At 39.8% G+C, this 72,089-nt stretch overlaps 3 protein-coding genes across 3 annotated transcripts in view; 2 read left to right on the forward strand and 1 right to left on the reverse strand.

Annotated features, from left to right (window-relative positions):
* Window positions 1-38,413: 38,413 nt before the first annotated feature.
* LOC140227943 (group 3 secretory phospholipase A2-like) lies at window positions 38,414-49,147 on the forward strand. The gene is made up of 4 exons (XM_072308326.1): window positions 38,414-38,486; window positions 39,219-39,363; window positions 39,676-40,011; window positions 48,877-49,147. The coding sequence occupies exons 1-4, from the start codon at window positions 38,414-38,416 to the stop codon at window positions 49,145-49,147; spliced, it is 825 nt and encodes a 274-aa protein (XP_072164427.1).
* A 6,618-nt stretch (window positions 49,148-55,765) lies between these two features.
* On the reverse strand, window positions 55,766-68,783 carry LOC140227944 (uncharacterized). The gene is made up of 3 exons (XM_072308327.1): window positions 68,014-68,783; window positions 67,219-67,368; window positions 55,766-55,979 (listed from the first exon to the last, which is right to left on the reverse strand). Exons 1-3 carry the CDS (start codon window positions 68,781-68,783, stop codon window positions 55,766-55,768), a joined length of 1,134 nt encoding a protein of 377 aa, XP_072164428.1.
* Window positions 68,784-68,806: 23 nt separating this feature from the next.
* Window positions 68,807-72,089, forward strand: part of LOC140227945 (uncharacterized) — a 30,657-nt gene continuing 27,374 nt past the window's right edge. Inside the window, exon 1 of the mRNA XM_072308329.1 lies at window positions 68,807-68,957. Coding sequence (XP_072164430.1) covers window positions 68,807-68,957 — 151 coding nt within the window. The remainder of the gene's footprint in view (window positions 68,958-72,089) is intronic.

Here is a 72,089-nt window from a genome sequence, read left to right on the forward strand (position 1 = left end):
TGCATAAGAAAAATACAGAAATATCATGCACTTATTATTCTTACTTCTGGTTTCATTTTTTTCCCCAGCAAAATTTTCAGTGAATGTGCAAGCACATTACAACTGGGACAAAATCTGGTTGGAAAAAAAAATACAACCCAGATGACTAGAAACTTTTCAAACTGTAAGGCAACAATGTACGCTTAAAGATGTGGTGATGACTTTAGTTTGACCCTGAACTAGGCCAGGTACTGGCTGCAACTCCTGCCCCAGTGATGGACAGCCCTCAATTAGTTCACAGAGTTTTGCGGGTGCATGTATGACTAGTTGTGCCTCTAGTAAACTCTAATATGTTTATCTCTATGAACACTAAACAAATTGCAAAACTGGAGCTTACGCAAGTGAGGCAAGGACTCCTGTTACACATGAAAGACGGCCTGAGGCCTGCTTTTCACGACCAGTCCGAGGCCGGACTGAGGCCGCCTTGCGCACTGTTCACATAAGCTTCGGGCCGGCTCAAGCAATGAATTTTTGGTTTCAATACTCTACTGAGCTCTCACCCCTGCAGAGGGTCATGTGACTAGTCAACTGCAGTCTGAAAGCTGGCCTCTGGCCCTTTACAGTTTACACATAGCCGGGTCTCGCCTCAGACCACCTCAAGAAGCCGGCCCTAGTTATGTGTGACTGTTATGAGAGAGCTGAACCGAGGCCAACCTGAGGCAGGCCTGAGGTCCATTTTCTCGTATGTGTAACAGGGATCCTTGGTATTTTCTGTCGTTAGTTTTGAGCTAATGATGGTCAATTGCTTTATTGGCTGTATAAAGTCCTTTGATGACTGAAGGCAGATGAAAAGGAAGTTAGTAGAAGCAGCATGCAAGCATCTGGGCTTGTGTGCGAGCCCTGAACATCATGACTCGGGTTTGAAAACCGAAAATCAACAAATTTAATGCTGGATTTTGTTAGTCGATGGCGTGCCAATTAGAACGATGCAGTGGTATGGAGGGAATGTACCTTTGGCATTGGACAACTTGACAGGTTTAAGCCTAACCACGGGCATCTTGACAGATGCGAGTGGAGGCGTACTGGGTTGAGAGGTAGGAGGGAGGGGAGTCACAGGGGGACCGGAGGAAGCAGCTGGTACTGTGTGTGAATCAAGTACAGGCAGGAAGCATGCAACAGATGGTGTAACAGGGTACGAAGCATGACAAACACTTGCAAATGACTGCAGACCAACATGTAATGTGCAGAGGAAACACACAGAAGTAATCACATTTAGAGTGTCAGCACATAATCCCTGATGATTTCTACCCCTCCTGACATAAAATCTTATTTTTAATGAAAAAAAAGTAGCAATCCATGCAAACTTCCTCAAAAATCCTTTTCATACCACTACCTACAGATCTAGTCAACTACATTGCATTTCATTGATTCACGCTGATTAAATTAATGAAGATTTTAGTATAACGTACATTACCCCAACATAATCATATCACCATAGTTAAAATTCAATCACATAACACAGCACAAATGGAAATTTAAAGATAAAAAGCTGCTAACACAGAAGGAAAGTGAATATATGAAAGCTGAGGTTTCATTTAATTGTTGAATGTATGAATTTGGAGGAGCAACATAGATGCAAGAAATTTGAAGGGAACACATGTTACACAAGAACACTAAAATGTCTGTACCTTTTGTTACAGCTGTCACAACTGCTTTTGCTACTGTACTTGTCGTCGTAGCCGACGTGGTGGTTGATGTTGATGTGGCTGTCACAGTTGTTGCAGGACCTGCGGAGGAGCTCGGCGAGGGACTGGCCACAGGGCTTGCAGCGTTAACCGTCTTGGGAGCCTGCACAATGGTCACAGAGGGACTATTGGGTCTGGACGATGAGCTCACTATAGTCACATTTGCAAGAGTTTGTGTTGCTGGCACTTTCTGCACACTTGTCCCTTTGGCATTGAGCACAACTTGTTGCCCTTGTTGCTGCTGCTGCTGTTGCTGTTGTTGTTGCTGCAACACCAGTTGCCGCTGCTGCAGTTGTATCGGTGACTGGGCGGTGACCTTGGACAGTTGCGAGGCTACGGCCTGGGCCTGACTGGGGCTCACTCCCTGGTCAGTCAATTGTCTCTGAATGGATTGGTGCAGCTGCTGGGCTGCTTGTAGCTGGGCTGCCGTGCCTAGCTGTGACAGCACCATCTGCGGAGTGCCCGGCCTCTGCACCACTGGGGACTGAGGGTTTGGGGCCCGCTGCGCATTCACGAGGTTGGATTGTGATGTCAGCTGGACAGGACGGATTATCTGCTGCCCTCCAGACGTCTGGATGATTTGAACAATTCCACCTGGTCAGGGAAACAAATTGAAGTCATGGTTGTATTAGAACTCTGCGCTTTCCATACAATACTTCCATACAATATTTGGAAGAATCACATACAGATACCTAGGATCAATGAAGACTGTATGGTAAATACTAGCTCACAAGGAAATGTGCAATTTTCTCACTGGCAAGTCCTTTGGACCTTTTCTACCATGGTAAGGTTTATCATCAATAACAAGTATTAACTGAACCAAAATAAAAAGAAGAGCACATGTATTCGTTCCCACTTTCCCCAATGAGTTCATATGCTAGTCTTGTTGCGATCGAACAGCTGATACAAGAGAAGTGTCACAGCTTTCACGCTGTTTCACACTGACCTTGATGAAGCTGGCGGAGTTGCCCTGCTAACAGACGACCAGTAGACTGCTGAGTGACAGTGATTGGTTGTGTAGTGATCAGCTGAGCCCTGCCATTGGTATTCACTCCACTTACCTGATGTAAAAGAAAAAATAAATTACAGAAACCTTTTGTGCAAAGCAAAAAGGAAAGGGCAGGATATCAAGGTCCTGGGGGGTAAAAAACTAAAAATACTCTGGGAAGCAAAGCATTTCAATTTACATTTAATCACAACAGTTGAGATGTATTTCTTCAGTCTACCAATTAAATGGTTCCTCTCTGCCCCCCCACGGAAAAAAGCAGTAACTGACATTTTTATGAATGTTTACTTTTTTGCAAAAATGAATAGTTTACCCAATGCTCTCCAATGTTAATAGGTCAGTTTTGCAAAAAGAAAAATGAAAGTGACCAAAAATACAATTTTTCACTTTTGCAAAAAGCAGTAACTGCATCCAGTTGATTCAACTTTGCAAGTTTCCCCACGGAAAAAAGCAGTAACTAACAAAGCCCACGGAAGAAAGCAGTAACTAACAATTTAGTCTTTATCATTCAGACTCTGTATAGTCCTTCCTGTATATTTTTTTCCCTAATACCATTTATTTTTTCTACTATTTTTTTTAAAACAATGTAAACAGCAGTTTCTTCCATAATTTAGGAGAGTAGATATAAAAAGATTGTTTCACCAGTAACTTGACTCTGCCCGCAGGGAATCATATGACAAGTTGTAGAAAAAGCTTCTTTCTGGAGACTAGCAAACCTGGCAGACTCAGCGCGCTCAGAGTGCAGAATACGCGTGCAGCAGCTGCATGCGCATAAATTCTGCAGCATACAGTAACTAGCTAAACATTGCATCACATCACAGTCATCACTTGCATGCACAGTATTGCAGGTCTGGTACAGTCTGAGTGATCATGCCAGTGCTAACTATGCTGTCACACAGTTTCTGCGGTCCAGGCATGCCTGTAAATCTATCATGAATTGCAGAGGAAAAGTCATGGTAGCCATGGCTTTGGCCAGAACCAGAAAATCTAGGTGAGCTGAAAATATATTGAAGGGAGATGAGCACTAGTATTAATGCACTAACGTTAGTCTAATGTTAGATGTAGGCCCTAAAGTTTAAAATAGGTCTACCAGATCTAAAGTTACAGAGTAGATCTAGATTCTAATCTATTGTTAACTGTTTAGTGTTAGACAAAATGTCAGTAGGCCTAATCTAACATAATAGATCTAGGTCTAGCACTAACATTGGGCATAGATCTGTAGTCTAGCTTAAGTGTAACGTCAGAGTTCGACTAGGATCTAAGACGAAGAGACTTGACTTTATTGTCTAGTCCAGGGTCATGTGTCAGGGGCCAGGCCGGGCACTCCAAAGTTCAATTAGGGTACATAGGTGTCTACCTTATTTTTACACAGAATGCCATTCAATCTACAAGACCTAGTCTAGGTCTAGCGATAGGTCCTAGATCTTATAGATCTAGACTAACCAGAAAGTAGAAGAACTTTATAACCTGGTGGTGGTAACAATTCTCCTCCTATGGTCATGTGACATGTGCAGTTACTGCTTTTTTCCATGGGGAAAACAGCAGACTCCTGGCCGTCTGCAGTTACTGCTTTTTTCCGTGGGGAAACTACCCAGAATCAAGGGTGAGCCACCGCAGTAACTGCATTTTCCTAAATAACATTTAAAAAAATAACGGAAACATCATTTTTTCCTAGGTATTGTTAGACAACTAGGTATGGTGCATAATCATACCACAAAATTATTTTTGAATGTTTCTGTGTTTTTAAAGAATCTGCAAAAAACACAAAATCGCATTTATCTCAGCTCAGCAGCTATGCAGTTACTGCTTTCTTCCGTGGGGGGGCAGATCCTCTGGTCTTCTAGGATTGTTGAGCTTTTTGTTTTATAGATAAAACTAAGTGGATGTGTGTAACATTTTGTTGTTGTTTTTTCCTTTTACTGCCATCTGCAAGTATCAAAACTTTTTGTCCAATGTTTTTCAAAGAATATTCATCCAAATATTCAAAAGTTGTACAGAAGCTCAAGAAGGTGAATGTTTTAGAAGGTATGTAAGGGGAACACAATATGTTTGTAAGATATTCACAACTTTTTTCCCTTTTTATGTCTCGCACAATGCACCTGCCTAGTACCTGTTGCTGCAGGAGTACCCTCTGTTGCCCCAGCTGTGAGGCAAGGTTTCCTGCCACTGTACCGGTGTAACCAGGCAGCTGCTGCAGAGGTGTACCGCTTGGCACCGGCTTGGGGCTCTGCGACACCAAGGTAAGGGTTCCCGGAGACCGGGGATTGCTTATTGCTGTCAGCGTCACGGGAGGAGTGCCCGGCCGTCCGTGGGCTTGCCTGACTTGCGAAGTCCCCACAACTGTGCCTATGGGGAAAACCATGTGATATGCAAAAAATGGTCACATCACAAGCAAAAACAGCAGGGTAACTCTACTAGAAGCTTTCAAAGAAACAAAAGATGTATGGCTACACACAGAAAGGTTGCTGGACATCCATGTCCTAAATAAAATATTTTTCTGAACAGAAATATTTTGTTGGCCAAAAGGCTGCACATGTCTGACAGCATTTCATATGGAAGAGATGAACTAACAAAGGCAGCTAAGAGCAGTTTCCATAGAGAGTGCTGTAATCAATTTTCTGGAGGGATTATTTTAGCTTCCATTATCTACCTTCAGGCAAGTTACTTACATCAAAATCAGTGGACTCAGTACATGATCTAACAGAGGCAGAAGGCACAGGGAGATGCTGTGACTGCCAGAGGTATTGAGTTCAGGAGGTAACAAGCACACACTTAGAGAAATGGTGTACACACAAATTTTACACCTTGTTTTTGTCTGATTCATTGCACAGGGCATAGCTTTGTGAGATTAAGCACTTGAATAGACCTGAACTAAGCCTCTTTTCTCAGTAAATACTTTTCCAAGGTGTACATTCTTTCTGTTAAATAGATAGGTTAGGAAAGTGCATAATAAATGACATATACATCATTTTAAAACCTCAAGAGTCTGCTCTCTCAGAACCTGCCCTAACTTTGTGATGCAGGGTCTCATACTGGTGTGTGTCTGTATTGTGAGGAGCAATCAAGCGATACCTTGAGGAGTTGGTGTTTTCGCTTGAAGATTCACCCCTGATGGCGACCGAATGAGGACCTGGGTCAGACCTGGAGACCCCGGTGCTCCCTTGTTGACGGGCGATGCTACCCTGACAACGGTAGGCGAGCCCCGCCCGTGTACCTGTACTGCTGAGGGGGAAGCTCTGTCACTGGGTCTGTTCACCTGGGAGGGGCTCTGTCTTGCAGCTGGAGGCAGGAACACACGCGGCAAAGAAAGCAGACACAACATTTAATTTCAACTCCATCTGAGTTCTGTCAGAGTTGACCATGCAGGACAAGCACAAAGTTTACCATGAAACCCTAGGCTCTCTTGATATTTCAAAACGTTAATACAAATATATGATTGATTCCAATAAGTTCTCTTGCTGGTAATTCATCTACACCTTTAGATTGACTTCAAAGCAACTTTTGCTGAATCCTGACCCATCACACCCTTCACTGCCAGCTTTCCACGAACTATCAATGATGGTATCCTAACTTTTTTTGCAAGTTTGAAACCATGTCATATCAACAGTGATCAAACAGGATATTGGTTTGATTGACAAGTTGTCACATTCATGTGTCATTTGAGGTATCGATTTGCCTTGCATGACTGCTTATGAAGCAAAGAATTTCAGACAGCAATTTTGGATTGATGGCAAAGGTCCCAGCCAAAAGATTAGGTATGAGGATTAAGTGTCTTGCTAATGATAGGGATGCCAACCTTGTCACCAGCATTGCTGCATTCTGAGGGCTGAAACCACATATTTTTAGTAGAAAAAAATATATATTTTTCTTTCCTGAAAGAGACAGCACAATTGTATAACCAGAAACAATTGTGAATGGCCAACCAAGAAAACATGAGTAAACACATACTAAATGTACTGGATTGTGTAGACAAAACTTTCAAGTGCATTTTTAGTTTTGCGAATTTTATCTCCTAGCAGCATTTGCGAAAATTTCATGCACATGAAAATTTCTAATTTTCAGTACCTTCCTTCTGAGCCTGAAGAGCCATGGAGGATGGGTAGAGTTTGCCTGGCTTCACTTTGACCCTCGGTGGCCTTGGGGGAGGGTCTGGGGCGGAGTCTATCTCCTCTATCAACTTGCGTGGTGTCTGCAGCTGACAGGTTCTGTGGGCGCCGTAGGCTGGCATGGAGATCTCCAGGTCAGCTATACACAGGTTTAGTGACTGCAAACTTACATGCTGTTGGGCCAAAAGAAGAGAAGCAACACAAAACTTTGAGAACATCCCGACTTCCCGACTGTTTTTTCAAAGGAATAAGGAACCTGATGGAAACAAACAATACAACCATCTAACTGACTGACTTGCTGGCTACATGACCTACTAACCAATTAACTGACTGAAGAAAGTATCTAGCTAGCTATCAAACTTACTAACTGGGAATCTGATATCCACAGAAGAGAATTATGAATATAAGTGAAAACAATGCTGACGATATCAAATCCATTTCCTCTCTTTCACACATCTGCAAAAGAACATCACTTTCGCATACCCTTCACATCAAACATACGCACCAGGACCTGTGAACCTACATTGTGTTTGCCTCAGTCTGTTCGGGCTACCAAAAGAGCCTAACATTCACCTGTAGGGGGTTGTACTCCAGCACCCGATGGACCAGTGAGGCAGTGTAGTACAACAGGCCAGTCATGATGAACGCGGACCTGATGGGGCGGGGCTCAAACAGGTCCGGGTGGTTGCAGACTTTCCGCAGCTGCATCAGGACGTTGATGACGCTCATAAAGTGACCAGTGGCCAGCGTCTCTTTGGTCCTGTTGGCCAAACAAGGAAACACACATGATTATTGCAAGAATGTTTTCAAGCATACTGACCACAGAAGAAATATGTACTACTCGTACATCACATTCTGTCAATATCATCCTGAGCACTTGAAGAAAACATAAAGTTGAATTCTAAAGCAGCCATTTATCAAGCAATTCAACTTCCCTGCATTGTTAGGCTATCATTTTGTTTGGTGCCGTGTAGCTGATTGAATTATTTAGTTCTCGGTCAGATCTGGATCTGTTGTAGAGCGGACTAGATTTTAAGGCGTAGTTTAATGCTGGCATCATATTTAGAAGAATTTGTAAACATTTTCAATCCATGCCCTTGATTCTGACAGCCCTGAAGGAGTAGCCAAGAGATTTTATAATATAACAGACAAATACACACTATGATAGACATCCTCCAGGATCAGGGCTGGCAACCTTGTAAACAGTACTGCAGTATTCTGAGTGGGAAAAAGCACAATTTTGGTGGAGAGAAAAAAAATGTGCTTGTACCTTTCCTGTGATAGACATGTGTAAGAAATGCAATTTGGATAAAAAGAGTAGCTACCACGAAACCTGTCATACATATTTCTTTTTCAGAGACGAAACAAAACAGTATCAAATACAGTCAAACAAAGAAAGGGGAGGGGTAGCAGTTAGTATCTCTGTTGGATGGAGAACTCACTTTGTTTGTGACATGAAGTCATCATACAGATATCTCTGCCTCTTGGACAGCCTACATCGGATGACGTGCTCGTACTTCTGGGGGAGCTGTTTCTCCACCTGGCTCTTCAGCCGCCTCAGCAGGAACGGCCTCAACACCTGACGCAGGTACAGACAAGACAGTCATGTGATATATTACCTCCCTGCATCACTGCCTTGGCAGCAGAATTCAATAACTTTTTACGACTTCATTTCATTATTGCCTTGCTAGCATAACGTTACTTTCTATGGCCAATGCATGAGAATATGATGAAAGGAATTATTGGTCAAATACAAGTAATTGACATGCAGCTTCATTAGTGTCTCTTTAGCTGCCGAGCAGCAGTAGCTTGCACCTATGCTTACCCTATTTAGCTGTTTTACCCAAGTTTAGAGCCAAAAGCCCTGAACAAGTACTTTGACTGAAACCGTTAGTCTGCTGGGTTTTATTGACAGCTGCAGTAGTTTGAACACATCCACAGGATAGCAATATAAGGTGACAAGTCTAACCAATTGAGCCTTGTTCAGACAGTACGAATACAATGTGGTTCCCTTCACGTGACTCGAAGAAAGTCACACTTAAGCCAGCTTTTGAAGGATGCATCATTACAAGGCAAAATCATCACAAAATAGAGTTTCAACGATTTCATTAAAAACCAACTTAATCAAAATACTGCATGAGGAGGACAGCACAAAGGGACCATTAATGGCAAGAAATGAAGAGTTTGTTTGCAAAAAACCGATAAGTCCATATTTGTCAAATGGAGATATTTGCCATTAAAGGTCAAGAAAAATAAAAAGAATAATAAGAATTTTTTTGCTTCTTTTGATCATAACTTCAAAAATGTACCTTTATATGTAGTGACCAATATATCATTTAAAAGGTATCATTTTGTACTTTATGACAAAGACCGTACTTGGTACTTCAAATTCTTCAAAAATGGACTTATCGGTTTTTGCAAACAAACTCTTTAAATCCTAATCAAACTCCCCTAAAAAGAGTCAGATAACACCATGAAATCGCAGGACTGTTTGTTTTGTATACAGCACAAGGAATAAGTACAACATGCTGATGGTGCAACACACCACCACACCTCACATCACAGTCTCTAGTCTCCTCTCCAGGCTCTCTCACCTTGTGCAGCCTTCGCACGATGCCCTCGTTGTACTCCTGCGTGCCCTCAATCATGCCGCCCAGGGGATTGGAGAACCACTCCTTGAACTCCCGGTGCGACTGGAAGACGTGCGGCATGAGGAAGTGCATGAGTGACCACAGCTCCATCAGGTTGTTCTGGAGCGGAGTGCCGGTCAGCAGGAGGCGACGCTGGCTGCCGAAGTTCAGAAGAGTCTGCCACCTGGAATGGAAGAGTTCATACTTACAGTGAGAGGTCAAACCTAACAGGGTTGACATCTATTAACTTTACTTCTAATATAATCATGGGCATGGAAATTCAATAATGACCATATATGCCCTTATTCTCATTAAAAGCAGCAGCAGTATTTGCAGAAGTCCTCTCTCCCACAGAACTAGCTTACAGGCCACATGATTAACATGCACATTCTCATTTGGAAGGAATGTCAACCTCAATTTTTCTCTAGAGTACTTTATATGCAATACATTTCATAGTAGGTTCATTTTGGTCATCTTATGATTATGAAATGAACAACACTCCAAAATATTGCCTCCCGTAACGCAATGCAATTCTTAGTGTCTAGTGTCGCTGGCAACTTGCATTTGGAGAAGGAATTATAATCGTTTCCCACCCCTTTACTGTGGTTCTCAACTGTGAATTTAGCCACCAGCGTAACTGTCTTACAAGTCATGTCCAGCAAAATTTAACACTTGCGAAATATAAGGCATAGACAGTAACACGCACAATCCAAGGAAGGGCAGGATGCACTGCAATACTCAGTATACAAACATGTTTCAAATTGAGTGTAAGGCAAGGAAGCTTTCATAATTATTTGAGGCAAACTAGGCCCACCTCTGGGACTTGAAGTTCTTGATGTTCTGCGCCTCGTCCAGGACAAGGTACTTCCACTTCTTCCTGCGGAATGACTGGTGGTCCTGAATGACTAGCTTGTAGGATGTGATGCAGACGTGGAAGGCATTGGTCTTGGTCCAGCCCTGCATCGTGAGAATCATGAAAGAAGTCATAAGTCATTACTACATCTTCCACTTTGAACATGGAAATTAAAGAACATTCTTTTTACACTCTCTCAGATTCTTCGCACTAGATGCCCCGATCTCCACAGCATCAGCAAAGCATTTCATGACAAATATTTGGGTGTGAGAGCGCTTGCAGGAAAATGTCTGAAACTTCTGAAACAAATAGTCTAAAAAATGGGTTTTGGGCAGAGAAAGAATGTCTGAAATTTAGATTAAACTTTGAACTCTCATATCCCTGTAAACTGGGAAAGTACATTCAAAAACACATGTACAGGATCTGACTGTGTCATAAGAAGTAATGACTGGGTGTCTGTGTGGCATGACAGAGGATTTTGTCTCTGAAGAAACTTCCCCACGAGTCTGATGGTGAAGACAGTCCCTGGGTATTGGCAACAGAGTTTCTCTTTGAGGTTGGATAGCACCCAGCACATCACTGAGGCGATAGGTGGGTGCGCTAAACCTCAGGACATTAATGGTCTCGGAATATGGAATGCACAACATGTCCAACAAATTGTCATCTCAGAATAACTTTAACTATACCTTAGAGTGTAAAATGCACAAACTTGCATCCCACTGCTTTGCCTTTGTCGTAGGTCCATGGAAATATCCTTCTGGGAGAAGGGTCAAGAATGAGGACTTATCCAACAGTCAGTCAAATTAGAGATTGCTTTCTTGCAACAAGCTGGCAAGATTGAGGACTGACCTGTCTCTTTTGTTTCCTCTCCTTCTGACTGCCAAAGTAGGTGAGGATCTTGAAGCCAGGGCACCACTTCTTCAGCTCCATTTCCCAGTTCAGCATCACACTGGTGGGTACAATCAGCAGGTGGGGGCCCCAGCACGCTGCAAAATCATCCATGAGCAAAACATTTCCAGTCAGTCAGCAAGCATTGATATGCATGACCTGCTCAAAAGGTTTGCCCATTGAAGTTTACATTTTACAAATCTCCCACATTAATTTTTTGAATCCTACCAAAAGAAATTATCCTAAATTAATCACGGAAATGTTCCTTCACATAGTCTTCATCTAAGTGGCTGCAATCTGAGTGATGTAGTTTGGAAAAAGGCACACCTGCAATGATCATGCATTCAGAAGGGACTGAATTAACGTCACTCCTAAAACACGTTTCCAATGTAAAGCATAAAATTCTGAGTTTTGGGGGGGTTTTTTGAAATTCACAACAATAAAAAATATATACAAATTCTTTACTTTTGAAAGACCCATGACAAGTCACAAATGAAGAAATGGGGATAAAACAAAGAGTGGAACTCTGCAAGTAGACATGATCAAAGCAACAGATCACTGGGGGGGGGGGGGGGGCACCCAAATTTCATGAAAATGTTGGCAAGAGGCTCACCGTCTTCACAGGCAAGATGGGCAAAGAGAGCGATGGTCTGGATGGTCTTGCCAAGGCCCATCTCATCGGCCAGAATGCCGTTCAGCTTCTTCTCATGCATGGTGACCAGCCAGTCCAGCCCAATGTGCTGGTACTCCCGCAGCTTGTGGCGCAGAAGGAATGGGACTTTGGTCTTCACCTGTGCGTACGGAAAGATTCAGACAAGACATAAAACTGGACCAAGTTTCAGGTGTGAACAGGTCTGTTTAAATCCACGACATTCGATGTGGCATAGAAGTAATGGGGCTTTGGTCTTCATCTATGCGCACGGCAGATTCAGATCACATATAATCCGGATAATGCTTCAGGTATGAATACACAATTTCAATTCTATGATATATGATGTGTGCAAGACATCAAGATCTTGTGGTTCTCTAGACTTGCGCAAAGCAGTAAAATGTTGATGCAACATATGACTACCGATTCAGATTTTTGGGCAGTACACAGCATGTTTTAACAAGTTAGTTGAAAAGTAGGACTACATACTTCATAATGTCGCAACAGACTGCCGCAATCCTGATTCTATTTTGTGCATACTGGAAGGCACCAGACAGACAAGAAAATGTCTTTTAAGTAAACCTTGATGACTCAAGTACCAGAGTCTCTAGCCAGAATATTAGCCCCTTGCACGAATGCTGTCAAAATGACATTTGCTGATCACATAAATTACGCTTACATGAACAGGGGTTCTACAGCCTCCACCATCATGAACGAAATCATTGATTGTGGGACAGCATTTGACATCACAATTATTCATGAGAGTCCCTATCATACCGAGTATGCTTACATGTGACTTCCACTTGGAGGAAGCTAACACTTCAAACAGTTGTAAAGACAGTAGGAGACACACACAAAAATATCCTTCGACAAAAAAGATGTCTACTTTACTTACTAACCTGTGTGTCTGAGAGTGTGTACCCTGTTGGTTGCAAGCTTTGGGCAGCTGCGGCTATGTCTGTGATCTCCTTGTTTGGCCCAGAGTCATCGGTTTTTTCCTAAACAATAGAGGAGAGAGCATCATGAGCATTTTTTGTTCAATACAACAGCTCTGTCCATGACCATCTGAGATGTTAACTGCAAATGAAATCTTAAAGCAGAGCATCAAAGGAAATTTCAATGGACAAAGATTCGCCTGCTCTTGCAAGAACTTTGTAGCTTTGAGATATATGTGCTTTTAATCCTCTCCGAGATATAAAACTCTACACAACTCTTTCCCACAGTGCACCTTACATGGTGTCTGCAGAATAGCAAAAAGTGTCAACTGGGCTATAATGTTATTGACCAAATCATCAAAGCATGCATCTACAAAGTCAACTGTACTACCAGTTTGGCATATCCTTGACTGAAAACTCTTGAGTTTCAGCCACACACAAGATAGGATGGAACTTGGAATGAATTCCCCTACATTAAGGTAGACTGCATCTGAGATATCATTCTCACAAAGAAGAAACTGAGAGATAAATCATTTTCCTTTCTCTGTTGCAAACACAAAACACAGCCCTGCTCCTGGATTTCAGACAAGAAATGGACATCGGTGTGAACATGCCATTTATAGAGACCTACGATGCCTACAACTCCACATGGAGACTTGAGGTACTCAGAATAAGCAGGGAGAGTTACCTGAGATGCTTTTTCCATAGACTCCTCCTTCTCTTTGTCGGGATTGATGAGGTACTCCATACCAACATCTTTCAGCTCGTCTTCCCCTTCGCCTCCTGCTTCTTCCTCTTCCTCCTCCTCCTCCTCTTCCTCTTCTGAAGAGGACTCTACAGGACACAGTGAAAGAGAAAACAAGAGTACATGCTTGAGGTGATATTTGTGTACGAGTGATACACGTCCTATATCACCTTCATTTAGACCACGAAAATTGTTGTATAAAAATAAAATCAATACGACTGACCGATCATGTTTCTGTAAAGAGGGTCCTATCTTTTTATGGACTGTAATGAAGCACACCCATGACATCCACTACAGACGGATATAAGATATGAATACTGAAGCACATATGTTGGACATCCGCTACAGATGGATATGAGAAGAGAAGAATACAAATACACCTAGTACATATACTGTAAAACGAGGAATGTTTGGGTGCATTCTAATTTTGTGAATTTCGCAAGAGCCAAGATTCGCGAAATTAAAATGCATGTGAAAGTTCTTGTCTACAATATATGCATTGAATGTTAAGGGCAACTTGCAAAAATTTCACGACGCGAAAAAAGGCTGTCAGCTCCAATTCACAAAAATTTAATGCTGCAAAAATATTGTGTTTGACAGCACTGTCTCAAGAATATTCCAAGCTAACCTTCAGATGTTAGCTCCTCTTCTTCCTCACTCTCATCACCAGAGTCAGGCAATTCGAAGTCCTCGGCGTAGGCACCCTCGTACTGCTTCAGAAGCTCCTCGATGGGGATTTCCCCCTCGGCAGTGAGGTCGTCGAGCTCTGCTTTGTGATCAACAGCGCCCTCGGCTTCCTCCTGTTCATCCAGGGTTTCCTCATCATCGATCTCTGAAAGAGATAAAAAGTTTTGATTGCAGTAGTGTCACATGCACACATAGAAACTGGCATTTTCCAATGTGATATGTCTACTCTCATGCTCCTCACAATCTTTTAACTGATACAGGAGCATTTAATGTTTTACTTTTATGTTGCAAGGTATCCCATTTTTACATGAGAAAAATACCTCACCCTGTGTGAAAGCATGCACTTTGCAGCAGCATCACTGGCAGTGAACTTTGCAAAGATAGAAAACATTTGTTGAAAGAAAATCTGCTTGACTATCATATCTCATAAAGCAGGTCTACTCATCTATTTTCAACATATCAGGGATACATAGTGAGAAGTTCATTTCCATGTCCCTTTTGAACATACTCAGTTTGTACAGGAAGAAAGTCAAGTCTGAAATATTAAAAAATACTGTTTAACCCTAACTAGGCCGGGGGGGCCTCCAAGGGCCCCCCCCCCCTCAACGTTTCGCACGATGTATCGCTATCGCGAAAAGCTATCGCCGTGATGTTTCATGACTTTTTTCTTTCGAGTCTCCTGCATCTTTTGACACCAAATTTGTGATGTACGTGCATGTCAGACCAAAAATTGCTCAAAAACGCGAATTTGTGTACAATTTCAATGCAAACTGTGTTTACAGGCAAATTTCATAAAAGCATGATTATTTTGGGGTTTTATTGAGTAAAATCAATAAATAACATATTTTCTTGTTCTGGACAATGTCGCGGACAAATTTCATCGAAAAAACAATGAAAAACAAAGAGTTGAAAAAACAAGGAAATACATAAGAAATTAAAAAAACAATACTTCAGAAATTTTTTCTGATTGCACAATTTTTTTCTATACATTTGCTAAGGACACTAAAAAGAATATTTACACAAAAAATGTGCATGTTTTGAGCTGTATTTAGTGATTTATACCAAATTGTCTGATTTCATGCTTCATTATGCATAAATTAGCCTAATTTAGCATAAATTATAATTTTTTTTTAAATTAACTTCACGGTTCTTTAGATTACATCATAGGCAATGTGTGTGCCAATTTTCGTCGCGATCGCACGGTCGACGGCCGAGATCTGGAGGGGGGGGGGGGGGGGGGGGCCTGGGAGGCTCCCCCGGCCGTATCATCTACCTAAATAGCCCGGCCTAGTTAGGGTTAATTCACAGGACTTGGCAGTCACACACATATCAAGAGACAGATTATGAAATTCAATGCTTCTCTACCCTGTTTTGAAGTCATGTCTTAATACACAACTACTTTTTTTATGTTGTCTGGTGTACTTACGCTCCTCTTGGTCGTCATCTGCAGAAAAGTCCTCATCATCTTTGCTTTCTGTAGCAGTCTTACTCTCTGATGATGAGGCCTGATGAATGAAATATGAAGACAAATAATGGTTAGAGAATTCTATCTTCAGTTTTAACAGATGTCTGTAATGCAAGTTCACACAACACAAACACAACTAGAGAAGCACTCTGAGAGCGCAGACCTCCACCAAGCATGCAGCTCATTTCCACCACTGATCTTGTTCTTCCATAGGGATATCAGTGATTTTCACCCATACGTACTTATAGCATTGTGTGCTGAAAGCTGCCCGATTTCCCAATATAGAAGCCTTCGTTACGTAATAAACCCTCAGTTGCACGGCGCACCTCGCCCTAGCAGAAACTAGAGCACGCACTTTAGTGCACGCATGCAAACCTCAAATACGCACAGCCTGAACTCCCAAGTTCATTGACCCTACCTGTCAAAATATCAAAAATCCTTCATAAATTCCCCCAAAATTCTCGGATCACTACCAAAACTTAATCGTTTGTTACTTGTGTCATTCTCAACCTTTCCTGCAAGTTTCATCCCAATCCGTTAACTACTTTTTGAGTTATTTTGCACTCGGACAAACTAACGAACGAACAAACAAACCAACGGTAACGAAAACATAACCTCCTCCCTTGGCGGAGGTAATAAAGTAATAAGGTCAAATAGCCCAAGGAATAAATAAATACATGCACCAGCAACAACATTCATTTCCTAAGTTAATTCTCTAGAATTCTTTGGAAAGTTTTTTACGTAGCTTCAAAACGTGGTTTACATATGTCTCCTAAGAAGATTCAAGCTAATGGGACTGTAAAAAGGAAGAAAAACTGTCACATACCATATCCCTGAGAGATCCATCTGGCTGGTCCTCCGAATGCTTGGACTTGTCACTGTTCCCTGAGCTTCGCCGCCTCCTTTCCTTTTCCTGGGCCTCCTGCAGGGAGCTGAGGAGCTCCTCGATGGGAAGCTCGCTCTCTCGCTGCAGGAGCTCAACCTCGTCCACGCCCGACTCAAGCCGGTCCTTGGCTGCCTGCTTCTCCTCGACATCGATGGTTTCCTCATCGTCGCTATCCTCCTCTTGTGGTTGGAACTCGGCATCTGCCAGTTAGAACATTTAAACAACACTGTCACACTGGGCCCAGTAGAGTAAAGAGGTAATATACTAATAGGTACTGGCGTGCTTACTCGCAATACTCGCATGGTCCCATGCTCACATAGCCATCTAGAGTACTGGGAATGTTGGAATACAGTAATTCAAGTTGTGCACTGAGCAGCATAACTCGAGAATGAGTAGATACCAGTTACTTTGCGGAGTGTTTTACGAGCCAACAAACACTGGAAGTCTGCCAACCCCTGCCACTCCAAACATGTCTCACTTTAACTGCATCTGGCTAATAACAAATACTTCAGTGAGGATAGCATTGTAAGACCAGTAAATTACACACATCACATAATCAGTGATCCTTATTCTCATTTGACAAGAACCTAAAGAAGAACCAAGCCATACAAAAACCTTTTGATTCATTGAAAAAAGATGTCATTTGACATCTTCACAAGTTATAAAAAAATTCCTCAACCATTTTGAAAGGTTTCAAGTGTAACAACATCTCATTACAAATGATATCTTCCCATCTGGGGGATAGATTTTACAGAAACATGAGAGCATAGGAATGCTGTCTTGCACATACAGTCAAACCTGTCTATAGCGGCCACCCAAGGGAGACAAAAAATGTGGCCGCTATAGACAGGTGGCCGCTTTAGACAGGTCATCCAACTTTGTGTGCATTGCCTACATGTACATGTGTCATCGTTGTATACATCTATAAGTACTTAAATGTACATGTATGTGTGTACATATGCACACGTGTGTTTCATGCACTGAACAATGCCGGTGTTTATGAAATTGTTGCATATCACCATGCGTACAGTCGTGAAAGAAAGCTAAACACTAATGCATTATTATGACTAATGAGTGATGAATGCAGCGATGGCGAATAATACTGGCGATAACTAAACGTCGCCCATGAATGACTGGCATGGCTACAAAGCAGAAAAACACGCTGACTTATCAGCTCTTTGGCCGCTATAGACAGGTTAAAATCTACCACGGGAAAACAAAATTTGTTGCCGCTAGCCGCGTTAGACAGGTGGCCGCTATACACATGGTCTTTAACAGGGTTTTTCTCTCAGTGGGATTTTTTTAGTGGCCGCTATAGACAGGTGGCCACTAAGGCAGGTTTGACTGTACTTGAAATTCAGGTGAAAATGCAAACCCCTCATCCTTACTTCATCCAACTCTTTCAATACCACTACCGGTGATCAAAATCTTTCAGATTAAATATCTTGTTTGATGGGTGTAACAGGCATATCATCATATCAGGTCTCTATCTGAATGGACGTTTAGAGCAAGAGAGGCTGGACTCACCATCACCTTCCGCCCCATGATCAGAGAGAGGACTGGACCCCAAGGAGCCATGGACCGATGACCCCGCTGTGCTGGTGTTGAGGCCCTCTGTCAGCCAGGACGAGTACTTCTCTGTTTGACCCACGATGAAATCTAGCTGGAGATCGAGTGCCTTCTTGCGGCGTTCGTCTAACCTGCTCTGTTGCTTATATTGCACAACCTAAACAGGGTTTAAAAAAAACAAACAAACATGTTGGCTCTATGTATAAATCAGACTTCAAGTGACAAGCATCTGTGTTACATTCCCTTACTACAGCTAATCACAAACCAGTTTTCTTCTCAGCATGCTGACAACACATTGTTGTCAGCCAAAGGAAAATCATACTGTCCGAGCAATCATTCAGTATCCATTAAGAATTTCACACACTAATCGCTTCTGCTAAATATAACGGCCGTAACTATGAAGTAGTTTGTAATAATGTACTGTGTACCACTTGGTATAGGATAATGCCTTATGTAATGTGCTACACAAAGTCATTGAGGAGACACTTTTTCAACTTTTTTTTTTTGAATAGAATCACTGTATCTGCAGTTTGTTGAGTTAACAGGTAGAAATTGATTTCCAGCAATTTGAAGAGACAATTTAAAAGGTGTTTAGGATGAAGAAAAGAGAAATATATTGTGCCATGATCCATTGCTGCAAATGCTACAGTTGAATAAGCAAAGACAGAAGCAGTCATGACCCGAGTGATAATCTAGCCACCACCAAGATGGGGGTAGGTGAGGGCAGATTCCACACCTTCCATTCCCACAGTGGCAATGATACAATGTAGCATCTTGGTATATACTCCATACTTACATCGACAGTATGTCAATTTTCTACTTGCCATCATCTCTGGCTGTGGCATAATAATCAACACAAAGACCTAATGATATCAACTTCACAAATGATGCCTATTTTGATTTTGTACGAAATAACAATGTGACACAGAAAAGGGAGCATATGAAAATTGCAAGATTGAAATATTACACAACTGTAACCTGAGGGGACAGTGAAGATACATATTTGCAAAGCATTTTCATCTTTACATTTACAAACTTCACTTCACTACAAATCACACAAGGATTTTCGGTTATACAATCTATGCGCTTAGACACTCTCCAACTTTTTTGAAGCTGATCGTACATAACTTCTTTGACGCACAGAAGCCGTCCTTACTTTTTCAATGTTGGCCCAGAAGGCTTTGATCTCCTTGGCAATGTTCCCAGCGATCTTCTTGAGCTTCTGGACCTCCTCCTTCTCCGCCCTCAACTCCTTGGCCTCCTGCTCCTGGTGGTACTTGGCCACAGCTCGCACCAACTGCCATATACAATGGATCGAGATGCAGAAGCTGTGAGGAATACCTCTAATGTTTGGCACTGATACAGTGATTGTTGAACACAAAAGCTACTGCATGCTATTTCTTTGTCTCATTTCTAGACTGTACTACAAGTTATTGAAAGTCATCACCTCATAAAACACATTCAAGTATACTAATGAGTAATACTACACATTCTGTATAAAATCTACAAATTCAATGATGGTAACTTTTAATTCTCTTTGAAAACAATGACATTCCAATGTAACTTGAACTCATACATCTGGTCTTTTAGTTGATTTTTTTTTTTTTCATCTGGTGTTTCAGATGATTTTTTTTTTTCCATCTGGTGTTTTAGTAGATTTTTTTTTAACAGCCAGCACAAACAAACAACAGGAATTTCATTCGAAGCCTGTCAAATGTGCATCGTATAAAAATGAAGTGCACGAACACAACAATGCGGTCCCTCGTGAACGACAACTGACCTTTCTGGCAGCGTTCTTTTTCCACCTTCGTTCCTGAGCAAAGTCTGCTGCCAGCCACTGCATCTCTTCCAGAAGGTAGTCCCAGTGGGTCTTGTGCCGGGGTGGTTCCTGGACTCGGGGCAGACGCTTGGCAGACCACAGGCCCTCCTTCCTCAGCTCTGCTATCCTCTGCATCACCTGGGCTTCCTGTGTTTATAGAGCACAAAGAATCTTGCATCACAGGAAACTGAATGGCTGCCAACATTCACACACCAAAATCAGGGAGATGCCAAAGGGCTGCCAGGGAGATATGTGTGTGTTACATGCAACTCAACAGGCAAAACATTTCTAAATCAGGGAGATTTTCATTTCCCCTCATACAAACAAAAAAACATCAGTTTTCATGAAGCCTCATGCAGAACAAGGGTGACTTGCAGCTCTGAGACTTGATACATGTCCTCTAGAATGACAGTCAATCATTATAAAGTCATTCTTGTATTCTATCCAGGGTGGTCCACTATGGGTTTCAGCATGTCACTGCAACATGCTCAAATTCTTGTGCAACATCCTCAAATCTTGTGTAACATCCTCAGAAGTCATCAACATGTTGTGCAACATTCTCAAGAATTTGCAACAAGCTCAAGATAAAATGTATGCAAAATGTGAAAAACATATGCAAAAGATAAGAAACATCAAACTACCTGGTACTCAGATATTTGTGTGCAAAACATGAGAGAGAACACTGAATGCAAGCAGCACAAAGAGAGATAAGCTGCGAAATATTGCTTACTACGTACTCGTGATGTGCGATCCGTGCACATACAATTTCTGCAATATTCTCAGATTCTGAGCTTGCAACATGTTAAAATTTCAAGTTGTGGACCACCCTGTCTATCTAATATTTTTCTCCGCTTTACCTTAGGACATCAAAATTCAATATGTTCATCTATGAATGTTTATATAGTAACTAGTGCCAATTTCTGTCAAGATTCAGATACAGGTTGTCTTTGACCTGAAACACTGCACGAAGTATAAACATATTCTCAGAATTTTGTGATGACACAATGACAACAGGGAGAACTGATTACCAACCATACAATCTTGGTTTATCTTCAGTTTGTTACTGCACTGAAGATACAACAGAGGGAAAACAACTGGAACAAAGAGATGAATCCATGAAAGATATTGTAGGAATACCAAAATTCAAGTTACGTCATGAGAAGCATAACCTGAGAGTGTAAAGATGCCACTTTACTTTCTGGAGTGTTTTATACACCAGCAGACACAGAGAAGTCTGCCGACCCCTTGCACTCCACAGTCTTCCTCGATGACTAAAACTAATGGACACATCTTACACCAACATCCATACTTGCATGCATTATTAGGATTAACTAGCACTTCACTAGCAGTGCACATACCCTGAGGTTCAACAATTGGGAAACAAATATGTCACTATGCAGGGACAAGAACAATCCCTGCTTCAATCGCATCAACATCCTCCAAACCTGTTCTGCAATTGAACATGAAGAGGTGGGGTTAACTAACCTGCTTTGCTCTTTCCACGATCATCTCTTGAGAACCTATCGTGTAGTCGTAGACGGCCGACAGAGATTGCTGCCTCGTGGCCTGCCGTTCTCTGATGGCTGCCGCAGAGAGAGGAGATTTGACCGTCTTGGGTACAAGTTGACCAGCTGGTGCACTGACATTCCGCCTGATGGTTTGGAGACCTGTCAAAAGAAGATGTACAAATTTTTCTGATAGGAGCCAGTTTGACAAGGGGGGGGGGGGATCATCAAAGAATATTTTCTCATGCTCTTCATTGACTGCCCGACATGTTGGTCTGATTCTTCTTCCTTCTCCTTTTCCTACTTACACTACTACTTGAGGGTTATCTGCCTCTTCAATCCTGAAGACAATTGTTCCCTGATCAAGGTTACCATTTTACAAACAGCAGTACGCAGTAAGTTTGTCAGAGCTATAATCAACATTACGTAATTTGGCTGTACAAACCTTAATACTGCAGGACAAGTTACAACATACACGCTCCAGTGCATTTTCAGCATACCAAATAAAATCATTAGTACTGGATCTATGATTCAAATGAAGGACTGAAGATTCCAACAGCAAGAAACAAGCTAATTACCTGAACTAAGCCTGTTATCTGATGCATCTGCAGTGACCTTGGTGAAGGATGGTGCTTTCTCCTCACCATCCGGTCTTTTTGTTGCTGATGGTGTTGCTGGGATTACTGTGATGGTTGGCACAGCACCTGAAGACAAAGACATGTGAAGAAAAGGTTGATAGAGTTATGGGAATGCGGGATCATAATCTGATTGTAGCTTTGGGGAAAACGATTACATTGCTTTTATTCTAACTTTTACTTTCTCACCTGTTTGACTTGTGTACATTTGTTCTCTTCCACTATCACGTGGGCAGAGTTTTTAAAATATCTGACGTAGTCTGTATTGACATGTCAAGCACAACCACATTTCTACTTTTTGAAATTGGCACCCTTGTACACATTACACCACACATAGGAACAACTAGTGCATTCTTGCTCATCCAATTCAAACATCTAGACCCACTACCATGAAAGGTGATGCTTTTTGGGGATAGGTGCATGTTGAACTTTTTAAAGGTTGTCTTGTGTTTCTGAACTATACACAAATATTCAAATATGAGAAATGACTACAGAAGATAGCTCACCTGCAGTAGGTACTTCTGCCTTGGTCACAACGTCAATGCCACCCAGGCTCAATTTGATAGAACGCTCTTCGCCTGATTCACTGAGACCAGCTTGGCTGCTCGTTCTCTTGCGGGACTCCACGGGAGCAGGGCTGGCCGGCACAGGTTGGACCTTCTTGACAGTCTCCTCAGCCGCACCATCCCTTTTCTTCAGCTGGGCGGAGAGAGCTGTGACCTCCGGCGGCAGTTGAGTTGAAATGGCCACAGGGGTACTTAGAGGTACATTGCTAGTTCCAGAGGTAATAACTTTCACCTGCAAATTGGGAGTATAATAGTAACTGCAGCTTTCTGAACAACTACACAAAGCCAGTCTAATCATACACATTAACTCAAAATGGGTATAAATCAAAGACGGAGAGAGTATATAAGAACATATAACTTTAAATACAAAAATATGACCTTTACATATTACTCTATGAAATAATGCCTCTAATATTCTTCTTCATGCATCTCCTGATATTATCACCCATACAGAGATGCATTGTACAGTTTCAATGTAAAGCTAACAAAACAGGAATGTCTGCCTCACTCACCTCATCGTTTATATTGCGCTCCTGAACCTTTTCCTCAAGTTGCTTACTCTTCAGGAAAGTTTGTAAATGTAGATCCGGTTGTTTTTTCTTCCATAATAAATAGTCCATCATATTGTTACCTTGCTGAAGGAAGAAAAGTTCCATCAGTTTTTCAGAGTTTGAGTTTTGCAACTCTTTCAGAGTTTTTCTCTTTTCCTCAAGAGTTTTTCTCCGTAGTTCCACCACCTTTAGTGGTGGTTCTTCGTCTGCTACGCTCATGGTTGTTTTCCTTAACAGGGATTTCACTGGACTGGACGGAAGAGGGTTTGTCCGCGAAGGGCTGATGGGGTGGGATGAGGGGGTGCCGTATCTCACGGGGCTGTGACTCCCCGGTATAGGTCCCCTGGTAGGGCTGTGACTGCTGTGTCTCCTTGGGGGGCTTTTCTGGTTTGACGCACTAAATACGCCGCCCGGTCCTTGCTCGGCAGAAAAGTTCCTTACTGGAGAGACCCTGTCACTAGACCCTTGGCCAAGATGATGCACCGTCCCCAAGGGCTGCTGGTTGGGAGGAGGGAGAGGTTGTACTGCAATGGGCTCACAGAAATTTGAGCCGCTGACAAGCTGGCGTCCATACACATCCTGGAATGCAAATGGATCTGCCACACTGCCAGGGGATCTCAAAGTCACATGGGCAAATCCTGTTCTTGGGTCGATCACATTCCTCACTGGTGATGACAGGACTTGCCGCTGTGTCGCTGCGGGCGATCTTGCTCCCGCTTGCTGGACTTGGTATTCCCCAAATGGCATTAATTCAGGAGAGAAAACTTGAAGTGGGTGTCCCTGGACATGTAAAGCCACCGATGTAGGGGTCCCCTGAGTGGGGACAGCACTGTGGCTGCCAGCCACGGCCTGTAGGACTTGCAGCTGTGATGGTTGAGCCGCCTGAGCCACAGACACTGACAAGCGTTGTGGTCTGATAGCCAAACCACCACCACGCAGCGCTGCACCAAGAACAACCTGCTGCAGCTGGGTGTCCAGCGGGAGGACTCCCTGTCCTTCACTGACCTCTCCTAACGTCCCAGAAGGGTTATGACCAGATCCTTCCTCTCTCTGCATTATTCCCTAGCAGCCCTGCAAAGAATGATAACAAATATGCCATGATCACACACAATTCTAAAGAACATCTTTTAAAGGGGACATCTAGCACTATTTAAAGCATCTACAATCTGGCAGAACTAAATATAGTGTTTCCAGTTTTCCACATGGCATGCAACAGGTAAGAATACTGATAAAACTTCTCAAATTCATTGTGATTTTATATCTCTGGTTACTCCATTTCTATACAGCATTTGGTTCACATGGAGTTAAAATCTTGAAAGACTTTAAAAACACAAACCTATCTTCAGCTGAAAAACTAAAACCATACACAAAATAATGGCAATGGCTATTTGAATTGTTCCCCTACTACAATGCTGTAATTGTATAATGACACTTCAAAGCCATTGCATTCAGTTTTACCCAAGGATGTGAATGATATCAGATATCTACATGTAATACTAGTTTTATGTTAAAAAAAAAAAAAACTTATTTAAAAAGTATACAAGAACACTAAATTTCATCAACATTGTCTAAGCAACACAAAGTAACTACTCAAACAGGCAAAAGTATCATATACAGTACAAAAGTACACCACATGTGCATGCAAACAGGTGCATTTGCAATGACATCACTAAATTCTGTGTAAATTTTTAAAACAAAAAATTACTTGAAATGGAACTACACATACACATGTTCCATGCATTTCAAAATGAAAAGTGCACTAAAGGGGGGGGGGGGTCGACCACTTGTATGGTGAGGAAACACAAAGGGACATAGCTACATGTTTTTGTTTTTGTTTTTTCTAATGAGAGAAAAAAAAAATGCCAACTTTCATATTTTCTGGTATTGATGAATATCAAACACCAAGGAGGGAAATGGCCAGTAAATGAGACCATGAGAAACCTAATTGGCACAACATCCATCATACACCAAATTCAAACAAGAAGTCAAATGGTTTGGCCATCTCACAAGAAAGTTCCCCGAGCCAGCTGAGTTTTTTCATGTTGGCCCCAGGGCCCCCAGAAGGCAGAAGAAGCACAGAGAGACCCAGTGTCCAACAACCCAAGAACTCACGACCTGTAACTAGTCCAAGCAACCTGTCTTGGAGCAGAAAGGCAGCTAGGCAACACATGTAAATCTCCCCGTATCGTCTGCAACGGCATGGTGCCTGCAGTGTACCGAGCAAGACATGACATCATCGCTCATAAAGGGTGGCAGTGCAAACTGAAGTGGATCTTATTACTCGCCATGTACAAGACCCAATAGTCACCTCACATCAGGAGTATAATATCCAGTAAACATTTGTAAAGCCAATTGTAAACTAGAAAATTGCAATAGCTCAGTTGAAAATCTCAAAACTCTTGGTTTAGGCATATCGACTGTTCAGAATAACAGGGATTTGGGAGATATTTTTATTTCTCTTACTTTGTATTTTTGAGCTTGAGGTTTACGTGTAGCATGTGAATTCACTTAGATCTAGAACTCGTAGACATGTTAGAAAACTAGAATACTATATGCAGCGTGAACTCCCCATTAATTCAAAATGGCTCTCAGTGAAAGACGATGTACCATTCGCACACGCTGCACATAATCTTAGTTTTCGGTAATTTGTAAATTGTGTATGTCAGTATCGATAATATCTAGACATCTAGACAATGAAGACTATCTTTAATAAGTTTGAGGTGACAAAAATGATGTCAAGTATCACAACTCAACGCAAACGGCATGTTCGCTTTGGCCTAAATTCACGAAGGTGGCACAATTAAAACCATGGTTTAAACCATGGACAATTTGTATGGAGCGCCAAGTGTCGCATGGCCTATTTCATTACAAAATCAGTCATTTCGTTGACGAAATGATCACAGCGAGTGTAGTCACTGCACGCTATCTCACTCTCATAACCCGTTTGTATATACCCTCACAGCCTCGCTGCGCACCACAGAAGTATAGGTAGGGTGTCTGATCGCGCCCTTCCTACCTTCGGACCATTGCGCGCCCTATGGGCTATCTCATAACACGCAACTCCCATAGGACGCTGTGCAAATGCAAGGTGCGCGATTTTGGCATGTGATTTTGCAACAATTTTTTGGCAGCAGTGAACGTTTTAGGCGTGGCTTCGTATGCATGGTTCCATGGTAACTTTCGCGCATTGGGGCTCATGCATATTCAGATTCAATACGCAACGCAGCCACACATGGCGTTCGCGGTGCGAAGCTGGATTGCATGTGCATGCTGTGTGTGTGTGTGTACTTACAAATACGGCAGCGCCTGTTGCCTTGCTGTACATACACTGCAAATACCTATACACACAGGGCAAGCGCTGTCAAAACTCAACCGTACTACCCCGGTCAATAGCGCTGCAATGCACGATGTTTGACGTGATAAACACTGATTCCACAATTTACAAAAGGATAATGCTCAATGCCATGTGCCTTCACAAATCATGTAGACTTTACACATACATGTACAGTATACAACCACACTCACAAACAAAACACTTTTACTAACACTCACTCTCGCATTTCTAGGACAGCTGAAACTGTATGTGGATTCGCAATTATCAAACACGCTAACAAACAAGCTGTTTGTACGGTAGAGCCACAGCTCACAATCGTCAGTCAATTCCTTCCGCAGGCCTACACGTGGAAGACACGATAAACAGGAAACTGAGTACGATCGAGTATTACAAATACTGAAATTATATTTTGTTACTGAACTTCAAAAGATTTCAAAAGATTGCAATAAGCGCTTTTGTAATTAATGCGTGTATGGATGGTGGTAAATTAGCATCATTTTCATGCAAGTGGCTGCTGGACGATACGCTTCCTGTGCTAGGACAGCTGCATGCTACTGGCAGGCGCAGGCTGGCACTGCACTGCTAAAGGCATGGGTGTGCATGGTCGGCTGGCGCAGATCATCCTCGCTCGTATGCTGGCAAAGCTAGAGCTGACAAGTTTCAGCATGCATGCTTTCGCGCTCGCTAGCTCACGAGGATTCTAGTACGCAACCTCATCATGTGTCTGCAATGTAAACAACTGCCGCATGGTATGTAAGGGTACCAAGCGAGCATGTACATGTACACACACTACACACGCACACACACACACACCACATGCAGTGTGACAACACTGGGGGAGTGGCTTCTGCGCTTGTTACATATATTTTCTAACCGCTGTACGCTCATTATCCGATCTCTAGAGATCCACTCACGAATGCAGCTTTTCGGCATTATGATTTGGACACATTTTCATGCGTGCTCGTCAAAAAAGGGGGTAATATTGCTGAGATTTGAAAGTTAAATTTCTCGAGATAGAAACATCATTTCGCCACTAAATTTGAAATATGTCTTAATGATGTAATTCTCTTTCATACAAAATAGTTCACAATTCGTTTTTCAGAGAATTTTATAAGTTACAAAAATGCTCCAGACACCCTACTATAGGGCAGGTCGTTCGCTATAGAAATCTAACATTTTGAAGATTGATCTATGCACTTCAAACATCCTAGCACATACATTGTACACTGCACACACTCGCACATGTTAAAAGTAGTATCAAAACACAGATAAATTGCTTGAGAGTTCATTGAAAAAAAAAAATGCGAGAATGAAAAAAAATTGCACATAGAAACTACAACCACAAAAACTATTCATTTGATGACATATTCCTGGCACACATTGCTGGAAAATTCCATGATAAAGGGCGAAATTACAAGAAAAATCTAGCTAGTCTACATTGTTTTCCAAAAGTTAAAGAGCCAAAGAGCTAGAGGAGCAGATATCTACTTGGTATCAACGTAAAGCTTATGAATGGAAGAAAGCGATGTCATTTTCAAAAGGCATTGTGGGAGAGCAAGCCGACCAATGAGGGAAAAACCTTTCATAGTTGAAAGAGATGGCAAGCCGATCATCAACCAATAGTACTAGTTTGCCGTGTGTGCTATGAATGATACTCTTTGATAGAACGCTCTAACAATAGGGATAAACGGCATGGTGCGTGCAGCAGGGTGCGTGCAGCAGTGTGCTGAGCGAGACGCAACATCATCGCTCACGAATGGTGGCAGTGCGAATCGTAGTGTAGGGAATGCATGTCGACTGTTGTTGCAAAAATCAGTCCATTCTTAACTGGTAAACCTCATCTGACTTGACAGCCATCTCTCCAGCACTGGCAACAGTAAAATTTAACCATAGTCTCCATACTTGCCAACATTTTCATTTGAGAAAGCGGTAGAATCCAGGATGCCTACGCGAGCAGCGCTAGAATCCAACTAGCTTGAATGCTAATAAAATCTTTCAAAAGCAGTAGTCTACCGCCAAATGCGGTAGAGACAGAGTTGGCAAGTATGAGTCTCCCATCTTCACTAATAGTACCGAGTTTTAAGACTTTGATCTATACCCCTTTCATAAACTCATCCTCCAATTATCCGCCTAAGAATTATGCGGACATTTCAATAAAAAATGCGTTCACAAACTCTGAAAATTATCTGCATTATTTTTACGAGCGCCCGTCCTGAAAAAGGCGGATAATCGTCATGGTGACTGCACACGTCCCTCCTGCGGGAAAGACAGGCGATGTTTTGACCGCACCCCGGCAATTATCCGCATAACTTTGGATTTGCGTTCACAAATTCCAAATCAGGTCCTGATGCTGCTATTATGCGGATAATAGAAGGGTCGAAAAAAAGCGGATAATTCTTCCCCCGCTCCGATTTTACGACCAGATGCGGATATTGAGTTTATGAAAGGGGTAGGGTAAGGGCACCAGTATTCGGTCAGCCTCCGGTATTCGGTCACTTATCACTAGTCACCAGCCAGTAAGTTCAACTGTCACAACACACGCAAATCACATTAATTCACATACTTCCACACTCATTCACAATAGGAAACTCCCTTAGCCCCCTCCAAAAATCCATCCAAAGTCCCAAATTTTACCGTCAAAAGTGCAGAATCGGCGCTACTTTCCAAAAGCGCGCGCGGATAAGGCCCAGTTATAAGAGTACGGGTCGCCGAAAAAAGCGCTAAAAATCGAGAAATACGCCGTTCTCTCGCGGGATTTTTCGCTTATCGCAAGCTTGGAGTGTAATGGTATCCTCAAAAACGCAAAAGAAAAACAAAATGTCCGTACGTGCCGATACAGTGTCCCAATGTACAAGGGTTGAATGCAAGTGCCGAGGACCCAGTATTCGGTCACCAACGGTCGCCGCAACGTCCCCGATGCAATTCTGCGCCAACAAGGTAGCGCGCGTGCGCGTTTTTCAGCTGCCTTGAACACGCATTGACTTTGAACGCGCACATCGCGTGACCGAATACTGGAGCCGATGACCGTATACTGGGGAATTTTCAAGGTGAAACATTTCGCGATTTTGTGCAATTCTGTGAGATATTTAACGAAATGAAAGTTGAGATTAAAGAAATTTGATATATTTCACATACATTGCTGTAGATATGATGTCTGTATGTATCATTTTAGTTTAAAAAATATTGCAAAAAAGCTTAAGTGACCGAATACTGGGGATGTTACCCTATTAACGTTAGAGTCATCATGGTCATAATCAAGCAGCATGCAACACATGTGCAAAGGAGGCAGAAAGCGACACACCAGAATCCTATTAAATTATTTTAACCAAGATGAACGAAAGAAGAAACAAAATTCACACACAAGAACATGAAGATTTCATTTGGTCGTGTTGTGCCACAATATACACATGCAGGATTTGCAGCTTTTCGTGGTACCAAGCAGCATAAATCACACATCACACACTTTTGAGCATTGCAGCTTTCCCATGCCAACATATTCTTAGCATACCTATGCACTTTTCAACAGCTAGAACTACTAATTCTACAATTTTGACCACACGGGCAAGCTCGCTTCTTATTTTCAGGCACGCAAAAAACTCATGTAACAAATAAATTGCCGATCGCGCGTGCACAAAGGCAAAGCAGTGTGCCCAGCACGGCGACACTGCACTGCTACACGGTTGTACGTTTTGTGCATCACACAAGAGTACAGATACTGAAGCCATGCAGGCGCCCATACGAGACATGTATAGAATCACCATGTACTCGTCCACGTACCAGTGCGTGTACCTCCATAGACTTTATATAGAGTTCCTTTCCGTGTTTTTGCTACGTACGAGTCTGTCATTCATACCTGCTTTCTAGCGACGAAATCGCCATGAAAGACAGCCCATCCACGGGCCAAAGCCCTCCATCCAGATCAATGATGTCTTTAAGGATAAGTTAGAACCATTTTGGTTGCTTATCTCTACAGAAAAAATGGAAAAATTCAAGAAGTAAAATTTCCTGAGCAGGACCGCTGGCCGATCCCCTGCTCAAGCAATGGCGAATATGTCAATTATGCAAATTAGGGGCGAGATCTTGATCGTGTGGTGGTCTCTGATTGGTCAGTAAAATTGAGGCGCGGGCAGAGTAAACTGTTCATGATAGCGCAGGATTCCGTTTCATGAGCGTCTTTTGAGAGATTTTTCGCTGGAAGGATGGATTTGAAAGTCTCATAGCTCCTGATATTTATCTAAAGATTTCTTTTTTTAATGTGATGACTTCATGAAACGGACACCAGGATTATTCAGTCATTTGCCAGAGTACAGTACTAGCGCTAGTTTTCACGCCAGTTACCCTAAATGACAGGTTTAGTTAGGCAGCAATCAAAGGAAAACGCTGCTCTAATGAAGCTGGAAAACATGCTTGCTTTCCTTTTTAGCCGAGCACTAAATAGGCCTACTCCCATTTGTTATTACTTCGCGTCTCTGTCCTAATCAACATAATGTTGGCAGCTTGTAATAATAATATGCCCCTTATAAAGCTCTTTCTTATCTTCTGTACAAGTATGGGGTTTCATCTTTCTTCTGTACATAATATCCGGTCGACTTGCCTTGAAAATAATATTATAGCACCATCGCATAAGGCTCTTTAATAGCACAATATACGTCGTCAGTTGCAGTAATTGCAGTTTTTATGACAGCAGTCATAAAATGTTGCCCAAAGTCACTAAATGTCAATATAAGAGTTATCACCATAGAAACGGATGTTTGTTAGTTTGTTTGTTTTTGGCAGTTTCAGTCATTACAAACCCCGTTATGAAATGTGAACATGAAAGGTTATGTTTTGTTTTGTTTTGCAAAACACTGCGGTATACCTATATTATATTACAAACGGAAAGAGGCAATCTGTAGCTCGAAAAAAGGAAAAAGTTGTGGATTTGTCATTAAGAAGTAATATATTAATGGTATTAGTATTTGGTAAATGTGAGTCGTAGTCAGGCTTATCAAGGAAACGTCGTATATTTATCACTTAGATCCGCTGCACGCAAATGGACAGATTATTGCTCGTGTTCAAATTCTCTGCACAAGATTTGCGAATTGACCAACAACAAGTTCATTTACATCTCACACTCTGACCAGAAGGGTAGACTCCATGATATCAAAGAGAGGTGAGGTCAATGTTCAATTTCACATCATTTTCAAAAGTTGACATAGAGTAAAATCAAACGAAGAGAATGGCACAGGTTTCATCAAAAATGGAAATCTAAAGTTATTTGTATCTTTATAGATAATAATATTGTCTGATGTTACGCTATAAATATATGATGATAAATGCTTTCTTTACCTTTCATGAACATATTCTGAGCAATACATCTTTTCATAAACCTGTATTTTGATTTTGATTTTTGTAGCAGGTTGGGAAGAAGACGGGGACTTTGATTTGTTTTTTCCTAATGGGAAAGTAAGATCACTCACACACACACACACACACACACACACACACAAAATATATATATATATATATATATATATATGAATTTATGACAAAATGATTAAAGGGGAATTCCGGACAAGTTGAAAGTTAATCTGAAAAGGAAGAATAAATATTTTTTAACAGTAACAATCTAATTTAATCAATATTGGATGGAAATTAAAGTAAGGTGTGAAATTGTATAATGTTTCGCTAATTCTCACGAAATAGTTCTTGAACAGTCAATACTGATGAACAGATCTATGCAAATGGTGAATTGTTGATGTCATCCTCTTACAACTTGAAATTCTCATATTTCCAAGTTTGTTTGTTTGTTTGCTTGTTTCGTTCAAACGCAAATATGCTCTAGTCTCAAATCCTGATACATTTTTGACCTAATATCATAATTTGGAAGAAAGAGTTTATTCAACCAGGAATGAAATTATGTTATACACTTTGAGTTTTGAATGATCTTTTTTACACTATCAATGGAATACTGTGAGGTGATGACATCATCAGCTCACTCATTTACACAATTATTCATTTACATTGTTTAAGAACTGTTTCGCAAAAAAAAAAAGGAAATCTTTGAAATGTCATAACTTCCTTACTAGTAATCCTATTCGTTCACAGTTGTGTTTGTCATATTTTGCTCTTTCTATTTAGAAATTTCCAGTAATGTCAGTCCATAAAAGTGGATCTTAGTCAATGTTCTAATTTGTAATGAAGCTAGATTCGCGTCATCACCATGGCAACTGCCATTCCAGCAAGAATTGCTGTCATAACGATTTTTTATGAAATGGGACCCTGGACTTCATTTGGTCGCCTTTACATCCAACCTGTTGGGTAGTGATACCAGGGAGGTGGAAACATAATATTATGTACTAGCTCGCCTTGTACCTTTGGTGATACATGTTATACCACTATAGACTGTTTTGGATACAGTTCAGTGCCGTCAGTGCCATTGATCATTATAGTCCCTTTCACAGTGTCATCTGTAATAGAAGGCTCTGAGTGTCATATAGTGATACTGCCCTCATCGTTGAAAGGCGCCTTCACAATTATGGGTGACTAAACTCACGACCAAAGAGTAGAGAAGCGCTAGCTTTTTTACTCTTTCGACACATTATGCTCCTGATGAGACAATTGATCTCATTTTCTTCAAGGACATAGGATTCTTCTTCCGTTTGTCCCTCGGATAGGACATAAAATGAAGGTCCCGTGTATGAGATCGTCAAAGATCCCGCTTCATTCATTCATCGCAAAGAGCAGGGTGTTTAACCCGGTGAAGTGGTCCCACTCACATCCAACTGGACCCCATGGAAGACCAGCTTAGATAGCGTAACTGAATATTGGTTATCAAGTCATATCCTCAGATGGAAATGAACAAACAAACAAACCACAATCAACTCGCTGATTATTCTTTCACTTTCGGGGAGGTCTCAAACAAAAGTTGCAGGAGTCTTTGAAGGGTTCAAGCAGTTGCAGAAATAATCATCATCCAAATAAGCAAATAAGCATAAATTTAGCAAGTCTTTAAATAAGGAAAAATGAAAACTCGAAATAAGGATTAGGATAAGGGTTGTAATAGGGTTTTATTTATAGTTTTATGTCATGGTTAAAAGAAACCCAAACCCCAAGAGCAATGTGGATTGAGTGAAAGCAGCAACTAAGTGGAACACTCATCAGTGAAAGTTTGAGGAAAATCGACAATACGACTCTATGCAAATGTTATTAATTTTTTAAGTTTTGGTGTTGGAACCTCTGGATGAGGAGACTACGAGAGGTTATGACGTACTTGTGGACAACAATATAAAGAAAATAAAGGGAATTCCACAAAAATTCATTTTCAGGAAAAGTACACATTCCGTCAACTTGATACTGACATTGATATGTTTAGGATATAGCAATTTTTAGTCAAGTGCGCTTTCATTATGCTAGAAAAGTGAATTTTGTGGAATTGCAAGTGAAAGTACCCTATGTTCTTATTCCAAGAAATACCCTAACATGTTCTTATATAATTTGTGTGGTAGTTCTATATCAATGCAGCAGAAGTATGAGATTTTTGTCATTTCTTTAGAAGACAAGGAATAAGAAATTGTAAGAGCATGACATCCTCAACTTGCTTATTTGAATATTCATAAGGACTGGTCAAAAATACTGGCATGTTTCAGAAAAAAAAATACAATATCAAAATGTCATATTTTCCTTAATTCTCATTCGATTTTGTCATTTTTGTATCGTTCTGTAGGGAATATTTTTCTCTTTCTCTTGAACTTGAGTTTATTTATTTTGGGGATGGATTTCTCCTTTAAATGAGTTGTTGTTTTAGGTCTTTCTTTTTAGGAAAACTACTCGAAGACAATCCGTTGCCATGCTGAAAGATCATTTCATTTCATTTCATTTATTTCCACAGGGTAGATAAAAAGACATACAAGCATTACGTGAACGCAACTTACATCATGCAAGATGCAATGCAATAAATGTATAACACGTGGAGGAATCAACAATAGGCCATAAAGGCCTTTCAAAGGCTGATCCCTGACAATTAAAAATGGTACGATTATTAATTACTATCACAGAACAAAACATTACAGAATACATGGGACTATACAGATGACAAAACATTACAATAAATAAGTGATTAGGCAAGCAATATATTATCTAAGTCATTCATGCGTGTGTCAAACGAAATTACTAAATCAAAAGAAATTGTTTATACTTTCTTTTAAATGACGAAAGACTAATGGTACTTTTAATGTTGTCTGGTAAATTATTCCACAAAAGTGGGCCAGCATACCTTATAGTACGTCTAGAAGCATTGTATTTATAAAATGGAATATATAACTTATTACTTTGACGAGTACTGTATACAACACGAGTATTGTTTTCAATGAAGCAGTTGTCTAAAAAATGTGGCAAGATATTGTTAATATAGGAATATACAAATGTGCAGGTAACACATTTATTAATTTCATACACAGAAAGCAATTTTAGCTTTTTGAACAAGGGACCTGTGTGGGTTTGGGGCTGTGAATGGGTAATAATTCTTAATGCACGTTTTTGTAAAATATAAATACGGTTTAAAAGAGATTTTGCACAGTTCCCCCAGATGATATTGCAATACATGAAATGAGGCAAGATCATGGTATGATATAAACTTAAGAGTACGGCAGGAGGAACTATTGCACTTATTCTATTTATTGCCCCAATTGCCCTAGATACTTTAAAACATACATCCTCAACATGATTTTTCCATGTCAGATGATCGTCTAGTATAACTCCTAAAAATTTTACTGTATGTACAATGGGAAGGCTGATACCTGCAATACAAATATCAATATCATTAACTTTTACCACTTTATTTCTTGTTTTAAATATCATACATGATGTCTTGTCAATATTCAGCTTTAATTTGTTTGCTAAAAACCAATCTTGAACTTTGGCTAATTCATTATTCAATATTGCACAGGTACTAGTGATATCATTGCCAGAGATAAATAAATTGCTATATCATCTGCATATAAAATTGAGTGTAAAATGCTACTTGAGTACTGCAGATCATTTATGTACAATATAAAAAGTAACGGACCTAAAACAGAGCCTTGTGGCACACCAACATTAATGTTCTGAGTTGGAGAAGAATAACCATTTACTTATACATACTGCTTACGATTTTGTAGATAACTTTTAAACCATTCTAAAGCGATACCTCTAACACCATAAAAACTTAATTTGTGTAAAAGAATATCATTGCTTATACAATCGAATGCTTTAGAAAGATCTAAAAAGACACCAATAACAAACTCCTTTTTCTCAAATGCCTGTGCAATTCTATCACAAAAGTCAAGGAGAGCCATATACGTTGAGTACCCAGGTCTAAATCCAAATTGTTTGGGATATAAAATCCTAGCATGACACAAATAAGAAAGAAGACGTTTATGTACGAGTTTTTCGAATAGCTTGGAAAAAACAGATAGAATAGAGATTGGTCTGTAATTTGATATACTAAAAGTATCACCTTTCTTATAAATTGGTATAACTTTAGCAACTTTTAATGATGTGGGAAATACACCTTGTTCAAGAGATAGAATAAGGATACTGCACAGTGGTTTGGCAAGATTTTGAATAGATTGCTTTAACACATAAGAATCAATTTCATCACAGCCTGGACTCTTGTTATTTTTAAATGTTAAAACAACATCAAATAATTCTTTTGGCTTTATAGGTTTCATGAAAAAAGAAGCAGAAGACTTTCTAAAACAAAAGTAATCATTGAATTTTCTGGATGTATTCGGTATCTTATCTACTATATCGGATCCAATAAACCTGAAGTAATCATTAAACAAATTAACAATTTCTTGAGGATCAGATATGTCCTTATCATTGTGTTGAAGATGTATATATTGCACTTTGTCCCTTGTTTTATTCAAAATATCATTTATTATACGCCATGTCCCTTTCATATCCTTACATACTTTATCAAAGCGGCTTTTATAATAACATTTCTTTTGTTGACGAATACAACGGGAAACTATGTTTCTGTATTGGGTATAAACCGATTTCCTATAATCTGTGGGGTTCTTCATGTATTTACGATACAAAATATGTTTTTTTCTGCACATTCTTTTCAATTCTTTTGTAAACCATGGATTTACATCTGTTTTTTTTATACAATACTTCTTTCTGAGGGAAACATTCATCATAAACAGTAGACAGTTTAGTCATAAAAATATCAAATCTTCCGTCAACATCATTACTTTCATTTATATCGTTCCATTCTACAGATTGTAATAAACTATTGAATCTATTAATACTATTATCATCTACAAAACGTTTACATAAATTAAATTGGGAACATTTATCTTTTTGATGATTGACAATTGCAAATACACTTAAATGATCACTAACATCATTTACAAGAATACCACTTTTTAAAATATTTTCAACATTGTTAGTGAATATATTGTCAATGAGAGTAGCCGTCTCTTGAGTTATCCGTGTCGGCCTGAAAGATTTCAAGAGTATCTGCAATAATGCATCTCATACAATACTGTTAGTATACAAATGATGCACAGGATAGAGTGTGTTAGTGAAGGTGCGGCGCGCTCGAGAGTATTGACAATGGTGCGACATGCACGAGGCGCAGCCGAGTGCATGTTTGCAACCGTTGTCAATACTCGAGAGTGCGCCGCACCTTCACTAACGCCACGAAATAATCCTGTGCATCATTTGTTTTATAAAATGGGTTGAAAACTAACAGCATTATTCACGTACCTTTGTGGGTCAATACCAGTCAGCTACATGTAGCACTCGCTCAAAAGTCAAGATGTCCGAAGATGTTTGTCCCAAACATTTACGCACGTCGCACTCGGAAATCCCGCACATAAGTACTGTACGTACGTATAAGAGTATACGTACGCCACGTGTTATGCACAAGAAAGGCCGCCGGCTGTTGTGGCAGCCCGCGGCCCGAACTAGAAGTTGTTATACAGGATTGACAGCGCGTATAGTAGCGCGTGACGCACTTGTAACAACTGATTGAGTGCACACTGCTAGTGTAAACATTGTGACGTACGTCAGGCCAGGGAGGTGGAAGAGAGACTCTTCTTAGTGCATTTACTAAGAAATTAATGCACGCACACGTGACTCATTTCAGTGCTTCCAATTGGCTACATTCTTGAACCCATTTTATAATATATTATATCGTATATATATTCTGGGATAGTTACGTATACCGGTAATATATTATGAAGAGTTTGTTCGCAAAAACCGATAAGTCCATATTTGCCCAATGGAGATATTTGCGATTAAAGGTCAAGAAAAATAAAGAAAATAATAAGAAAATTTTTGCTTCTTTTGACCATAACTTCACAAATGTACCTTTACATGTAGTGACCAATATTTCATTTAAAAGGTATTATTTTGTACTGTATGACAGAGACCGTATAACTTCAAAATCTTCAAAAAATGGACTTATCGGTTTTTGCGAACAAACTCTTCATATATTATTTGAATATATATATATATATATATATATATATATATAACATACATATGTAATCTAAATATATTACTGATACATACCTATATGATTTTTTGAATTTTCACAATTTTCCATACCGTTTCCATGAACGCTATCCCATCTTTAGACACCCTTTAGACATTCTTTAGCTAAAATAAAATAAAGCACATTAATTCTAATTCTCGTTGCCTGATCAGAGAGGATGGTAGCAGTTTTAATGCAAACTTAAATCAACAGCAGCAAACAAAAAAAAAAATACTTCAAGTTTTGGTTTTCCACGAAAGAAAATGTGAAAAATTTTGCACGATATAGCCGGTTTATTTGCTGTGTGGTGATGTGAACTCCCTCGCGTGGACTGTGCAGTCAAATAAAGTGAGACCGATGGTGGATACGGAGAAGGAAATCCTATTGAATCCAGACTTCGTAAATCTTTTACTCATTCAGAGATTTGAAGGTAGGCCTACTGAACAAAGCATGCAGTCCAGCTTTGGAATAAAAGCTTTGAAAGTGGAACACAGCCCTACAAATGCATGGGAAACTATTCGCGACTTGTCACCGTTTCGGCGGCGGGTGTAGGCATCGTACTTACACACTGAACCCGCATTCACCTAGCGGCCTTTCGTCACACACGTGGTCACGCAGATACGCTCGCCGGTTTACGTGGAGCTCACGTGACCAGTAAGTATCGCACGATCTCTGCAGCTTGTATCACAAGAGTTCTGTGGCTTGTATCTGTTTCACAATGGCTCCACCTTACCGCAATCACTACACATACTCTCCCTCTCTTCTCTCGCGTTGTTATATATTTCACTCTCTCTCACACATTGTATTGTGTTTTTCCATTATACTCACTGCTGTCAATCTGTGAAAACATCAGCATGCAGTATTTTCTCGTATCGCAGCTTTGAGATTTTCCGGGAAGGAAACAAAATGATGACTGAGATTCGGTACAACGTGTAATGTACTATCCATCTCAATGAGTTGCCACTAAAATGTATCGATGCCATCAAGTTATTGTCGATATATAGCGCACGTCATCGGAAGGATTAACAAGCCATGGATATCTTACGACGTTCTTCAATCAGTGGATGCAATTGCCTCAGAACTCTGTGTCTCTCCCTTATTCTATTCATTCCATCAATATTCGCTTCTCCATTCGGAAAACTGACTGACTCTCTCTCCATAGACAGCCCGCAAGGAAAGTTTGGCGGGAAGATTGTGATCGAGAAAGCGGGAAGCAGACGACAAGATATCGTCGTTCTTGGATCGAAGATCGCAAGAGAACTCACATGGGAAAGGCCAGATGACGCTGATGCTGTTCGTTTTAAACGGCAAGTGACGGACGGTTCGCTATATATTACTGCTGGATTTGACGATAAAAGAGAAATCATACAATGCGAAGTAGACTACGATGGATATGTGATCAACGAATTCGTTCAGGAAATTGTCGGGCATGTAAACAGCGCTGGTAAAGTTCACAACACTTCGGTTGGTAGGATGATGACGAGAAATGACAACAGTGGTGTAAATGTTGATATCGGCACCCTACTCAAAAATATTTCAAACTCCACACAAAAAGGGCTGGATGGAGTTTTCTTTGCTAATGTTGACAATATCAACAAGTTGCCCCTCTCTCTACAAAGCCTTGTGGATATCGACCTCCTCCTCGAAGACTGCAAGCGTTTACGGAAATTGACCGACGGCCACATCTCGATCACCTCTTCGCAATGGAATGACTCGACTGCGATCGGACATCATCGTCGAGCGCGGCGGAGCCTGATGTTCCCGGGGACGCAGTGGTGTGGACCAGGCAGCACGGCCAAATACCGATTCTCCCTCGGCAAGCACGTTCAAACCGACATGTGTTGTCGAGCTCACGACTACTGCCCACCAGAAATGCAGATTTTGGGATTCGAGACGAAGTACCACTACACCAACAAACAGCTCTTTACTCTCAGCCACTGCGCCTGTGACAAAAGGTACATAGATTTCTGTGAATGTTCTGTCGTGTTTTCTGCACTGCAAAAAATCGGGTGTTAAATGTGAAACACCGAGCTGGTGTTTAATTTCTGGCGCTCATTTGTGGTGTTAAATTAGCTCATTCGGGTGTAACTTCAAAATATAAAACTAATTTTTAGGATCAGTTATTGTTAATTTTTCTTCTTGAATTTGAACTCCAATAAGACTAACAAGAACTTTCCGATAAATTATTTGATTTTTGAAAAAAAGTTGTAAACACATTTACACCACAGTAACACCAGTTGGTGTGGTCTCCTACACTGCAAAAAGTCCGGTGTTAAATATGAAACACCGAGCTGGTGTTAAATTTCCGGTGCTCATTCATGGTGTTAGATTAACACCTCCGGGTGTCATTTCAAAATATAAAATTGTTTTTTGATAGTTTCTTAGTTACTGAATTTCTTGTTAATTCTGAACTTCAACAAGACGATGGAGAATTTTCCGATAAAGTAATTGATTTTTGAAAAAATGTGTAAACACGTTTACACCACAGTAACACCAGTTGGTGTGGTCTCCTATTGAAGCTGGACGGGTGTTGTACCACTGAAATTAACACCACCAATATCAAATCAACACCATGTGGTGTCATTAATGAATTAACTCTAGCGCAGTGTCAAAAATATCACCAGCTACAGTGTCAAATTAACACCACGAAGTGAACACTTTTTAACACCGTCACAATACATTTTCTACACCTGTGGGTGTGGTCCTCTATTGAAGATTGATCGGTGTTAGATTTAACACTCATGGTGTTAAATCTGACACCGATGTTTTTACAGTGTATTGAAGCTGGGCGGGTGTAAACATCAGCAATATCAAATCAGCACCAGCGCAGTGTCAAAAATATCACCAGCTGCAGTGTCAGATTAACACCTTGAAGTGCCAGGTGAACACTTTTCAACACCATCACAACATACTTTCTACACCTGTGGGTGTGGTCCTCTATTGACACTTGATCGGTGTTAGATTTAACACCCATGGTGTTTAATCTTACACCGCTCTTTTTACAGTTTGCTATTGTTTATCATGGCATAGTTGTGGTGATGTAATCATCACTTTGAAACTGATAGTATTTATGATAATGGTTACGATATGATCATTTTTATCAGCACCCTAATCCTAATCCATTAATATATTCATCAAACGTTCTATTCTTTTTCAATGATAGGCCTATGTCTTACTATTCAGTATTGATGTAAATTTTGTTGATTTTTATGTTTTCAAAGAGTGATGTGTGTGTGTGTGAGTGTGTGTCTGTGTGTGTCTGTGTGTGTGTCTGTGTGTGCATGTGTGGAGAATGTTTGGAATCAACCTCCAGCGCCGTGAAAAAAAAAAAAAAAAAAAAATCTGTGGCCCGTAATTTTTAGACATGCAGTTATATACAAAAATAGTGCTACAGTATGTTGCGATCGCCGTGGTCAACAAGTTGCCCCCATCACAGTGTGTTTGTCATGATATAATAAATCGTCTCTGTATTTAGATTATGTTTGTCTATCTTTTGCGCTTCAAAACTATACACAGTGCCAAACACCTCGCATTCCTTGGATATTTTTACTGTAAGGAAATGTATCTACCGCACTGAAGCGCGCGTTCTGGCATTGTTTCAAAACAAAAGAATAGAATAAAACAGTATGTTTTTATCTCTGGTTCAACTGTTGTTGATTTTTTAAACGTGTATGATCGCCATGCTTGTTGACTTCGAGCCGCCATTATTGTCCTTGGGTATAAAACAAACAAGGACCAGGGTGAAAAACCACGCGAAACGAGAGAATACCAAAGTCAAAGTACTTTTGCGCTATTTGTTTACAGTCAGCCTTGATATTAGCAGACTCGATCTTGATGAACCGGTGAAAGATGTCATCAGTGTAAAGTAGTGTCTCTATTATAATACTCCATGGTAGCCTTGTCATTACGGAGAGACATCTGCTGCGTGACCGGATTTAGAAGGGAAAACGAACATCTCAAGGTGAGACTCAATATCATTGGTATGCATGCGTGGGAGTCTCGTCCGGTCTACTAGATGGGATTCTGGACCCGTTTACAGCAGTCATTGTCCTCATCATTATTACGACCCCTGTTGGTTCGCCCCAGGTGACCAGCAACAGTCAGTATAACGATATCAACCAGGCACATACGAGGAGAAGAAGAATTATTACGCACTGAAAGTCATGAAACAAAAATCAGTTTATTACCGGTCTAGCTGATAGGGTCGTGGAACGGGGGGGGGGGGGGGGGCTAGGTGGTCCCCCTCCTCACTTTTGCGGCTCTTATAAACAAAATCCGAGACCAACAAAAAAAAAATGTAATTAAAGAATGACAATAAAACCCATGATTCCCATCACTATTGTCATAATCTTTTCGTGTACGCAGCAAATGAAGATATCTCCGCTATAGCAATGAGAAACATTCGACAACTTTGTTGTCCCCTTATTTACTATGTACTCATTATACTGTCTACCAATACTGCTACCAGTTAACTTCTGATACACTGAGTTTCTGCTCCGCCTGAGACGTCTGCGTCGGAATTCATTTGATTTTATAGCTACACCAGCAGCAATCGTTAGATACGCGCGTGTTTGTGATGCCGTACACATGGATGAATGACGAACATTCTTGAGTTTTAAAAGTTAGTATCACAATAATATACGTCACACTAAACACCAACATTACTATCCAGAAAGAGGCGCCGACAGTCGGACACTGCCCCCTCTATGTACGACGTCCTCTTTCCTTGGTCTCTGGCCAACTGCGACACTGTCATGAATGAAAGGTCGGGCGATTGACGTCATACAGGCGTCCGAGGGCACGTGGTTATCACTTTATTCAGAGAATCTTATGACGCACTTTGCGTATGATGCATGATTCTCCTTCAAGTATAAGCTGTGGTCGCCAAGCAGGAGCGTTTGCCAGACTCCCAGAGACGCCAATAATGAAATAACGAGATGAGGGAGGAGAGGAATTGAAGATGATGACGATAGAAAGAATGAAGAAAGATTGACAGAAGGTGAAGAATAGAAGGTATGAGACCCTGTGGAAGGACAGTCATATTTTGCAGATTTGGCTGAACGGGCAATCCCCTGTTTCTTCATCCTGTTATTACAATGTCATGTATGTATTACATTTGTATATGCCATTCGCATGCAATCTTTATATTTTTATCTGAAGACAGAAATAAAACAACAACAACAACAACATCATCATCATCATCAACAAGGGGGAATAGAAGGAGAAGGGGAGGAAGATTGAGAAAAGGAGAAGAAAAGGAGTAGGATGATGATGATGACCACGAGTGTGAGAAAAAAGGCGGGAAAAAGAGAAGAGGACATACGAGATGAACAGTTGGAGGAAGGAGAGCATTGAGTAATATGATGGGGCATCCCGGCCAGGTGAGATCCCGGATGTCCAAAAGAGTTGAAAGAAAAGATCGCGTAGTCAAACAAACTGACTTCAAAAAGATTTATTGGTATTTTGGTGGCGTTGTAGACGACTGATCAGATCATATTCTCTTTATGACGAGTTAATGATTGGAAACGTAATGGCAGAGTTAACCTTAACCCCTTGATTTATCCTATTCATGATAAATTTCGTGGGAAATGAGTTTTCCGGCTCCGAATCACTACACGAAGGCAAAGAACAACCCTTGTGGTGTAATACTGCAGTGATTCATAAACACACACACACACACACACGCACACACACACACACAACAAAAATAAAGAATAACGACTGAAAAGTTCAACTCTAGCCAAGCTGCTGTGTGTCTGATGTGCGTAAACGTATAGGTATTTTGTATGTGCGTATGTGACGGTATGCTATTGTGTAATAGGTGTTTGATGCGTGTGTTTATGTGTGTTTACATAATGCGTTGAATACAGGTATTTGCCTGTGTGTGTGTGTGTGTGTGTGTACATATATATATGTATATATATATATATATATATATATATATATATATATATATATATATACATATATATATATATATATATATATATATATATATATATATATATATATACATATATATATATATATATATATATATATATATATATATATATATATATATATATATATATATGTGTGTGTGTGTGTGGGGGGGGGATGTTTCGCATGCTGTACATTCATTGCTAATATCACGCTTCCCGTCCCTCCCTCCCACCCCAGCCTGCACATAAACACACACACATACACACACACACACACACACACACATACACAGAATATTGCTCAAATGGCGTCTTCTTCCGATGAACACAAGAAAAACTCATCCTATCTTTGTTATCATCTGTTCCTCCCGGTCTCTGAAGCTATCCCGCCGCTCCAAATGCCATCCAAGAATTGCCACCGTAAGAAAATACGCGAGGCATGCATCACGGATATTGCTCCGGTGTAGCGAATATGTTTATATACCCCCTGACTGGCCTTGGATATAAATACAGAGTGGAATGAAGAGTAATCGGAGGTTCGCGCAAAGTGCGGGATTCCCAAAGAAAACAAACCATTGATTGCTTTTTCCAGAAAGTTGCCCTATGAGCATGGGCAGGAGTCACATCCCATAGTTCTTGACGTCTTTTCATTATTAGAGCTCGCATGTATGGGAGTACCATTTTTGTTTTCGATCGCTTTACTATCTTTCCTTGGCGCCATTTGGAAGAACGCGGGTTGTAATGAATCAGTTCATGTGAATCAGTTCATGTGAAATTGAAATTGCATTTCAATTTTAGAGTCGTTGCATTCTGGCGTTTCATACGAATAGTGACATTATATCGCGTGACAAAAGCTAGTTTGCATCGAAAATTTCAGCTAAGAGCATTGAAACAAGGCTACACTTTTCGCAATTTCCGCTCTACAACAGCTTCAAAACAGGCGTGGATTCCTCATGTTGTTGAGTTCACATGGTCGATGTTGATGGAGCAAGCGTCTCCTTTCCACGCCTGTCATGCCTGTCACTTGAACTTTCCAGGCTCTGCATGCACATGACCTTTTTGCACAACCAAAAGAGGGTAATGCGTGCTCATTATTTTTTGAGCAGCGAAACTGGAATTATGTCATTTGAACTTTTCCTTGTTTTTTCTTCTATCTATATAGTCCCTCACGTTTACCAACACAATCGCAAATATACCTGAATACAGGCTATCACGTATATACACCTGCATGTGCATAATTATATATATATATATATATATATATATATATATATATATATATATATATATATATATGTGTGTGTGTGTGTGTGTGTGTGTGTGTGTGTGTGTGTGTGTGTGTGTGTGCGTGTGCGTGTGTGTGTGAGTGACTTTGGTTGTGTATGATAGAAAAGAGAGAGGTGTGTCTTCTGTGTTCTTTCAAATTCGTTTAAAATGTGAAATGGAGGAAGATTGTTTACCAATCATGGTAAGACATTGGAGGCGATATTACATCATCATCTCGCCTAATTTGCATAATAGTGACGTTGACAAACATCACTATTGTGAAAATTACAATTCCATGTATCTTTCCCTACTTCTGACCATGTCCCATATTTATGAAAATGTCAATTGTTTGTGGGTTGGAATCAACATAATGGAATTTCACTTTAAAGTTTCAGCGTCTAGACGGTGCCTATTCTGCACGAACTGTCACGACCTATTATTCTCAAACCGTGAGATAACCAAAATCTCTTATTTTAGGCTAATTAAATGAGCACGGATATAACGAATGAATTGTGATCAATATTTTTGACGCATGATATGTGTTTGTTAATTCTTTTTTTATCAGTATGTTCATATAGTAAAACGTAATAATATGTCAAATGTCCGTTTGCGATCTTTGATTAAGCTCTTTAAGTGATTTGAATAGCGAGGAAAAAGCGCTGGCTTTGATGGCGTGACTAATAATCTGTGAAACGAACTTTCGTTATTGGTTATGGAAATTGCCAGACCTTTTAAGTGAAGATAGTTGTTATCATCGTGAATTGAATGCAAAATGACATTTTGCCCTATGCCAGACAATCTTCTCAATCAAATCCGTGAATGCTCAACAATACTCTGTATACAAGCATAGCTTTTTGATTCACCTACAGAGAAAAATAAACGCATCTTCATGCACACGACTCAAGCCTATTAGCAATGATTTCGGTCCAAAGTTTGTGCACGGAAGTTGAGAGGTCTTCTTTCAACCTTATTTTAACCATGATATTCGATTGTCACGGATGTGCATAGCCTCAATTATTGCAGCTTCCCAATCCCAAATGAAGTAATGTCCCCCTCGTCCCAGATGAATAAATTAAACCTTGTATTGCTTTGGAAATGATCAATGGTATAGGGCTCACTAACACAAATGCTCTAAAAAACACTGTTGAGGCTGCTCCGGGAATATCGGAGCACGAAACATCAGTTTAATTATTTAACTTTCGTTGATTTATTTAGGGCCTATTGTATGATAATGCTGAAAAATATTAAGAAGAGACGAAAATCCCGCATTACATAACAGGCCCTTGTTCGTCATGTCCTTCATGCAGTCACAGTAGTATAGGCTACCTAGCCTCTGTTTATCTTCTATCACTTTTTTTTTGGGGGGGGGGGGTTGACCCCTTTTAATTTGTTTTATGTAACTATGTCCAGCACCTGCAAGAATTTGGTATTCAATGTATTGTCTTTATTGTCCAGTAGCCACGTCGTCCTTTGTATTTTTGCAACCCCTCTGTTCTCTATTCTTACATAGATGTATTGTGCTCCTCACTCACCAACTTCGTTTCTAAGACGACCCCGCTCTATTGCGCAATCACAGTCCGGGAGAATTACGTCTCCTTTATGTACTTTTCCGTATTCTTGATCTGAGCAGGAATGAATGGAATGAAATAGAAATAGAATCGGCTTTTCTGATACCAATAACAAGGTCTTCCTTTTCTTGAATCGTCTGTAATAGACTCAACACACCGACAAACCGCTGAAACGGTGAAGAAATCTTATAAGCACGATGCGTAATAATGTATGACAGAATCCATCCTGGTTTCTTTTCGTTTTGGTAGAGTTTTATTTTATTTATTTATTCAGTTTTATAAAAAAAAAAAAAGAACAGGGTAGTCACGTTCAGGGCCCAAGGGCCTGCTTTTCAAGTGAGCCCTGTTACAAATAGTCCATATTGCGAGTAAAAATCACATAATACAACAGCAACAAAAAAGAAAGCAAACGAACACCTAGAAACAAGCAAGATGTGATATCTACATAAGTAAAAAAAGGATACAAAAATTAACAAATTAAAAGTAAAAACAGCAGGAGATTACCATATGCAAAAACAAATAAATTATGTTACAAGAATGTACAAAAATAATGGCCAAAAAGTGATATGGCAACGAGTAAAAAGTACACTTTCACACTTTGTTCAAAATATTGAAATATTGCAGGTAGGTTTTCACAGTGTAACGCAAACAAAAAGAAAAGAGAAGAAAAAAGTAGTCGAAACAAACATAATAATGAAAGGTAAAAGAAAAATGTGAGAAAATAGAGATGCGTTATCATACACAGATATAGATGCAAGGATTAAAAAAAAAAAATGTAGCGCATATAAAAATAGTACCAAAGGCAAGATCAGAAATCATATCATAATGTACTAAAAACAATGAGCATTGAGAAACATAATGATACAGAAACAAATGCATACTAATATGTATAAACTCTTAATTGCTCATCATTTTAACATATCAAAAAGCTAAGTTTATATTTGTTGATCGAATTTGTCTTTTAAACCTTTCGAGGCAGTTTGACGATTGAATAAAACTGGGAAGATTGTTGAAAAGAGAGCATGTGTTCTGACTCTAAGGGAATGGTTCATAAAGTGTAGATGATAAAATGATATACTTTGCTGGTATGTTAGAAAGAAATGTTTTTTCAGAAGACTCACCATCATGACATAACGCACGATACTCCGATACACACGCAAGAATGCGTATGGTTATCGTGATTACGATGAGTTACGAATGTTATACAATGTCCATCATACTATCATACATTAAAGGTCCAGTTTACCTTAGGGAGCAGTGATTTCAAAAAATTTCAAAATATCACATTTGATGCATATGTGTAGGTCTGTTATATCACAAAACATCCTACCATATAAAATTTTCTCAATAAAGCCTAAAATATAAGGAGATATCAGTGTTTTTCTCAATAAACCGTAACTGTAGACGGTTTAGTCTGGAAACATTTCTATTATAACTATTGTTCACATTTTGTGTATGTAGCAACACTTAACATCAATAATACGGATTCAAATTTTTACAGTGGTTGTTTCTATCCCTAACTCAAATTTTAGAACCATTTTAAAGCACTAATGCTGGGTTTTTGTTTCATGTGCAAATGGTAAATTATGCCTTTAAGCATATATATATATATATATATATATATATATATATATATATATATATATATATATAATGTGAATGACTGCTGGCAGACGTTGCAGTATGTTCACTTTACCTTTAATTCTCCTGACCTTTCGACCTACTTACAGGTCTTTTTCAAGGCAAAGTGACATACTCCGTGTCTGCCAGCAGTCATTCCTCCGTCACACCTATATCACCTACTTCACCTTATATATATATATATATAATGTATTTATAATTATGGTGTATGTGTGTGTGTGTGTCTGTGTCAGTGTGCGTCAATAGAATGCACATTGTAGGGCCTATAATGCATGTAACTCATAATACACACTTATGATATTTTTTCTTTGGATGCGACATTGCAAGTGAGTGAGACGTGAGATGAATACCTATTCTTGGATGCAACATTCTGATGACTAAAATGGTGATATTGTTACTGCATTTTCCAATTTGATTACAGATTTCACAAGTGTCTGCGCCAAGTCCGTAACTCCGTCTCATACCAAGTGGGCAACGCCTTCTTCAACGTGTTCGGCACACAGTGCTTCGTCGTGAGGAAACGGCGCCAGTGCGTCGAGAAGGGATGGTGGGCGTGGGAGGGGTGCAAGAAGTACGAAAAACTGCCGACGGCCGTGCTCCGAGACCCGAGGCCCTTTCCGAAGTTGACGCCGAGAAACCGAACGCGATCGGGAAATCATCGGAGGCGGAATAAGGTTAAACAGCTGGACTAGTTGATCTACAGATATTCTGAAAGCAATGACCATGCATGTTTTATCCTCCTACTACAAGGTTTAAATATTCTACCAGTTGTATGTGATAGTACAAGACTAGTGTATAAAGAACAGGGTAGAAACTGTGTGAAAACATTGTGTTCACAGTGCATAGAAGCAGTGCTAATAAAATTTCACTCCTAGTACACAAGGATTACACAGTGTCATTCAATATATGACCGCATTGTGTCAATTTCTGTAGCTTTTTGAAATTGTGTGTTCTATTTTTTTCCCACACTGTGAAAATGTTCTCTTATTACACTCAGGTCATACTGCGGTAGCATAGCTTTTTCGTTTGTCTGTTGATTTTTCCGGAGAGATGACTCCAATTAATCACCATGTCGTTGTGAGGTTCGAGGAGAAGGGTTTTTAAAGGTTTGTGTGAGTGCATGATTAATTGTTCCACCATTAATCTTAACCTCGTCAAAACTTGTTGGGACATTCCAACAGCTTGTCACGCAAATGTGCCTAGCTTGTAGCAGGGGCTATTCGCGGTGCTGTTGGCGCGAGAACTGTGATCTACTACTTAATTCGTTTACGATTTTTCGTGATCTATTTTGTAATTGCACACATTTGAAAATAATCTTAATTTTTTCATTTGTAAATGATGAATCTGATCAATCTTTAGGGGTGAAAAAATCAGTGTAAATTCATATTCTACTTTTCCTAACAACATAAGTTAAACATGCAAACATCGTTAAAAATTTATGGTTGAAATTAAAAGTTCAACATATTTCACTCTTCTCGCATAATAAAAAGAACACTTAAACTTGTCCCTTTCAGAAGGCAGAGGGAATAATGTTACCCGTAACACGCATCAGTGACAAGTCGTGAAATTCTCTTTTTAGTTTCCTTGTATCGTTCTACGCATGTGACGTCATGCACTGTAGTAGTCTTCTCATCCAGCGGTGACTGCAAAGACAAATTCATAACTTTTGAACGGATTGTCCGATTTTCCCCAAACTTTCTCTGCTGTGTTCTACTAATGTTGCTGCATTCACTCAATCCACATGTATGAAGGTGGACTTGTCCTTTAATCAATGTCCCTTCATTTTTTCCCCATTGATCGTTATTACTGATCTTTGATTACCATTACGTACTTACCATATAATGTTTGGGAGATATGTCATTAGTACACTAAATTATTCAAATTGTGTTGAATATTTGATAATTTTATTATCTGATTTGAGACATAATACATTATACAAGTATTATGACTCTTGTCTTCATATCTGGGATGAAACACTGATGAAATTGATGAAAGCTTGTGTGAGTTGCAAGCTGTTTCTAAAATGATTTAGTCTTGTCATTAATGTATTGCTTCTGTGTGTGTTGTTGTTGTTGTTCTTGGTTTTTTTTTTCCAAAGAGGCTTTTTCATATTGGAATGCAAATTCTATTGAAATTGCTATTTGTCTCGTTACTTTACTATGAATATGGAACAAGTTGTTTTTTTTTTATTGTAGTTTAATGAATTCATGAACTCATATGCTGCAATAAACAAAAAAAAAAAACCCTAAAAACAGCCATGATAGTATAATCATATACAAGTTACACTGTCGTTTACACGTTTGTCTCTGTGTATGTGTGTGTGTGTGTGTGCGTGTTTGCGTTTGTGAAAAGGTTGGGTTTGCAACTTCGTGTTTCTACATGCTATAGAGCTACCTGGTAATAAAAGTAACAAAAAAGCGAATTCCTCTTTATGTCGAAATTTCTAGAAAGGGACCTAAGTATAACCATGGACCTGATATGACATGGACTATTCACGGCAATCTTTCTTTGATGTAAAGATCGTCACCGACACCTGATTATGTGCATCTTAATGAGTACATTCAGGTGTCTTGACAATAACGATCGTGTAATCATGTATCGTCACTAACAAAAAAAAAATCGTTTCCCTCATGTCAGTCTTGTTTCGCTGATGTGCCTTTTTTCAGACGGAAATGTCTTTGAATAGATACAGATGATGAGGAGCAGCAAACTTGAGATCATTACAAATTTTGTGTCAAAAGATTGGTAACTGCTGATTCGCACATTTTCGCACACGCATAAGACCTTGCCTAATGGCAAGATCTATTCTCTACCATTACCGTCCCTTTTTGCTCTGGAATAAGCTGGAGAAAAGTGAAATATTGAGATCACAAATGACAATCATTCTGCCAAAATGTTAGCTTTCTTTTAAAAACTGCCTGCTTCTCCCAAGCGAAATTGTTTGAGGTATGATTTCCCAGCATACACCACAACTGCACATTCACTTTACTTGATTTTTGTGAGTTACGTATTTTCTTCTGCGCATATAGTTTTAGATTTCTCGAATCTCCGTCTTGTTCTTCTCCCGGCTTGCTGGCGGTGACGATCATGGGATCAAAGCAGTGAAGCATGCTAAAAATGTCTTTGTGGTGCTTTTGAGATGTACGGTTGCATGAATCATTTAACGATATGATGAATGTCCATGTGTATTAGGTCCATGGTATAACCAGGGATGTGTTATAGAGAATGAGGAGTAACAAGGATCTCTCTTTTTTTTTGTACCTAGTCTCCGTGCCGCGGATAATTTATACGCTCTTTTAATCACAGATGTTGAGTAATTCTTGCTATGACAAAAGACAGCACTAATCTTTCCTCGATCTCAACGAACCGAGCGAGCAGCAGCTCGCTGACCCTTGCAAAAATTTCGGCAGCAATGTGTAGATCGAGAACAGGACACGCGAACAGAAATCAGTCAAATACAAATTTGTACCTCTTTACTTTCAAAATTTTATTAAACATCAATCCGAAAGATTTCACATCCAGGTACTAGGCATAAACCCAATGGGCATAATTATGCACAAATATGCGGAAGATGATTAAAACAATATCATTAACTATTTGTGAGATTTACTCCTTTTTTCAGTCCTGAGGTATTGATAACAAGACGATTTGAAGAAAACTTTTGAAGTTCGAAGAAAAAGGAAATGAAGAAAGGATTTTTTTCCGTAACGTATCAAAAAGTCCAATTGGGCCTACAGGATTTCAACATTTCCTCTGCAAATGGAGCTTAAAATAAGTTGTCAAACCAAGAACCGCTTCTTTGGTCTCCGTAACCAAACTTTATGGAAGAGCGGCTTGGACCGGTAGCAGCATGGAACATCAAAGCAAGTGAAATGTTAGGCATTAAGTTGTCATGCTATAGAACTCATGCATCAATTTGCACAACTTGGGATGAGATCCACTCCTCTCTAGTCGGAGCTTAGAGTAAAATAGACGTGTATACTTGGCCTATACTATCATACGTCTATACGGATTGGAGCAGGAAAGTCGGAGTTGCTGTCACGAGGTTCTCGTTCGTAGTGTGAATTGAAAGTCCAAGAGCGCCATCTTTTGTTAAGAGTTTCTCCAACGTGAATCACAAGTGTATTGATTTGATACACTGATCTCTATGTAATGCCAGTCATTATTAATAGAGATCAGTGGGTTGGATAGCTGTTAGATAGAAACGCAAAAGAATGTTCATGTTCCGCATGAACCCCGTAGGAATGGATATAACGTGTGAGTGTGTATACAATATGTCTTGGTTTGTGAGTGTGCATAGGCGGATACTATAGTACTCAGTATTTGATTGGATGAGGTTAAACGTGCAAGGAGTGTGCCTAGGTGTCAATTTCTGATTGTTACCATTAGAGGTAACATACTTTCTTGAGTAGACGAAGAATTTGGATTCCTTGTATTCCTTGATCTTATAAAACATAAAGGCCCTGTCACACCTTTCCGGGTAAGCTACGCGGGCTTGTTGCGAATAGGGATTTTCCAGCACGCAGGAGAATTTTCTGCTGGCGAACAAGGATGTTGGCGAGTTCCGTACTTGCGTCTTACAGCTAGAGGCGTGCTATTTACCTTCTACTTGCGTGTATTCCGTGTGACCTGCGTGAGAGCTTTGAAACCAATCAATTTTCAGCTACGAGCAACATACTGGGACTGCTAAGTACCTGTGGGGGAGTTGCCTGCGAGGTGCTGCCGCCAAGGGCCTCCTACTGGTGTTCTGCGTGTACCTCTGCGGGCAACCCCCGCGGCTCATCCGCAACGAGTTTTGAGCATGCTCATAACCTTGCCACACCGTGTCTTGGGAAGCCTTGCGGGTTGATTTCCGGGAAAAAAATTGCTACCCGGACCTGCCAGCAGTTGGCCCGCACCTGACAGTACCTGGCGCTTATCTCGCCCGTAGGTGCCCGGAGGTGCGCACGCAAGTCCGATTTACCCGCAGCCAAGTTGTGAGCATGACCGAAACTTTTTTATATCCGTTTACTCAATGGACATTGATTTATTTTCAAACGTTACTTCACTTGCTGAGACTCATACAAGTTTGTAATTCGGTCCAGCAGGCAGTCATAGTAACACACTAGTGTCATGATGATATAGAAAAAGTTTCAATAATGATTGAACCCAGGACTTTTCGATATTGAATAATGCCCATTTCTTGTTGTTTGCACCAGATATGTAAGGAGAACTCGATGAAAAGAAAATAAATAAATAAACACAGTAAAGGAAGCCAGAATATTGGTAGGCCCTACGCATTTTTACATAAAAACGTATACTACGTTTCTTCTGAGTTCCAGTTCGCATAAACGTATACTTCTTTACGGTCCTACCATTTGCTATGATGCAAACGTACACTTTACTTTAGTCAGTACGGCATTATGTCTTGAATATAACAAGTAAAATAGTGTTATTTCAGAAAGCATGTAAGTACAAACATGCAGGAAAATGACCCACATAAAAACATTCGAGTTTTATACAATGGCATTAAACCGAAAACGGATTCATGTTAATTCAAATCATTCGACATCAAAAAAGATATAGCCACAGTACTATATTGTATAAACTGTATAGGCCCTACATTATGCAATGCGGTTTTACTGAGGCAACATACGCAGTTTCGCCTTCTTAAAAAGCAGGGAAGTCCCATTCAGAGCCACAAAGGTCTGCTTTACAAGGGAGCCCTGCATTGTAAAGTGAGCACAATCAACAACAACAAAAAAAAAAACATGAATATGACACAGTGTTAATACACAATCGATTACCAAGAGCATAAAAACATTTAATAATAGTCCAATTTAAAAAAAAAAAAAATGATGATGATTGGCAGGTATGAAATATGCAGAATGTTTCGTCTGACCCAGGGGAACACCATACTGTTAACCCGACAGGAAAAGTCGTCATTTGTCACAACACTCGCATTATTCGAAAACAAAAAATATGGGGAGCGCGTATAACATCATCTTAATCATTCTTCCTAAAAGTCAACATCACGCACTTATAACGTATAGGGAACACAGTGCGCATCCTCAATCACACTTTGTAAAGGAGCCACAAAATGATATTATTTATCATTCTGTTGCAACAATTGTGAGAATGAGAAATTATCATTTTATCAACTGCGCTTGATACATTCTCCTCTAAATAGCTTGATGTAGATTGTCACTGGTTTACAAGAAAAATGTCACAACATGGGAGGACATCACAAAAATGTTCTGCCAGTCTGAGTACGTATAGCGAATGCCTTGTGATTTATTTTTGTTCAATCTTCACGACAGTTAGTAAACATTGACTAACCCATGAATTACAGCACATCAAAATGTGTCATGGTACAAATAACTATACAGTCTTATATTTCCTACATCTATAAAAGAACAATTCATGACTGTGATAATCCTCTTTTTTTGGAGGGGGAGGGGGTTTGGTTTTAAACAGCTTCGTGCTATTTCTGATTGAAAAAAAAAAAAAAGCTGTAACATCCCGTCGTATCCTTTAAAAAGAAATGCATTTTGCGATGTATTTTGTCTCTGCTGTGTCATGAACCTAAGCGGTGCTTCTTTTTTTATTTCAATTACTATCCTGATAATTATGATATATAATGCATAATTGATGAATTGCTTCGTTCCCAAACCACGACGGATTTGTTTCGTACTTCTTGTGCAATATTTTGTAGAAAAAAAAAAATGTTTGTTTACGATAACAAGCAGAACATTAAAAGTGTTGATACAATTGGGCAAAATAATGATTGAAAAAAAGGTGGTATCAAAATATTTCATGAGCTAGAAATGTCGCTATGGCGACTGATATGCCTCCGCAATAATACATGGTTCTCCTAGGGAAATAGTGAAATTTTGAGGAGTTGACCTTGACCCACCGCTCGGTCTCGCATTCACCCGTTCTCTCGCAGTTAGTCTCTTTTTCAGCCACGAGGCCTTGCCAAAAGGCTAACCCCGAACTGGCTTATTGCGACAGACCAAGAGAGGGCGCAAATTTTCTGATTGTGATAATCATGAGACTGCACAATTCTCGGCGTATCGCAATCCTCGGGTGTCCCGCCCTCATACGGCTTGTCGCGTACACTGAATCACCGTTACTAGTAAAAAGAGTCCAGAAGCTATAGACTATGGCGGATCCCGATTGGGGCGCACTGGGTGCACGCCCCCTCTTTATTTTTTGTTAAAACAAAAGAAATACAAAGAAAAAATGTGGGGCTTATGCACCCCCTTTAATTTTGTAAAGGCGCCTCCCCTTTATGGTATTCCTGGATCCATCCTGCATGCAACGATAACCTACGACAGAAAGTCCAGGACCGGTCCAATTGCTTTGACGATGGCTCGTTTGATTCTCTGGTATCTAGAACACGAGTCCCACGACCACCAGGACCATGCAACGCACCTTTCTTCTTCCTCCAGCTGGAAGCAGGCACAGCCGAGGAGATTGAAGTAGGCAGAGCCCACGGTTCGAGACACGCTGGTGTTCACTCCCAGCAGACAATCACGGAATCTGGTGCGAAAACAAAAACAGGACAGTGAAAAACTAAGCAAAAAACCAAACAGAGTGATCAGAGTCGATCGGAAAGTATGAAAGGTATTGTATAATATTGGTGGAGATAAAAACTGGGCTTTTAACTTTTTGCGAGATACCAAGAAACCACTTATGAAATAGTACAGAGCATACCATCTTAAGAGGAATTCAAATTATATCAGATGAAAATCAGTTTTGGAATCGTTGAGACATCCAAAAACAAAGTAAAACAAAGCGATCCTAACAAAAGGTTGGTCCACCTTTTATTAGGAATGCTCTTTTTTATATATCTCAGCCATTTCAAAACCTATTTTCAACAAATAAACGTTGAATCCCTCTGGGAATTTCATACTCTTTCATATTTCATTAGAGGTTTCTCATTATCTCACCAAAAATATTTGAAACCTGAAGTTAGGTCTCAACCAAAATTATACGCTCCCTTTATTAATTTAACAATTAACGTGAGCTGCCAACCGCATGCAGCATCGATACAACGTGTGGTTGTTCTGCCATACTGAATTTCTGATTCTGGTTGTCGAATCGTACGTGGCAAAGAGTTCTAACTTTCGATCAATTACTTCTGGTGGTGAGAGGAAATCGCAAAATAGATAAGCAGAGAAAGATAAACAAAAATAGCGCGAGAAGATAAGCAAACTGAGCAAATATGGCAACGAAATGTGAATGTTTACACGTACAATGTATACCTGTATGTCTATATACGTTATGAGTAAGTTAAGTTACACTGATATATCATAGATATATTGCTGTCGATCTATTACTATTTTATTTATCATTGTCTAAGTGGACAAATAAGCAAGCCGAAACTAAACTAAAATGAAACTGAAAAATTGGCTGATGATGTGTTACGAAAGTAAACACTCATTTATCAGTATTTCGACACTTTTTATTTTCTGACAAATAGGGCACATATTAAACTTATATCAATTATAATTTGTTTTTACAGGACAAAGAACGAAAAAAGCGTATAGATATCTTACATAATCAAGTACCAGATTTAAAAAAAAAAAAAAAATTTCTTTGTCCCAGTGGAACAACTTTGTTACCATCTTTAATATCTTTGTTTATCCTGATTCTTCAGAACACAACTTCTCCTGATGTGTTCATATATATCGCGCTAACAAAACTCTGTCTTACTCATTGGAGAAAAAAAGGTCATTCCCTCGTATTATTGCTTTCTTACAAGCAAGGCATTTACTAATAACCGCCTTTCAAGCGGCCGGTCAAAACAAACACACACTTCGACGAAATATATCATACTGTCCTTCGTTTTTACGGTAAAGTGTCAATGCTTGTATAGTGATGAGGATCTTTCATTTTCCAAGGTCATAATTTCCCGAACGCCCAAACCATCCATTGTCGCGAAGGAATGGTATTTCTTTTTGGATGTTTTCGCTGTTCCCGTCTGGTCAGCTTCCTATACACTATAATTCCGAACATAAGCTTGATCGCGATCTCTTAAAACAACGATCTTTTTTTTTTTTCTCATGCAAACCGGTAGAAAGTTGCTGATGTACCAAATAAAGTTAAACAAACTGCAGGAGCGCCCTCCATAAACCGATTCCTCAACACTGTGACATGTTGACGAACGTATATTTGTGAGAGTTTCGATGGTTCATATACAGCACTCGAGCGAAGACAGTTGATCCACTTAACATTGAATGCCGGGAGATGACATCATTTCCTCACCACTTTCAATTCGATCTCTTTCGATCAAAATTAATCTTTAACAGGTCTGACTTCAAGGAAAATCGTACAAAGTTTCGGTGTTGGAACCGCTGGATGAGGAGACTACTAGAGGTTATGACGGGGATTTATGTGTGAACGACAATACATAAAGAAAATATAAAGGGAATTCCATAAAAAATTCACTTTTCTAGCATAATGAAAGATCACTTGACTAATCGCTTTCAGAAAGCAGGGGGGGATATTGCTATCAGACTTAACATATTCAATTCAATTCAATTCAATTCAAACTTTATTTCATTTTTCGAAAAGAACAAACATTTCACTTTCTTTGGTAACAGAGAAAAAGGTTGCATAATCAAAACAAAGTAAATTGAGAAAAATATAATTGTGGAATGGGGTAACAAATACGTTGTAATGAAAATTGACTGACTGAAGTGATAAAGACGATACAACAATACGCAAAACATCGAAAAATGGAGGGACCCACTAAAAAGACAATGCTTGTAGAATGTGGGCCCCTCAGGTACAGAATGTTAATAGAAAGTGAACTGGTGGAAAAAGTCTGGGAATAAAGTCAGAAAAAAATGTCTGGAAGCCCACTAAGAAGACAGACAGACACACATACACAGGCGAATAAACATTAAACGAGACTGGGACGACAAAACTAATAAAGGGGGACTAAAAGACAAGACAGAACGAGACAAGACTAACATAACAGGAAGACAATACAACGTACAGAAAGGCAAAACAGATCCAGCGATCCTCGACAGAATTATATCGAAAAAATAATGGGATGCCTGAAAACGATACGGAAATATAGAAAAATAGAGAGAAACAGATGCAGAAGTAATATAAATAAAATAAAATATACTCTGTAAGTGTCTCAGGACAACAGGGACGAGAAAATACGTGACAGTATATTATTTGTAATCCAAGTTCTTCGAAAAGGAATTAAGATAAGCCAACAGGCTAGTTCAATTCTGTGGGATCATAAAATTGCAATAAAAAAAATCTTAATCTCCTTTTAAATGAATATATGGAGGGGGCATTTTTTAATATAATTATTCAGAAAACTCAAATAAGTTGGGCCAGTATAAATAAGTGTGTTCTTAATCAGTATCAAGTTGATGAAATGTGTGATTTTCATGAAAAGTTTTTTTTTTTTTTGGGGGGGGGGGGGTGTTAGTCAAGTGCTCTTTCATAACGCTAGAAAAGTGAAGTTTGGTGGAATCCCCTTTATGTTGTTTTTTTTTTATATTGTTGTCCATAACCTCTAGTAGTCTCCTCATTCATAACGGTTCCAACACCAAAACTTCAACAATCGACATCGACTGTCCGATTTTCCTCAAACTTTCATTGATGTGTTCTACTAATGTTGCTGCTCTCACTCATTCCACATTTCTCTTTGGGATTTGATTTCCTTTAACCTGGGCGTATCAGTGTGGACAGCAGTCGTGGAGGGTGTAATCTGGACGGCAGGATTCGCACAGAACCAACACCAAAACAGACAGACATGTAAACAAACAAACGTCTGGATACCAAGCTATAACCAGGCTACCATAGCACAAGCAGTTGACACATCAGAAAAAGGGGGGGGGGGGGAGAGAGAGAGAGAGCGGGGGGGGGGGGGAGTTGGAGAGAGAGGGAGAGAGAGAGAGGGAGTTGGAGAGAGAAAGGAAGGGGCGTTGCTTAATGTGTAACTGTTACAAGGTTGATCTAGTATTTTGTCACGCATAATAATTATTGTTAAATTGTAATGCAGTGCATAGGTCTATTTACGTCAGAATGGCTTTGAATATATTTCCGAAAATAACAGATTTCAGAATAACAGAATTCAGCTGCAGCCGCAGCGGAAGTAAACACTGGTTGCACTAACTTCAAATTATAAGTACTGTGACCTTTTCTGGATAGACAACAAGCCAAACAAAAGCGAGCAAATATTCTATCTATGTCCTGTCAGAAATCAATAACGATCATGACAGAAACAACATCAATGAAATTCATTGTTCAAATTCCACATAATTCTGATGATGACCCAATATTTTGCGTCGTTGTCTTACACTCGAAATATGGCACAGACTTTTTAGTTGCCATGAAAACACTTGAGTATATGCTGTTTAATTGATATAGAACCGAAACAGGTTGACAGACATAAACAAAGCTTAGTCTTATCAGAATTTAAAGTAAACCAAAACCCAAAGGGAAATGTGGATTGAGTGAAAGCAGCAACATTAGTAAAACACATTAGTGAAAGTTTGAGGAAAATCGGACAGTCGATGCAAAAGTTATGATTTTTTAAAGCTTTGGTGTTCGAACTATTGGACAAGGGTCTTGAGTTTATGACATCATGTGTGGACAATATAAAGAAAATATTAAGAAAATTCAACATGCTGTCACATTTCTACTGCGTAATGAAAGAGCATTTGACTTACCGCTTTCAGAAAGCAGGGGGAATAATTACTACCATTAACATAATTATGTCAGTATCAAGATTTCTTCATATTGTTGTCCACAAATGACGTCATGAACCCTAGTAGTCTCCTTATCCAGTCATTACTACACCAACACGTTAAAAAAATAACTTTTGCATCGATAGTCTGATTTTCCTCAAACTTTTACTGATGTGTATAATGATGCTGCTTTCACTCAATCCACATTGCTCTTTTATTTGGGTTATGGTTTCCGGGGGGGGGGGGGGAAGCACAAACAAAACAAACACCCCCCCCCACACACACACACACACAAAGATGACAGCAATTCAAACTGTGGTTTCGAGGTACCATTGGAAGGAAACGCCCACCTCTTTCCGGTTATTGATAATGATATTACAACACACGGTGTGATAACTTAGCACACGCGATTTCATTTACATCGTAATCGATGATCAAGGTAAAACCACAACGCACATAGTCGAACGAAATACACTAAAACCAAACATGACATTCGGGTGGTATAAGAATGCTTACAAGAAGGATTTCTTCCAGACATGAATAGCTGTAATGTCTTAGTTTAATGCAAAACCTATATTTTATGGTAGGAATACTGTTTACGAGCCCACGGAGAAGTTACAGGGCTCGATATTGGCAATAGCCAGGTGTCTGAGGCACATCAAACCACAATATATATATATATATATATATATATATATATATATATATATATATATATATATATATATATATCTATATCTATATCTTTATATATATATATATATATATATATATATATATATATATATATATATATATATATATATATATATATATATTATATATGGTCGCCAACATTTCCAAAAGCATACATTTTGGTGGCCCAGTCAGGCAACTTATAGAATTTAAGATAGATTACTATGATTGTATTTCCCGAAAGAGCCACCAGAGGAGAAAAAAGGTTAGTATCGAGCCATGATATATTATACAGTACCTGCTGGTATCACGGTATCAAGTGCCATGAATCGTTTCATAATATCATACTGTGTTGGAAATAAAATAGATGAAAAGAAATGAAAATCAAAATGAAATGCGCTCCCCAAAATAAGTACACCGGATTTGATCCTCCCTGAGTCCCTACACATCCCCGCACGTCTCCTCTGAGGGGAAAGGTATATGTTTTGTTTTTTAGCCACCCCCCCCCCCCAAAAAAAGGGGGAATGGCACTAGTAATAATGATATGGCTACTATCTAAGTATCGCCAGCCTTCATCGATGGGTTCCTTTGATAGCAACTCGACTTGGGACTAAATTTACGCATTTTGAGATTAAACGCAAGTCATTTTAGGAACCGACCTGCGTGCGATTTGGACGTGTTTTTGATTTTCCGAGTCGAGTTTGAACGCAAAGCTTATACCAACGAGGCCATGGTCTTACTATGACTGTGAATAATAATACACGTTTTTCAACTTTGCCAAACAGTCATCCCTGTGCAGACACTACTATGTAGATTGTGTATATACCAGTATGATTGTTTTAAAAATAGAGAAAATAAAATCAATCAACGAACGTCCCAGCCGGGCGTCGCAGCCACGAAATGAAAGTAGCTGCTTTTAGTGAATGTAGGATGTCATTTTTCTTAATGCAATGGAGTACGGGTTAAGATACCGAAAAGAAACTCCAGATCGATATGATTACGTCTTTAGTGAAAAAAGTCCGATTTTGCTAGAGGTTTCTGTTTTGCTGTATGACCTTGATCTACACAGTGACCTTCTCTGAGGTAGATTGACCTCGGATGGCTGACAGCTTGACTGAATAAAAGTGGACGTTGGACCTAATTCTAATTCCGCTGCCTTCATGAGAGTTCCATCACAAAACGAATTAACTCCGTTCTTGTTGATTTGAGATATGTGCGAATACACACTCTGCTTAAAATAATTAAAACATGGGATATTTTTCAATCAAAACAACGATAAATTTCCTTGTTGGGATGTAACAAAATAATAATGAGTTATCACTGGTACGTTTTGTTTTGTTCTGTTTCATGATGAACTAATTTAGAGTGTTTCAAAACGGCTCTTGACCAGTTCAGAGGTCAAATTCTTCAGTATATGATACGGCAAATTAATCGAAAAGAAAAGAGGATCGTAGAAGCCATCCAATACACTCACACATAAAGTCATTCTCATCTTATACCCAAGTCTTTTGGCGAGACTAACATGATGCAATACATGTATGAAGTAAAGGACAAGCCGCGAAGTTTCTCAGATTCATACATATTGGATCGAAACTCAGCTATATCACGCAGTTTACCCAAAACAAAACGAATACTTTGAATGAATAATACTATTCCTCGATCCTGCCGATGGGTGCAAGTGCTGATGGTTAAATGCAATAACACTCGACTGAATAAAGTAAGCGTTCTACATAAGCAAAGAGTGGGTGTGTCATTAAGCTTTGGATATCTCTGTATAAAGGCAAAGCTAAATCCCCGGAAACAAACAAACAAACAAACAAACAAACAAACAAGTAAATACATAAACGTACCCGGACTACGTTATAAAATATTCCATCAATATAGGTGAGCCGTTATTTAAGTTCATTCCGTAGAACGCAAGGCAATTACAATAATATTATAGGCTTACAGGTGGACTATTAAAGCTTCCTAGCTTTTTTCGTTCAAGGATTTCACCAGGGCCCCGTTTCATGAAACTTGTTATCAATAACAAGTTACAATAGTCGTTATAAGCTACTGAAATCCTTGCATGTGATTGGCTGAGAGCAAATTTGTCATAGAAATGTGGCAGTTGTTACTGATAACAAGTTTCATGAAACGGGGCCCACTGGGCCCAGGAATCGTGGGGCGAGGGTCACCATATTTCCCGTAATAAACCTGTAATTCAATGTACTAGTTCTTATACTCGAGGCTGAACAGTTACGTTCCAACTATTTCCCACGGAAACTGAATATTGTGAGTTTGATTCTTGTGCAAGTTGCTCCGTCAAGCAGGACGCAGAATCACGCTGTTATCTTCCATAGTTTTTGCGTTTACATTCGTGCTGTCATAGAGAGAATGATGTGAAAGTGTCGTGAGTGCGTTGGAATTACAAAAAAAAAAAAAAGTTTTACAGGTTTCAAGTTTCACATTTATTTTCCACAACCTTACAACTATGAATGCAATCCATCACCAAGCCCCAACACTTTATCGTAGAAGAGATAATAATGATTAAAAAAAGAAAATCGGAGAGGAGCCGTGTAAAGATTAACAAAGCCATCTTGGTAAGAACTAATGATGGTGATTTTTCCCAACTACACCTCATTTAGAGGCTTACTTTCTTTTAACTTCAGGGGGACTATGATTATTTTTGATCCGGCTAATTCAGAAAATACCTACATTTTTTTTAGGGTTAAAACTGTAAAATTCTCTTAAGACATGTAAGAGGGCCTCTGAGTAGACCTAAACCAGGGAGAGGGGAACTCCCACCTCCCTGCCTAAACTGAATGACCGGATGCACGTCACGAGTTCGACACCCACGAATCATTATACAGCCCATGAGTCATACAGCCCATGAAGCAAACCGAGGCCCACGATACCGACACGTTAAGCCCCGTGCTGTAATGTCGAATTCGTGGGCTGTTTTTACCTATATCATAGAGGTAGTGTCGAACGCATGGACCTCATTTTTCGAGCGTCAAACTCATGGGCTGTATGACTCATGGACATTTTTCATTGTCGAAGTCGTAGACTGTGTGACTCGTGAGTGTGGTCTCGTGTGATGACCCCGAATCGCCATGGGTGAGCAGGTTGTAAATTTATAGACTCCGCAGATATAGGAGGGGCTGGGGATGAGGTATCAAGGAAGAAGAAACAATGCAGAAGACAAGAAGAGGGAAGAGAGAAGAGGACGACCAAAAAACAAAAAACAAAAACATGATGGATAAAGATTTTTAAAAGGTGAAGGTGAATGAAGAAGTGGATTAGAAGAAAAGATAAAAGATAAAAAGAATAAGATGGAAAAAAGGGTGAGGAAAAGGGAGATCTGGGAAGAGGGAATAGGACAATTTAATATGCAATAGGGGAGAAGTTAAACACATCCCTTATTATACGTGAACTGAAAAAAAAAGTACTTTTGCCGGAAGAGTTTGTAAAAATTACTGTGTATAACAGCAGGCAAAGACGGACAACGATGGAACAGCCCAGCGGGACAAACCAAATTCCATCTCCATAATCACAGGCGCTTTGACCGAGACGTTGCAGTTCATTCGACACGTTAAACATTTTGGCCCGTGGGAGGGGGGAAAATTCGCTCAGGCAGGAAATGATAACCCCATGACGTGGGCTTTGTTGTAGTGTCAGATCATATTGAGTAGGCCCATCCATTACCCACAATTTACCTACTAAACTGCTCTAAAGCTCGTATAATCAAACCTGAACAAAAATAGAAAACCTATTATATCTCGGGGAAAATCACAAAAAGATACAATAGATGAGGAGACTGAGAGAGAGAAAAAAGAGGGACAATGTCAAGAAAGACAAGTCCTATCAGAGAAAGAATGAATAAGACAAATTGTACATAATATTACTGGCAAACTGAAAGAGGGATAAAGAGGGAGTGAAAGAAAAAGACGCGGGAGATCTCAAATCTGTGAGAGAGATGTGAAGAGTTGTGAGGAAAAAAAAAGAGAGAAAGGAAAGAGGCTATGGATCATAATTATTATATGGAACGGCCTACTCTACTTTCCAAAGAATAGTTTCCCCGATCTCATGCATGGTTCAGTGCTTTAGATGGCCCATTTGTAATGCCCTCCTTCTTAAAAGCTCTTTTTTGAATTTCTCTTAGAATTGATATTTCTTAAGTGGTTTCTAACCATCTTGCAAAAAGTTATATTTTCAAACCCATCTCAAACAAAACTATACCACCTTTTTAACATTTTGACTGCATTACTCTTATTTTTTCTGCTGCTTTTGTTTTTACTGTATCGCCTTCATGCAAGCAGGGAGGTGGAAATGGAAGTGGCATGCGCTTATCATACTACAATACCTTTAAAAAAATATATATCCACGTCTACGGGTCGTATTACAATTGGTATATAGCGTCTACGTGTTGAGTTATTCGCTTTAAAACGTTTTGTATATCGTGCTTTGGGGAAATGATTATCATTGTTAACACTATCATTGCCATAAATATCATTAGCTTTTATTGCCATTGTTTTGTTTATTGTTTTACCATCACTTTCATTGTTACTATTGTCATCATTGTCATCATAATAATCATCAACTTCATTACCATTATCATCGTCGTCAACATCATAATCATTAGCATGATCTCCTCGTACATTACAAAAAAAAAAAACTTAATGATTTCTAGATACCTAATACCTGTTGGCATTAGTGAGATCTTGGCGTGACAGTTACTAAAAATACCATCTTCGGGAATAACAAATAAGGTATTATGTACCAAGGCCCAGGGTAACTACATAAGCGTATAAAGCACTGTCTCTTTCAAAGGGCCCAGCCATACTTCTTATACCCTAACACCGCCGATTAAAAATGTACTTCCACATCTTCTACACATCACACTCTCATAAAAAGGAGCTAAAAACAAAACAAAACAAGGAGTTTGCAGGGAGCAGGAATCTACATCTCCCTGCTCTAACTGAAGGAGGAGCCTATAGCCTCATCTTCTTCACCACGAAGTAATAAAACTGAACGCCAGTGGACAGTATTAGGGTGCGTTTACACCGAGCACAATAACGACAACGGCCATTTTTTTTTTTTTTTTTGCAAATGGAATCATGTTTGGTTCTGTTAAAAAAAAAGTCGCCAAGAAAGTTATTCTTATGTCAAAATCAAGAGCAACGAAATCGCCAGTTGCAATTTATTTTGTAACAAGATTATTAGTGGGGAGGTGATGGTAACAGAACCAGACACGGTTTCTTTTGACGCCCCATAGCAAAACAAAAATAAAACCCCGGGCCGTTGCCGTTGTCGTGCTCGGTGTAAATGGGCCTTTCAGTCAGTTTCATTTCGCGAAAACTCTGTGAGGCTTTGTAGGTATACGGGTTGCCATCATGGCTCAATAGCCGCACTCTTCAGCTCTAATTGCTTCATCTTCAAGATCCTTATTGTGCTCGCAAGTCGGGGACAAGGACTACTGATACTTGCATCTATGGCTATCCATGACCCTCTGGGGATCTTTTGGATGACAAAGAAAGACTCTTAAGAATCCTATACACAATATAAACTATCAGGACAATAAGGCTATAATCCTCTTACCTCATTTCGGTTTGCAATTTTTCTGAACACATATCAGGCAGAATTTGATCAGCAATACAATCATAATACGACAGCCACGGAACCAAAATAAGCTCGTTATACAGAACTAATGCGCGCCTTGAGAAAGGTTTACAAAAATATCAGGTGTTATCATCGCTGGATTCTATACAGTGGATGTCAATAATTTAGTGAAGGAACCATAACTGATATTTGGTGCATTTGTCCATAACAATCAAACCAACGTCGAAATTCATGGTATTCTGTCGTATATCATGTATATAGAATACAACCGGTCGCAGGCATAGCGGGGTGGTCAAATGGTGAAAGTAAACCAAAATTGTACTGAAGATTCATTATCAATTTGTCAAATGGATACGTTCATAAGAGGTGAAATCGTCTTGGTTTGATTACGAGCAAGATTGTAACAATATCAAAGAAAATACGGGATAGTTGAATCTCCTCTTCACTCGCATCGTCTGAATCAACATATTGCTTCTTGATTGTGTCATGATGGTGCCAACTTTGTTAAGGTAGACAAGAGGGATGATAGTCTTTTCAAAACTTTAAAGAGGTCAATACTGTGAGAGAGGAAAGAATCGTGGAGGCTAAATATTGAAGGTCAGTGGCAATGCGGAATATTCATATAGGGGGAGTTTAAGAAAGTTTTAAAACCCTTCAACGGGACCAAACCGGAGCACCAGCCCAAGCCAACTCAGCTTGAATTGGGTTGAGTTCGAAAACTAGCAGGTGCATATGATAGAAGTCCAAATCGCCTGGGTGCTATACGTGATGGATTCCGGGCTCACCTTTGATCGCAGTCGCAATCGCTGAGGGTGTAGAGGCGGTGATTGAAAATGCTGAATCGGCTCTCCCAGCTGGAGATGGTGTACGGACAGTGGTCGTGCTCTCGGCAGCATTCGTCCGTCGATTTGTGCTCACCTAGATCATTGTAAGTGCTGCGAGGAAAAACAGAACACGTTGGGTTCCGTGACAAATACTATCAAGAAAATTGAACGTGCGGATCTTGCACTGAATATAATCATCCTGTATACTAACATATCAATTCATAGAGAGAGAGAGATGGGGGGGGGGGTCGAAGAATGGCGAATCAAGCCCTACCAAGCGCCACCTCAATTCAGTTCAAATCACTTTTTTTTTTCAATGTCACATAAATTCTGTCATCTGCAATAATTACAAAAACAAGTGCAATGTAATGTAAAGTATACTAACATACATTTGAAAGCAGAAACGTTGGCTTGGTATTGACCTCGGGGTACCTCTTCGTTCCCCAAAACAAATTACCGAACTTTGGTGAATGGGTACTTTGGTTCACAAATATATGCCGATGACTGGTTCCAAGTTTTATGTGATTATACGCCATTTTGCAATATTGTTGTAGCAAGATCTAGGAGAGAGAGAGAGATAGATAGATAGAAAGAGAGGGGTTAGAGAAAGAGAGGGAGAGAGAAGAAGAAGAAGAAGGAGAAAAGGAAAATTAAAGGAAGAGAAGAGAATTGACAATGGCAGAGAAATATACTTTAAGAGAAGAAATGGGCAAAGAAAGTTACTTGAAAGTTGGAGGCTTATCTTTCCAAACTTACTCTGCAATATTTCCACTTCCACACCAGAGCGTTCCTGGAATGATGAATATACCTCGCCGATCTCTCGAGTTTCGATTTTCTCCCGCCATCTCCTCCTCCAACATGTCACCCTCATCTGCATCAAGAGCACCTGTAGTCACCACCTCCTCCCTGTCCTCAAATCCCATCCTCCCGTTGCTTGGTGTCAGCTGCTTCATCTCCATCAAACGCGCTTCGGTGGTTCTCTCCATATCCCGGCATTCTTTGCGCGCACCAGTCACATCCAGTAATGCGCGCAGGGGAGGAGGGAGGAGGGCGTTAGCCAACCCATAATTTGAAGGTAAGAGAAAGCACTGTCTTGACTCGCTAGCATTATATATATATCTGAAGTCAATGTTTGTACGAACGGATGCGTTTTGACCTGAACGCGCTCTTTTTCTTTGCCGTTTGGGAAGAAGCGTTTCCTGCAGCATATCAGATGTTGGAGCATATTTCGTCCAAAAGTGTTTCAGGAAATCTTGAACTTTTTCTTGAGACTTGGTCGACTTGCATTCCTTGAGATTAAACTCCGGATCGTACATACTGTGGACAAGATGGATTCCGTCCGTGGCTTGTCGGAGGATGATCTGCACTCCGTTCTCATCACCGACCTCCTGGTCGACTACCATCAAGTCCCCGTACCGTATAATGACGACTCGTTCTCCGAGCGACCGGGACACACCCACAAAGTTCCTTCGAAATGTGTCAGATGTGGTGGCATCCAGCCGCAGCATGGGAGCCAGGAGGACCATGGCTACCAGCCTCAGAGCCAGGGATGGTTTTCTGTGGCAGAACATACTTCAGCGAGTCCGAGCGCTGCAGGTCCCTGCTTCCCCACACCGACAACCAAAGAACTGTACCAGTCCTGCGGGTGAATCGAACCAGAGTCAGTCGACCGTCTGCGCGAGAACACCAGCAGAACAGCAGTAATTAATCTCGCGCTCCTGTTCAGGGCCTTTGTGAGATCACTATTTCATGGGCCAATAGCTGAATAGGATCGGGATGTCTCCATTTCACGTCCAGGATTTCTGGACTGCATTGCTTGTCTCCATTTTCAGACCTGATTCAAGCCATAAATGCTCAAGAGTTCTCTAAATGTAGTAAATCCCATCCAACCTCATTATGAGGGGGATCTGCACCGAGAAAAATTCAAACGAATCGACTTAAAATAAATCCTAAATACGTTAAATTCTTTTGTGTGTGTATGTTGTCATAGCATCGAGTCAAGCTATTTTGATTCTTCTTTTTTGGATTTTTTTTTTTGGTTTTTAATTGGTCGGTCTTCAGAAAGAAAATAAAAAGAATTTTTTTTTCAAAAAAAAAAAGATTTTTTTTTTTCAACAAAAAAAAAAAAAGCTTGAATGTGCCCGATTGCCTTGAGCAAATTATCGTGTTTCCGTTTTGCGAGAATATATTTGTGTTTAAAAAAAAAAAAAAAAAAAACTGGATATTTTTTTTTTTGTCAAATGAGTCATAATGAAAGATTGACACATTTAGTACAATGTTTGTGTATAGTGCATTTTGTCTTTGCATATTGTTTTGTTTTGTTTTTGTAAATGTGAATTTTGTGGCATTGAACGAAATTTGAATAAAAAAAGAGCCCTGCTCAGATATTTATAGTGCTTACAACAAGCAGAAAACTTTTAAACGAAAAAGTAATTTATCGACTAAGCGCAGCGCACTCTTCGCTAGTTGTTGTTGAATTTAATCCCTTTCTCCAAGTACACAATTCGATGTACCCTGAACAAAATAAAACAGAACCAAAAAAAAAAAAAGATCGGTAAGAGTGTGATTTTGTTTTGCTAATTTGCCATATTAGTGCATGTACGAGTCTGTCTGTGAGAACGGAATGAGGTACACGTGGCTAAATAAAGAGAAATCCCTATCTCATACCACCTTCTTGAAACGATTCAATGAACAATTTGTGGAAGATGTTCTAAATATAATAATTCACTGAACACATAGTGAAATTTGTATTGAGTTTTAAAGAAGCTTTAAAGTGAAGTTTTAAAGAGAAAGTCTGTACAGGTGAGACTGTCAGACATGTGCTGAATGGGTTCATTGTACTATAACGCAACTATGATCGATAGCGCGACAACCGCCTTTTTACTTCTATTCTGAATGGAGGTGGGAGCTAGAACAGCTTCTTGGTTGACTGCCAAGGCTGACCGATTGCAATCTGTATTTTGTAAAGACAGGAATCGTTTACAATTCCATTTCCCTTCATGAATGCTGGCATCATTGTCAACTCTCATTTCATATGAACTTCTGCGTAAACAAACGTGTTGTTCACGTGGGTTTTTCTCATGTCAGTGAACCTACATGTAGTTCATGCGGTAAACCGGACAGGCATGGGATGACTTTGAGTTGAAGATTAGTGTGTGGTGTGTTGCCTTCTTTAGTCGATTGAAGACGCATGCCAATGGGATAATTATGTAATGATCATAATAGTTTTAGATTTGTTATGCCGACACAAACTGTGTGTGCTATGTCCAGTCGATATTGTCGTATTGAGGGTAACGACGCTGTATATAAAGTGGACGTCATTCAAACGCCCGCGCGGTAGGGCCTCTCTCGATGTGGTATCGATTGTATCGGCACCTGTGGACATCTCATGATGAGATCATGATAGGATAATGTCGATCACTCGTTGCCGGGATCGCGAGAATGTGCTGGCTATCTGCATTGATTGTACGGCGGAGATGGCTTTCCCGTTTCGCAATGTGGCAAATCCCAACCCACTCCCTCCGACCGCTCCCTCAGCGCAACCCTCGCCTGCCACTTTCATGAGAACCCAAATAAAAATGTAGGCCTACAATCTAAGTGTATTTATATAGTTCAAAGTTCAAAGTTCAAAGTTTATTTCATTTTTCAACAAAAAACATATGTTTCACTTCATTTTGTAACAGAAAATAAGGTAAGTAGAACATAGTGAAATAAAAAGATTATAACGAGGACCTAAAGTAATCATACATTGTATTGCAAGAAAGAAACATAAGTGATCAAAGCGAAATACATGTATACCGTTGTTTTAAATGCGAAAAATGGAGGGACCCACTAAAAAGACAGAGCTTGTAGTATGTGGGTCCCTCTGGAGAAGAACATGAACGAAAAGATCCTAAATTGAACCGTCGTATATACAAACAGATAACAAAGTGGAAGAAGTCTGGAAGCCCACTAGAAATTAGATTAACAAATAAATACATTTACATAGACGCGAACTAACATAAAACAGGACTAGACAGCAAGACAACTACTAAAGAAAAGGTTGTAAAGGACAAAACGGGATGGACAAGACTGACGAACTGAAGACAAAATAGCAGACAAGAACGCAAACAAGAGACAGAAACAGTAACAGAACAACAGAAACAACATAAACATAAACAGCGATCTTCGGCAGAAGCATGCCGAGAGAAACAGAAGATAGTTGCTGGGGAAAGCGAAATTTTGACGCCTTGAAGAAAGACAAGAAAATAGAAAAAAGAGGGATATATGAACCGAAGTAGCACACGGAGAGTCAGCTACTAGACTCTATGGGTAAAAAATGGCATAGATGACAACATTGCAAACCTCCAGGGGGGAAAATACCGTTAATTCTTCGAATAGGGGACAAAGTAAACAGGTTAGTATAAAAAAAAGCCAAAAGGTTAATTCAGTATTGTAGAGTCATACGATTGCAATAAAAAAGACTTCAGTCTCCTCTTGAGCATAGCAGAACTCAAATAGGATAGGGGCTAATGCCTCTTGACAGTTAAAATTGTAATCTCACTATCAAAATAAAACAACTACGAGAGAATAGAGGTAGGAAATGTTATCTGACTGTCGCGCAGATCAATTCAATCTATACCTAAAACTATATAGTCTTGTCTGTGTGGATGTGACTGCGACAACATGCTTTGTTATGCCTCCTGCGTGCATATAGTGTCAATATATTATATTGTTCTCTTTCGAATTTTCCTGGAAAGGTTGCCAATCCTTATCTTATCTCTCATTTCTTCAGAGGTTATAATTCTCTTTTGTAAACTTTCAATAAGTCTCACTACATTCTGTCTTTAATA

The sequence above is a fragment of the Diadema setosum genome, chromosome 4 (assembly GCF_964275005.1).
Source record: "Diadema setosum chromosome 4, eeDiaSeto1, whole genome shotgun sequence".
NCBI lineage: Eukaryota > Metazoa > Echinodermata > Echinoidea > Diadematoida > Diadematidae > Diadema > Diadema setosum.

Coding starts and splice junctions, on each gene's coding strand:
- LOC140227943 (XM_072308326.1), top strand. CDS start 38,414: ATGGTGGATACGGAGAAGGAAATCCTATTGAATCCAGACTTCGTAAAT. Junction 38,487..39,218: donor ACTCATTCAGAGATTTGAAG/GTAGGCCTACTG, acceptor CTCTCTCCATAG/ACAGCCCGCAAGGAAAGTTT. Junction 40,012..48,876: donor CACTGCGCCTGTGACAAAAG/GTACATAGATTT, acceptor ATTTGATTACAG/ATTTCACAAGTGTCTGCGCC.
- LOC140227944 (XM_072308327.1), bottom strand. CDS start 68,783: ATGGTCCTCCTGGCTCCCATGCTGCGGCTGGATGCCACCACATCTGAC. Junction 67,369..68,013: donor GGAAGTGGAAATATTGCAGA/GTAAGTTTGGAA, acceptor TTTTCCTCGCAG/CACTTACAATGATCTAGGTG. Junction 55,980..67,218: donor GATTGCGACTGCGATCAAAG/GTGAGCCCGGAA, acceptor TTTTCGCACCAG/ATTCCGTGATTGTCTGCTGG.